The sequence below is a fragment of the Sciurus vulgaris genome (assembly GCF_902686455.1).
Source record: "Sciurus vulgaris genome assembly, chromosome: 13".
In the NCBI taxonomy this organism is placed as follows: domain Eukaryota; kingdom Metazoa; phylum Chordata; class Mammalia; order Rodentia; family Sciuridae; genus Sciurus; species Sciurus vulgaris.
Genome location: NC_136474.1, coordinates 75157427 through 75229515, shown reverse-complemented (window position 1 = coordinate 75229515; position 72089 = coordinate 75157427). Strand labels below are relative to the sequence as shown.

General features: G+C 36.9%; 1 protein-coding gene across 4 annotated transcripts; it reads right to left on the bottom strand.

The window, feature by feature from the left end:
• Positions 1-11937: 11937 nt before the first annotated feature.
• SMAD4 (SMAD family member 4) lies at positions 11938-70828 on the bottom strand (the record flags this gene model as incomplete). Of its 4 annotated transcripts, XM_079109474.1 has the most annotated exons (13): positions 70424-70827; positions 66019-66135; positions 58574-58952; positions 56597-56771; positions 56131-56160; positions 51457-51669; positions 47901-48020; positions 47691-47807; positions 46280-46330; positions 38210-38393; positions 36601-36769; positions 19815-19953; positions 11938-18406 (listed from the first exon to the last, which is right to left on the bottom strand). In XM_079109474.1, exons 3-13 carry the CDS (start codon positions 58820-58822, stop codon positions 18195-18197), a joined length of 1659 nt encoding a protein of 552 aa, XP_078965600.1. In that variant the 5' UTR covers positions 58823-58952; positions 66019-66135; positions 70424-70827. The 4 variants fall into 4 exon arrangements, with proteins under 4 accessions (XP_078965600.1, XP_078965599.1, XP_078965601.1 ...); XM_079109473.1 differs by lacking the exon at positions 66019-66135; XM_079109475.1 differs by lacking the exons at positions 66019-66135; positions 70424-70827 and adding an exon at positions 70101-70237.
• Positions 70829-72089: the final 1261 nt, after the last annotated feature.

Here is a 72089-nt window from a genome sequence, read left to right as displayed (position 1 = left end):
CCCATGTAATGAATCAGTCAGTTTCATTTTATCAATTCCCATTCCCACCCCCAATGCATACACTTTGTTTTTTCTGGGATATTTTAAAGCAAATTTTGATTATTTTCAGAAACAAAAATGATCTTAGTTTATTAATAAATATGTGTGACTCAGCAGAATAATCTTATTTAATAACTCTTATCAAATTCAAGTTTACTCTCCCACTCAGGGCTGCTGCAGTTGGAGACCTGCCTTTTGAAAAAGGGTCTGGGGCTGGGGGGACTTCATTCTTCCTCTCCTTAAATGTCTTCTCCTCCTACTCACAACTGCCTGTGGTTCCTTCAGGGTTGATGGGGGTGGCCCAGAGCTAGAGGACATGCTTCTGCAGAGCCAGCTGAAAATCCAAGAGCAATATCTTCATCTCCCCGCTGCAAGTCTTGCCTTCTCCAAGCTGTCTCCAAAGCCGCTGGACACATGGTGGATACAGATGTTACCCAATGGCCTGGTGTGGACAGCAGTGCGCTGCATGCTGGGTACACTGAGCACAGTATGCCCATTCTTGCCTATGAAGACATTTTTTTCTTTGGAAAGAAAAATTAAGAAGTGGGGAGAATCTGCACTGCTTTCTCTCACTGGGGGGATGCAGAATTCTTTTCCTGCTTAGGTCTCACTTGAGAATGTGGCAAATGATGGCACCTCCTGCTTTGGAGTTTCACTGTCCAGTACGGTAACCACATGGCTATTGAGCACTTGAGATGAGCCATGTAAGTGTAAAACATACAATGGACTTGCAAAACATGGTATAAAATATAATGTACAATATCTTCTTAATATCTTTATAATAGTTACATACCAAACAGATGTTTATATATTGCACTAAATAAAATATATCATTAAAATCTATAAAATCTATTTCACCTATTTCTCTTTCATTTTTTTACTGTGATGACTAAAAAATTTTAAATTACATCTGAGTTTGCACCACCTAGGATGGTGGACCGCTAGAGATTCAGTGAAAACCACGAGTGAAATTGTTACATTTTAATGTTGCAAAACTCCCTAGTGAAAGAAAGAAAGAAAGAAAGAAAGAAAGAAAGAAAGAAAGAAAGAAAGAAAGAAAGAAAGAAAGAAAGAAAGAAAGAAAGAAAGAAAGAAAGAAAGAAAGAAAGAGAAAGGCCCTAGAGCCAATGAGGGTTTCATTTGGAGTATCGAGTTGGACCCCTTCATATTAGATTATGAAACAGTGCCGGAGAAGGGCAGTCGCCCATTTACAGTCACCCCTGAGCCACTGCAGAGCACTTAAGCTATTTCAAGTTGTTCCTGAGAAATGCTGGAAAAGATAGGTGCCAACCCTCCAGAAAATTCTTCCTACATCTATGCCTCAGAATGAAATATTTCAGCATCCTCAGGCTGTGCGACAGTTGGGGAGCAGCGAGGGCAGTGTGTGGCCGTTTTCCTGCCTCTTGCAGACATGACTGGTCAGGAGCCAGCAGACTGCACACACCCCAAAGAGGTCTGTTCTGGGGTCAACCAACTGGCAGCGGAGGCTTGATCTTGGCCCTCAGAACTGTTTGGATTGGCGCACAATGTCTGACAATTTTTTTTAAACATTTGCCAAAATTCCAACATTGGGAAACATCAATAAAAATTACAGGTTTCCGCCTTCCCTTGAAATAATAGGCACGAGGCCTGTCGCCCTGCCTGGCAGCAGGCTGCTGGCTCCGCAGCTGTGGGGCATGTCACCACATTCCCCTCTCCCCCGAGGCCCACCCCAGCAGGGCACAGCTGTACACACCTGGTCTCTGGCTGTCCCGTGAGCCGCATTGCAGTGTTTCGTACCTGTGTCTCCACGAGAAGCCTAGGGAACCAGCGCTCTGGCAGAGCACTTCACATTTCAAGAAACAGAAAGCTGTGGGGTTTGCTTTCGAGTCTTGTTTGATCGGTTGTTTTTACCCCGCTGCTTCTCCCATCGGCTCACCGCAGGCACCAGTTCGCCCTCCTGATCTAACTTTTCCCTGGCAGCCCTGATACCCTCTCTCCATGAGGACGCAGCGGTGCTGAGAAGAGGCCATACCGCTGAATCAAGGGGCGGGTTTGAGTGGGTACCCGAAGCCAGAGGGTCCGGGGCCGGACGCTGCGGCTTTCTAACATCTCCGGGAGAGCCATCGGGATTCGTGGAGACGTGGAGACGGGGCTTTCGCTGCTTCTGCCCCAGGGACAGATGATGCCCCTCTAGGGGGCAAACCTGGAACAGTCAGCCACCTCGAGGCTTCTTCAGTGCCGCCTCCAGCGCAGAAACGACACAGTTTAAGTTAGACAGCGGGCAGGAAGCGTCCCGCAGAGCCTGCAGGCCCTCTGGCTAAACGTGCTGCCTGGCATTTCTGCTGCTTTTCCAACTGTCAGGCCACCCTCTGTCCCTGATGCCGTCCTGGCCTCGGGGCCCTGGAAGCCAGTCGGGTCTCCGGGGTGAACGAAAGGCCATACCCAGAGGCTAGCAGCTTTCAGAGCAGACCAGCCTTTAGGGTCGCCCACCCCCTGAATGGAACTAGGCACGGCCGCCCCTCGCTCCTGCGTTGAGGGCCAGAAAGCTTTCCATTGTCCGGGAGACTAGGATCCGTTCTTGAATCCGAAAGAGCAGGCGGGACTGGACGGGGCCGAGTAACTGCTTTCCACTAGCCATAGGGGAGGCAGTGCGCCCGCCATGGGACCCTGGAGGGGGCGGGTCCGGGGGACCTGAGACCTCAGCCCTGGGGAGGGGGGGGGGGCAGATAGCAGAGCCCTCCTGAGCCCACGAGAGGCTGGCTCGGCCACTCTCCAAGACCAAGACTCCTGTGGCCCTTAAAGGACAGTCGTGGGAGGCTTTCTCCCAACAGTCCCGCAACTTCACGGTCGCGACCGGTGGTTTGCAGGACGTAGGTGTGGTCTCCGCCTCTGGCCGCACAGGGCACTGCGGTGGGCGACCCCAGCTGCCGCCGCCGCGGTGCTTTCTCGGGTAACCAGATCCAGGAACCGCCTCCATCAGCGGCAGAAGGGAAAGGAGGAAAAGGAGCCTCGGGGGACTGGCTCTCCCGCGCCCTTTGCGGAGCAATAGCGACACCCACTGGTGGCCGCAAGAACGTGGAACAGGGATTTTCAGACCCCAGTAGGTGCCTGTCCCCTCCCAAACCGCACCTCTTTGCCAGGTCACCCTCAGCGCTGCCCCCCCAGATCCCCCATCCTCCTGAGAAGCAAGCCCTGTTCAAGTGAGCCCACCGGCTCCTGCCCAGGGTCCCATTGGCTCCGTGGGGAAAAGAGCCCTCCAGGAACTGAGGTGACCTCGGCCTGGTGAAGGGTTTACCTGTGCCCAAACCCTGGGTGTCTGCAGTGCTGAGGAGGGATCAGGAGAGCTGGACCAGACCTGAGGCCACCAATCCCTAGACAGAACACAAAAACGACTCCCTCTGCCAAGTGCACAATCAGGCCCATCTTTTTCAAAAGCCAGGGACATCCCAACAAAATTCTGGTTTCCCATGAAGGGTCTCCTAATGATGGCAGCTGTGCCTCCTTAGGCTTTCCCGAGGCCCTTCGTTCAGGACTACATTTTTCTCACACCAAATATAAGATGGTTAAGTGTTCCTCTTTTTTCCAGAAAAAGGAACCAAAATTTCAAGAAGTTAAATAAATCACCAAAGGTCCAACACACAATAAGTAACATTCAGAGCCACACTCTGATCTCTGGCTGACCCAGTGCCAACCCAGACCCTCTCACCAGGACACGTACACCTCCAGGTGTCTGCCAGTTACTGCTTGTTGTGAATGTGCAGAAAGATTACTGCTGCGGTAGTCGGTGCCCCCCACCCCCCCACACACACACACCAGTAGGACAGTTAGCACCTGTACTCCCTCCTGTCTGAGCAGTCCTTTAGTTTCTCCCCAGTGAATCAAGGAAAGGCTCCTCCAGGACCCAAGGAGGTGGCAAGCAAACTTCTCCTGCTCTAACCCTGCCCTGGGCATTTCAAAGACTTACTCTGACCCAGTCCCTTATCGCCCTCAGTATTGACCTTCCTAGCCTGAGGCTCTGCATTTTCAGTGGGTCTCCTCAAGACATGATGGCTTGTCCTGACCAGATACTAATTCCTTAGAGGACAGCAGCCTGCCAGATCAGCCACATTCAGGTCTTTATGTGGAGCCAGCATCCCACTCAGCAGAGTCACCTGAAGCCCACAGTGCAGGGCCTGGCTCAGAGAGGGCACATGCTATACTTTTGCAAAATGAATGAGTATTGTATTAGTTGTCCAGGGGGGGGCATAAGAAAGTACCACAGACTGGGTAGCTTAAGAAATGGAAATGTATTCTCTCACAGTTCTAGAAGACAAACATCCAAACTCAAGGTATTGGCACCTGCAGGGGAGAAGCCTTCCTTGCCTCTCCAACTGGTGGTGTGGTCAGTCCTTGGTGTTCCTTGGCTTGTAGCAACACTCATCTCTGCCTCCTTCTTCACAGGGTCTTCTCCCACCCCACTCCACCCCACCTCTTTTTTTAGCCTGGGGTTGAACGCAAGAGTACTTTGCCACTGAGCCAATTCTCAGCCCTTTCTATTTTTATTTTAAGACAGGGTCTTGCTAAAACTTCTTAGGGCCTCACTAAGTAGCTGAGGTTGGCCTCGAATTTGCGATCCTCCTGCCTTGGCCTACCAAGTAGCTGGGATTGCTGTGTGCACCACCATGCACAGCTCAGGGTCTTCTGTCTGTGTCTTTCTCTTCTTCTTCTAAGGTTACCAGCTATATAGGATTAGGACTCATCCCAATGACCACAGCTTGATTACAGTCTATTCCATAGGTACCTGGGGTCTAATTAGAACATCAACACTTCTTTTGGGGAGACACAATTCAATCCATAACAACCACGAAGAGCATTTTACTTGTGGGCCAAATTTCAATTAAAACAAAAGCTTCAAGGCTTAATCTGTCACAGGAAAGGTCAACTGTGTTTCTGGGGCGGTGGTTCTTCACACGCTGGGGAGATGTATTTGCTTCTCCTGTGACTCCTTTCCCTTTTTATTGGTCCATCAGGGATGCTTTATGGTCACTGTAATGGCTGTTTACCCCAGGTTTAAGTGCCCGTGTTTCTCTTTTTCATATTAGGTGTTAAAATGGAATATTAACTCAGAATATAGCTTCTCCCTCTTGGGCAGTGGTGAGAATATTTCTACTGCCAAAAATAAGTCAAGCTGACCTTGCATTTGTGCTGAAGTCCACCCTCCTCTGCCTGTTCTTAAACCTCAGCCATGACCAGTTCCAACACTTGTCTTTCCTCCTGTTCCTCCGTTCTTGAACTCCTGGGGCTCCAGGCACTGACAGCTTGCCCCTTCCTGAAATGCTTCTTGGGCTTCCATCCCCAAGCCTTTTCTATGCCCTTTCTGGAAGGTCCTTTTCATATCCAGTATCTCCTGCTGAAACTCTCCCCAATCCTCAAGGCCAAGTTCAAAGGCCAACTCCTCCAGGGAACCTTCCCTGATCCTCCTGCTTCAACCCTCAGAATACTGATGGCCTTGGTTGTCCTTCAGTTGAGCACTGCCCATGCTGCTTTGGTCTGAAGTCAAACCTGTGTCTTTCTCTTCTCCCCTTCCCACTACTAAGCAGGAATGGAAGGAAGCCTGGTACCCACTCATAGAAGAAATAGCTGGGGTGTTTCCTTGGAAAAGTGGCACCTTCCAGGAGTCACACGCCCCGAGCTCCCTTCAACTGCTAGAATGCTATCAGACCATGAGTTCCTTATGGAAATTATACGTGGCTTTTTAGTGGTTCTTAACACACACACACAGAGCCTCCGGGCCAATATAAAAGGCCTCTCTTTTGCCTTCTTTTCAGGGGCTATGAGAAGCAAAATCTAATAATATCCCAGGATTTCCTGCACCCCAGGTGCACATACTGCTGAAATAACCCCAGGTCTATCAATATGATATGAGTTTTATGGCCATGACTGAGCCACCTTGTATGGCACAGTGCCCTGAAAAGAGGGAGATGATCTGGATGGGGCGGCCCATCCCACACACCCTCCAAAACAGCTGGTCACAGGAGGGGAAGACGGAGAGCTTCAGGGTGAAAGAGAGATTTGAGGTAGGAGGGTATACAGGTGGAGGAGGAGAGAGCCACAGGGCGAGGACTTGAGAGTGACCCGTGGGAGCTAAGAGCAATCCCCACCTGACAGCCAGCAAGACTCAGTTCCATAACCATAAGGAAGTGAATTCTGCTGACAATTCCAGTTCCTCAGATGAGGTGCAACTGACAGACGCCTGGGTTTCAGCCTTCTAAGACCCTGAGAACCCAGATGCCATGGGATGGACTCCTGACATGGAAATGATGAGCTAGAAAGTGCAAGTTCCTTTAGTCTACTCTGTACGTCAAGTGTCTCAGGGAAATGCAAACTGAAATAACAGTAAGACATCACTCTTAATGCAGTGTGAGTGGCACCAACTCCTAAGTTTATAATACCCAGTGTGGGCAATGGTAAGGGAATGTATAAGCATGCTAATACACAGTGGGAGGACTGCAAAACGGGGCCTTCTGGGGGACAATGACAAGTCTTAAGTGGGCACATCGCCTCAAGCACATTCTGCATCTAAACATCTGTCCTAGATAACCTGACAAGGCTTGTGAAAGGTATTTATTATAGCATTTTTATAGCATATCCAAACAAAACAGATACCCATCAATGGAACGGTGGCTGTATTAATGGAGGCACACCCACACTGGGAAGGCTACAGGCTTTTCTAAGCGGCAGGTCTATGCAGACTAACATGAAACATCTCCTGCACATGTCATTAGGTAAGAAAAAGAAGTCACAGAACAGTATTATAGAAAATCCTTATTTTATCAATGGAACAGTTTTCCTAATTTCTCTTTCAGCTGATTAATCATTGGTGTGGAGGAATGCAATTGAATAATGGGTGTTAATTTTGTATCCTGCAACTTTGCTCAATTCATTTATTCTAGAAGTTTTCTGGTAGAGTAATTTTTGGGTCTTCTAAATATAGGATCATGTCATGGACAGTTTGCTGTTCTCTTCCTATTCATATCATTTTCCTTTCTTTCTTTCACCCAATTGCTCTGGCTGGAGTTTCATGGATTATGTTGAATAGAAGTGGTGGAGGGCATCCCTGTCTTGTTTCAATATTTAGAGGGAATGCTTTCAGTTTTTCTTCATTTAGAACAATATTGGCCTTGGTTTTGTTACATATAGCTTTTATAATGTTGAGGTATGTTTCTACCATCCCCAGATTTTCTAGTGTTTTAAACATAAATGGATGCTATATTTTGTCAAATGCTTTTTCTGCATCTGTTGAGAAAATCATGTGATTCTTGTAAGTCTAATTTGTGGTGAATTACATTTATTGATTTTCATATGTTGAACCAACCTTGAATCCCTGGGATGAACCCAACTTGATTACGGTGCCCTGTCTTTTTAATGTGTTTTTGCATGTGATTTGTCAATTATTTTATTAAGACTTTTTGCATCTATGTTCATCAAGGACATTGGTATGAAGTTTTATTTCCTTCATGTGTTTTTGTCTGGTTTTGTTATCAGGGTGATACTAGCTTCATAGAATGAGGTTGGAAGGGTTTCCTCCTTTTCTATTCCATGAAATAATTTAAGGAGTACTGATGTTAGCTCTTCTTTAAAGATCTGGTAGAACTCAGCTGAGAGTCCATCTGGTGCTGAACTTTTCTTTGTTGGTAAGGTTTTGATGGTGTCTTCAATTTCACTAATAAATTTGTTTAAATTCTCTGTTTTTTCCTGGTTCAATTTGGGTAGGTCATATGTCTCTCAAAATTTGATGTCTTCGAGATTTTTCTAATTTATTGGAGTACAGATTTTCAAAAGTTTCATTTTTTTAAATATATTTTTTAGAAGCTGATAGACCTTTATTCATTTATTTATCAATGGTGCTGAGAATCAAACCCACATGCTAAGCAAGTGTTTGTTCTACCACTGAGCCACAACCCCAGCAGCCAAAATAGTTTGATTATCCTCTGTATTTCAGTAGTGTCTGTGTTGATATTTTTTCAAGAATTTTAATAGTTTTGATTAGTTATAAAAATATCTCGATTTCAAGCTACAGTGCTTTATTTTTCAAAATTGTTTAAGCCATTCTGATTTGTCTTTAAACATAAATTTTAGTATAATCTTGGCTATTTTTAAAATTCTTGCCAATATTTTAGTAGTAGGAATTGAATTTAGCCTGTCAATTTTACTAAAATATGGGGAGAGCTGACAACTTTACTGTCAGCTGTTTCAATCTATGAACGTGGTATGTTTCTCCATTTATTTAGATCTTTGTCAGCATTGTGTACTTTTCAGTATGTAAGTCCTGTTAGATTTACACCATTTTGTTTCTTTTCTTTTTTACCCTTTTCTTGACTTATTACACTGCCTAGAACTTTCAGCTTTTTTTTTTCAGCATAATGTTAGTTGTAGGCATTTTATAGGTGCTCTTTATCTTTATAGTTGAAGCAATTCCCCCTGAGTTTTTATTATGAATACGTGTTGAATTTGTCACATGCTTTTTCTGCATTAATTTGTATTATGATGAGATTTTTCTTATTACTCACTGTGGTGGTTAGAATGATTTATTTTCAAATATTGAACCAATCTGGAAATCCTGGAATAAGCCCCTTTTGGTCATTCTTTCTCATGGTGGTGAATGCAATTTGAAAATATTGTCAAGGATTTTTCCTTGAATATTCATGAAAAATATTAGTCTGTTGTCTTCTTTTGTATTGTTTTTGCTTTGTTATCAGGTAACACTAGTTTTCTAAAATGCATTGTGAAGCATTTCCTTCTCCTTTTTGGAAAAACCAGAACTGGTTAATTTTTCTGTGGTAAGAATTCTCCAGTGAAATTATCTGAGCCTCTCGATTTTCTGGAAGATTTAAAAATTGTGATTCTAATTTCCTTGATAGCTGTAAATAGCCTTATTTAAAAACATCTACTTCATATTGGGTAAGTTGTTGTCTTTTTTCCTCAAGAAATTGTTCCATTTCATCTACACTATCAAATTCATGCTTATATTCCCTTAATACCTTTGTGATGTCTGCAGTTTGCAGATATCCCATTTCATTCCCCATATTAATTTGTATCTTTTTTCACCTTGCTGTCAATTTTACTCTTTCCAAAGAACAAACTCTTTATTGCATTGATCTTCTCTGTTTTTGTTTCAATTTTATTCATTTCTGCTCCTATCTTTACTTAGTACTTTTTGCTTGCTTTTGGTTTGTGTTCTTTTTCTAGGTGCTAGAAGTGAGGAGCTTAAAAAGTGCTGATTTAAGGCTTTTTCTTTTCCAAGGCTTGCATTTAGAACTATAAATTCCTCTCTCAGCTCTGCTTTAGCCATATCCCATAAACACTGATACTGTTTCATTTCCATTTTCATTCAACTCAGTGTTGTTTTTTAAATTTCCCATGACTTCCTCTTTGTCCCCCAGATTATTTGGGAAGTGTATTGTTAGTGTGGAGCATTTGGAGATTTTCCTGCTATCTTTGATTTTCAGTTTGATAACAATGGCATCAGAGGATACTTTATATGATTTATTATGACCCATATGATATGATATGTCATGGTATATGTTGTGTTCACTTTAAAAGTCATATGTATTTTTAAAACTTTTTTTTTTTTTTTTTTTTTTTTTTTTTTTGTGGTTGGTGCTGGGGATCGAACCCAGGGCCCTGTGCTTGCAAGGCAAGCACTCTACCCACTGAGCTATCTCCCCAGCCCAAAACATTTTTAATGACACAGTGATTTACACATTTATGGGGTACAGTGTGACACTTCTGCACACACATACAATGTGCATCAGATCAGGGTAATTGGCATATCTATCACCTCAAGCATTTATTCTTTTTGTTGAGAAAATTCAAACTCCACTCTATTAGCTATTCTCAAACATTCAATTTTTATCAATAAATTATCCTACTATGTCATAGAATATTGGAAGTTATTCATCCTAACTGCACCTCTGTTATCTACTAACTACCATCTCTACATCCCCAGAAAAGCACATATATTTTGCTGTCGTTGAAAGACTTCTACAAATATCTTGTCCAAGTTGGCCTCAAATGCCTGGGCTCAAGCAAATCATCCTGCCTCATCCTCCCAAGTAGCTGGGACCACAGTGTGTACTACCACACCTGGCTCAAGTGACACCTTTATCATTATATAATCTGCAGTCTCTGGCATTTTTCTTTGCCCTGAAATCTAGTTTACTGATGTTAACATAACCCATACCTGCTTTCCTCTCTTTTTTTTTAGGTGCTGGGGTCAAACCCAAGAGCCTCATGAATGCTAGGCCAGGACTCTGCCACTGAACTATACCCCCCATACCTCACATTCCTTTATTATTTACCTGATACATACTTTTCTGGACTTTTTCAATACTGTTGTTTAGAGTCAGTTTCTTGTGGACAGAATAGGTTGGACCACATTTCTCAATCTATCTGGCCAATGTCAATTCTTTTAATTGGTATTTGGATATTTTAAAGTAATTATTGATATATTAGCAGCACATATGTCTACCATTTTTTATTCTCTTCATTCTGATTTGTTTCTACTCTCTTTTTTCTGCCTTATTCTGAGTAAACAGAACATTTTTCAGGATTCCATTTTAATTTATGCAGTGTTTTTCAGTGGATCCCTAATATAGTTTTTTCAGTGGTTGTACTAGGTATTACTCTGGATATATGTATCAGTCTATTAATTCACCATTTTGAGTAAAATTTAGAAAAATTATACTCCTTTACATAAAGTCCCTTTACTCTTCCCTATTTATAATTGTTTCAAATATTTTCTCTGTATATACTTAGAACCATCTTAGACAGTGTTATAATTTTTGCTTCAACTGTCAATATCATTTAGAAAATTCAAGAAGACAATCTATATACCCGTATTTTTACTTACCTTTTTTTTTTTTTTCTTTCATCCTGATGTTCTATTTTCTTTTATCACTTCCTTTCTGCCTAGAAAGGAAGAACTTCCCTTAACCATTTTTTTAGGGTAGATCTTCTAGCAATTACTCTTGGTCTCCCTGAGCCCATCTGTCCATCTCTCTGACAATAAATAATGCCCTGCAGAACTGCATAAAAATACAGAACTAGAAGCCACCCCAAAAGTAGGGTCAAAACTAATGGAATTACTTTTAGAGCTGAAGGAAGAGGTGTTACTGCAATTTATCAGTGAGGGAATGGGAAAGATTTGAAGGAGGGCTGAGAACATTCCAACTTCTAAGACTGCCATTTGTGGTCACTGTGATGATGGGGGAGATGGAATAAACATTTCAAAGGTCAAGAGCAGAGGGCAAAGAGAAATGAAGACTATACGAACTTCCCTTTCTCCCAAAGTACTCCACAAAGGATGTTTTCTTCTCAAAAACACTGACTAAATGCCAGTCTACTACTCTCTCCAAGTTCTACCCTAAAACACTGTAAAATTTAGGTTAGCAAACAGGTGAGGAGTTTCGCAGCCTGATAAACATCGCTGAAACTCATGTCAGCAAGATCAGAAATATTAATGTTGTCATGATATTTATAAGCCACTGCCATAGAATCTTACCTGACACACCTCTCTCAGTGATTCCCATCTAACAGAGAGGCAGCTGGGAGGGAAACAGTTTTTCTTAATCCTCAGATAGGCAATGGCAGGGTCTCCAATTTCTGTTTCTTTAAGTAACCAGGTTCTCATAATCTCCCAGCACCTATATCTTCTCCAATCACTAACTCTACCCCCTCCTTTAGAGAGAAATGAGAAAAGAATGGGGACTGTTATTCCAATGTCATATTTGGAATTTCATATTTCCCATTCTGGTGGCCACAAAGCAATAAAGGAAAATGCTGACCTCAAGTTTGAGAATTCTTAAAGTGATTTGGAACTCTTTCCAGATCCAAGACATGTACAAGTTTAAAAAAAAAGAATGAGCACATAAATGATTTGATTGGCTTTCTCTTTTAATCAAAAACATACTTTGTTACAGAGTTCTCAAGAAAAGGTTCAACTGTTTTTTTTAGCCACAGACTTCAACCAGGCAAAAGTATACAGAAAGCCACAAAGGAACTAACTGGAGCTTCAGCTGACCAGTTTTCCCAAAAGCAGAAGCTAAGAGTGGCTCTTCTCTGGGTTTTGGCACAGCTATATTCCTTGGGCTTCAGGGGAAGGAGACAGAGTTGGGAAATACCATCACCAAATCTGTCCCTAACCCCCTAGTCACTTCTTCCAAAATGGGCTCTGAAGCCCACCAGATTTTCATTATCCATAAGCATTCACACTTTTTCCTTAAATCACATATTCAATGCAATACACAGAACCCCAAATTGGAGGAAGTTTGCCAACTTCATGGTTAGCCATTTAACTAATCCAAGCCCATGAGTCCTTCTATCAATGGCAAGCAGCCTTAGCATTAGCAGCTGGTTTCATCCCAACCTCTCCAGCTATCAGAGCTGGTCTCTACCAGGACTCCCCAACCCCCGCCTTCAACCACCCACAAGAAATTCTCCCTAGGTCCTTAAAAATGCCAAGTTCATTAACTATCCTCATCCAGGAATAAGCTGGAAGAGAACTCAGAAAGGAATGACCCAGTCAAAAGTTGTCTAATCAAAATGGACCTAGAAAGAACCAAAATAAAAGTGAATTATCATCCACTGGTAATGTTTTGAGTCATATAAACCATTTTAACAAATGCAGTTCAGAGGAATTACCACTTTGAGCACAGAAGAGTTAAGGAACCAAAGACCCAAAGTAATGGTCTCTCATCATTAGGCATTAACAATAGGTTTTCAATCCATTTCAGTTGAAAAAAACTACTAGTACACAGCACTTATAAAGATGGCACCACACACAAACTCACTTGAAAGCTAGAAGGTCATGACCCAGAAAAAGCCTTTATAAATTTTGAACAGAGATGATGGAAAAACGAAGGCTTTCCCCCTCTCAGGTTTTTGTTCTTGTAAAGTATTTATTGCAGCCCCTACGGTGGTGCTAGGCCTTTGGTTAAAATTAAATCTTAAGGACATATTATATAACTTCTAGTCCACAGGAGAACAGTAGTAAAATAGCAAGCCTAATCTTATTTGAATAACAGGGGGTGGAAAAAAACACCTCAAACAGCAGAGTAGGTAAGGAAGAAATACAAAACTGCTGCAAGGTAGGCAAGGTCACTTAGAATTCAGAGCTGGAAGAACTAATCTAGTCCAACTCCCTCATTTTACAGATGAGGCAACTGAGGCCCAGAAAAGGTAAATGACTTGCCCAAGGTCATACATGAAATTAGTGGCAGAGCACAAACTAGAGAGTGCAAGTGTCTGGCCTAACCCAGAGCCATTAGTTTCAGATTGAACATGAACATGAACTCTGGCCCTACTGAAAATGCATCTTAAATAAACTGTAAAAAGTACCCATTATCCAGAGAGAAATGATTGTCTTCACCTAAGTTTTCTCCTCAGTCTTCCTGTATTTGCGGGGAGAAGGCGGGGTGTCTTTCATTCATTCAAGTCTGATGTTAAAATCCCTGAAAACATCAGCCATTACTTTAATTAACCCTTGGGGCAGGATATCAGTCACTCAATTTTCATAAAGGCACCTGTAGGTCAAAAGTATAGAGGAAGGTAGAGCTAAGAGGTCACCAAAACAAAACAAAATCGACCCTCTGATTTTTCTGACGGTTGTGTGTGTGTCTAGTTTGCTGGTGTCCTCCGGGCAACAGTATTGCCTCTGGCTGTTAATGCTAATTTAGGAACCCCTGATACCCCAGATTGTGTATGAGCAGCACTTAAGCGGAAGCAATAAAACTTTTCAAAATATTAAGGGGGAAAACATGAATATGACTCACTTCTCTCCACCTGAAATTCAGCAAGAATCAGGGAACACTGGAAGTAGTCAAACTGATGTCAAACACCAGTGCACTGAAGTCCTTCTCAACACCTGACAGGAAAACATCTTGAGTCCTGTCCCGGAGTTTGTACTTTTGTTTTAAAGAAAGATCTAAAATTTTTGGTTATCTGGTTTCCTTGCTCAAGCAGTTAGAAATAACAGAAAGGAAAGAAGAAAATACAAAGGAGAGGCACACCAAACACCACACAGGAAGTGGCAGCTATCACAAAGGAAGAAGACTAGAAGAAAAAGGAGGGTTAAAAATGACTGAAAATTCAAAACCATAGCAGTTTGGGACCATTTAGTAAAGGGAAAAAACAGTTCTTAGAAGCTCCTGAAGTCTGCACAGATAGCTAAGTACAAAAAGAAATGTTATATCCACTATATTCTCTGATATACATATTAAATAACTCCATCAAAAAAAAATAGCTTAAGAAATTTTACTGCTTAATAAGGCAAGTTTGTGGAAAATTTCATTCCACAGTGATACCAGATAAACAACCTAGCAACACTGGGACAAGTGCTAGGAATGAGGCTGGGCCAAGGGTGCTACTATGAATAAGGCCACTGACTTTTTACATCCTTCTTGATATATTTATTAAGAGAAGAAACTATCTAGTTATCAGAAGGAAAAGAATGGAAATACTTACCTAAGTTCCTCCCAGCCTATTCTCTATAATCTTGCAAAGCAGGATTTAAAAGATTATTTACAGATTGCTACCTGCAACAAGATGAGTTTTGCCTTGAAAAATAAAAATAAAAATAAATTTAAAGGCATTTCTTCATGCAGTGTTACCTGCTAGTTTCTGCCAGGCCCCACCTACAAAAATTGTTAGCTGATTTCACAGGTAATTGCTTTCATGTAGTCATTTACCCTAAATTCACCATTTTACCAATCTACTATCATTAAATCAAATGCTAATAAAATGAGTGATAAAAGAAGTAAACTATAGAAACTGTTTAAAAAGAAGTCTTTCCTTTTCAGAGAATAAAACTGCTCCTTCTAAAAGGCTCTCACAAAGGGTCTGAAGTAAACTGACTTTGCATAAAACAGCTAGTTAGTGACTCTTAACCAGTTACCATTAGATCAGGAGCAAAAATATTTCACTTCCACAGATATTTAGGGAGCATTAGGGGGGAAAATGTGAAATTTCCTTTCCCAGATGGCCATAATCAAAGATACCTGCAATTCACCTTCCTACAATTAACAATAAAGTTTTAAAGTAAAAATTTATCATATGGAAGACAGAATATTTTACTTTGTCTTCAAAATTGCTATTACAAACCACACCATCCCAAACAAAAATGTATATTTAACTTTGAAATACAATATGGTCAATAATGTAGTGTACACTTTAAAATTCCAGGTATTGTTTTTTACAACATAGCTAATAATGTGTTATTTATTTGGATGTTCAGGTATAATTAAACTTAAGCCAGATCATCCAATCCGTAACCCTGTACCATTTACAGGAAGAATAGGATAGGCAACCTAGTTAGTGGTTACAGCAATCCAAATGAGCCATGGTTCTAGAAAAGCAAGGTTTTATGGCAGTTTATCACCATTATCTTTGTATACCAGGGGCAGTAAATTACAAAAAAAAAAACAAGATAGACTCAACCCCACAAAAAAATCTACTCCCTGGCAAATAAAGGCAATCCCATTAAGAATTCCCTTTGATAATGCACATAAAGGCACAAGACAAAGTGGAATGGGTTTCACTGGATATACCTGGTTCATCTCTCTTTCAGCTGTCACTGAAATTCAACATTCTGAAAATCTTTGAGATATGTATGAGCTAGAGAAACCCACCCAGAACCATACCCACAATATAATCAGACTCTAAGAACTATAGAAACTATTTTATCCTAAAGTAGACATAAAGTTTTAAGCCTAGTGAGAGCCTTTAGTCTTACTAAAAGATGACCACCTCTAACAAATGGAAATACAGTTTAACAACAACACTGTCAGGAATAATTGATAACATACTAAATATTTTCTCAAAGCATGTAACAATCCAGGTACAAATACAAGACATTACTAACTAGTATTTCTATATTTTATGGCTCTTAGTAGAAAGAAACCAAGAAAGGTAGCTTGGCTCTGAAGAGATATTTTTCAGAAAATATTTTCCACATACTTTGTGAAGATAATTAAACATGAAAACCTTCCTTAAAGTAGAAAAGGAGGCCACAGGTTATACCACTGCATGGTAAAGATTCTAATTAAATAATCTGGATTTTTAAAAAATTTGTTATTCTAAAACTCTTTCCTCTCACTCCTATTCCTCGCTCATAGGAAAACGGACCTAAAAACAAAATTTCTACAAAAGATATCCTTTTATAATTCTGCCCAAAAGAAACCCTGAAAAATCACCAAATTATACAGTTGAAAACTGGGTCTTTACCAAAAGTACTTGTAAATACTCAAGAGTAGAAACTAGTAAAGAAGCTGTTTAAAAACCAAGACATGTAATTTTGATCAAGAGCTATGTTTACTCACAGCAATAAGCACTCAGTGGTTTCTAGAACTGTCTTATTAAGAAGACCTTCTGAGCAAGGCCAAAGACTTGTTCACTTCGGTTGATACAGAAGGGTCATTATGCCAAAGTGTTTCTAGAGCTTAAATGTATAACACACCTTAAAGAATCTTAGAAAGCTTACAGAAGTCCTCCAAGCAGAAACTAAATATATCTGAAAGATAATCTGATTTAATTTCATACTACTTATCTTGTAGATAATCTCTTGTCTGTAGACAATCAGGGTTTTTTTGTTTTGTTGTGTTTTTTGCCATAGTAAAAGTTTAAAAAAAAAAAAAAAAAATCAATTCTACACACGATACATAACATCCATGGGAAAGTCCTGGTAGGGTGTGAGGGAAAAACCAAAGCTGCCCAATACAACTGGCTGTTGCCTGTCATTAGTAGAAGGTGTCTTGCCACTGAGATTGGACTCAAAGTGCAAAAGAACAAAATTTTAAAAATCAAATCTAGAGTTCAACTTTGTATGTTGAGATTCAGTTTTATTTATGCTACTAGCTAGGTAAAAAGCATACATATTATGTCTGTGGTACAGTCAATACATCTGCAACTTTTCTACTTAAATTCTCTATACAAAGTTACTGCCAATTGATATGATCAATGATGGCAAAGGGCTTAGAATAACCAAAAGGTATAAAAGTTTGCAGTCTTGCCCCAAGATACAAAAACTGAATTTTAAACAATGTCATAACATACATGATTTAAATGGTATACGAAAAAAAGGTCACACATCAAATCAAGTACAAAAATATCCAAACTACCTATTATGAACTGCAATGTTTCCATTATTCTGCACAGTATTTAACACAGAATTTAGCAGTTTCCAACACACTCATTATTTAGTTTAAGCACTGCACCTTTGTAGAACAGTGAGATATTAGGTAGAGGACACTGCTTTTAGTGTTTTTTAAAATACAAAACCTTTCCCTATGAATTAATGAAGGAAAAGAAATTCCTCTTCTAGGCTTCTTAGAAACCACCCTTGTGCCTAGATATACAGAAGAATACAACTACTGTTTAAACAGGGCAAAAGTATACTTCTTGATAAATAGTCACCCAATAGGGATAAAAAAAATGCAGTATCTGTTACATTTCTTTGTCTGGTAAATTTAAGGAATTCTCAATATACACACAAATTAGTGTTTTTTGCCTTGGCAAAAATAAAACTGAAGTTGCAAGACAATCTGAATTGAAATCATCTTCACTAGTTTAACTTGCAAAAAATATTTTGGATAAAAGGTTATAATACATTACTATCTTATTTTTTTAAATACAGAGTAAAGTTGCTCTTGGTAAAATTAACTCACCTGCATGGCACAATATTTTGGAGTAAAGTATGTTCAACAATAACAATTTGCACAAAAAAAAACATAGGTGAATTAACTTTGAGAACTTTTCTGCCTTTAAAATCAATAATATTGAATTTACTCTGTAGAATAACACACATTACCAATGTTCTGCATATAAAAGGCTCCAAGACATTTTAAAGGGCTAAATTTTCCAGCACTGGAATGACTCCTTCATACATTACTGATAAAGACAGTAAGAATGAGTTCTTCCTGATCTTCCAGCTCTGCACCATGCCTGAAAAGTTCTAAATAGGAAAAAAAATTGTTTAATCCAGTTTCTGTCTGCTAGGAGCAAGGCAGCAAACACATTTTTCAACCCTTTATGAAAAGATAAAGCAGAACAAAAATGAAACAGATCTTCAGGTTATAAACAGGATTGTATCTTACAGTCCACCATCCTGATAATGGTAAGGGCCCCCACAGTGAGAGACCTCAGTCTAAAGGCTGTGGGTCTGCAATAGGCATGGTGTGAAGTACTTCATCTAGGAGCTGGAGGGCCCGGTGTAAGTGGATCTCAATCCAGCAAGGCGTTTCTTTGATACTTTGTCTTGGATAATCCGGTCCCCAGCCTTTCACAAAGCTCATCCTGAGTATGCATAAGCGACGAAGATCATCAACACCAATGCCGGCAGCAGCTGAGAGACCTAACAGAAAAGGTTTGGAAGACGTTAGGAGAACATGGTGATCTCTTCCCATCCTCCCTACATTCTATGTTATTTTCCTCAGCATAAAATTTCTCTGTCAAAGTGCCAAGAAGTAACAGTAGATCTAAATCTTATCAATAGGAACTGAAAAGGTTTGGTTAAGACAGTTTACATTTCACGTGTGTCATCTACCTATTTCCAATTATAAAGTAAATTACCACAATCCACTAACACCCCAGCTATTTTTCTCTTTAGAAATGGAGGTGAAGGGATAAGAAACTTGTTTTTAAGAGGTAGTATACATACACAGGTTGGTTCTAGGAACCTTGTTGTTTGTCTAAGCAGCTATTTTACAGTAAGACATGACTAATAATGAGACAGTTAATACGCCTGGCTCCACTATGGTATCTTAGATGACCCAGATGATGTTTATCTTGCAATTTCACAGTATAAGGTATGCAATGGGGGCAGTAGATGAAAATAAGAAAGTTAATACTAGTTCTGAATTCTTTAGAAAAAAACGTTTATAACATCAAAACTAGCAAATTAATGGTTTAAGTGCTCAATTTTTTTTAAGATGAAACTCTCAATGAATGTCTTATCTATGTCTAAATTGTAAACTCCTGAACACAAATGGAGACTCTGCATCTAATTTTCCAGTCAGAATATACACTCATATAGTCATCTGCATTTATCAATATTACCATGAAACTAATGGGAAGAATTTGCATGTACTGTAGAGAAACCTGCAGGGCCACTGCAGTTTTCTTAGCCAGTGTGATTTGCTTACCACACTGAAGAGGTTAAGAACAGGGGTTGAATGAATCACTAGTTATGCCTTCAGACGTGGAAGATGGGTGCCACGTGTTTCCATCATAAAAGTCTATAGTCAGGAGTTTAACTCTGCAGTAAAAAATTCCCCATCAGTGTGAAACCTGGCACACAGTTCAATTTTACCCTAAAATTAAAAAAAAGTCTACAAGTTATCAAAATACCACCCTCACTCAGTTTTCTCTCCATGCTTAGCATACTTAAAAAAAAAAAAAAAAATCAGAGAAGTGTCCAATTCTGAAACTAAAATATGCTTTTCTTAGCAGAATAATGCCAAGCACTTCAGTGATTATAAACCCACCCTGGTTGGTGAGGCAGAAATCATAAAAAAAAAAAAAAAAAAAAAAAAAATCAATAAAAAAGGGAGACAGAACAATATAATAATAGCCCTCTTTATCCCAAACTCCCTTTTTGATATAAAAAGAACACAAATGGTTCTATCCTAGACAAGGGAAACTATTATCATCCCAGCAAAAAAATTTTAATTTCTATTACTGCTTAAAGGAACTGATCAACTGAGTGAATCAAGATAAAATGCCACTATTACATTAAAAAAAAAAATCAAGAGCATACTTACTGATAGCTGGAGCTATGCCACCTACTGATCCTGGACCAGGGATGTTTCCTGCCACGGCTGCTGCCTGGGCAGCTGCTGCAGCTTGTGCAGTGGCCGCCTGCTGCTGCATCTGTCGATGACACTGACGCAAATCAAAGACCTTTAAAAAAAAAAAATTAAGTTTAATGTTATAAATTCACTGTAAGAGATTTAATACATCAAAAACCAAGGAGCAGTTATTGAAAATTCATAGCTTCCTTTGATCTCCCACTAGACGAGATTTAATTAAAAATTTTAATTTCTATATAGATTGTAAATGGTATAACAGTAGTTAGGAAGACTGGCTTACAGCTCACCAAGAGGTATATTCTACTATTAGAAATCTGGCTGCCACATACTTCTGTATCCTTTACCTAGTTACGTGTGGGTCAGCCATACTCTCCTTGTGAAAAGTCACCCATCTGTGAAATCACCCCACCCTTTCATAACCAAATGGCTGTTTTCTTCAGGTTGGAGTTGATGGCTATGGTCACCTGGTCACCATCTTGTGTTCCCATTCTTTATCATTCCTGGAGTTCATTAAACTAGTTTATATGTTTGAAAATATATATGATTTAAAAAAAAAAAAGAGTCCAGCTTTGAATCCCATCCTGATATCTGCTAATTATATATGTTGTTTCTTAAACTCTCTTGAGCCTCCTCAATTTTCTTATCTGTAAAATGAAAGTGCTAAGTGTACATACTTTCATAAGATTACTGTAAACTTTGCAGAGTAAACTGTCAATAAATGTTATTTATTTATTTATTTATTTATTTATTTTCTTGCCTCACCAGTAGCCATCTTTCAGGATGTGTTAAGGAGGTGCTGGTTGATAAGTAATTCCAGTGTTCTCTTTCAAGGAAGCCAAGGAATGGCACAGCAAGAAAGGAACTAATGTCACTTTTGCCTCTATCATGAAAATATTGACAATATTAGGACTATTCTATTCTTTGAAGAGATAAATTTTTCAAATATACATGTATTACCTGACCAAACTACTAAGTCCTAAAAAACTTCAAAATAGAGAGTATGATAAAGTCAGGTTCTGGAAACCAGAAATCTCACAATGCCCCTAATAAAAACCACTACATTCTCAAGATTTCCCAATAGTTCATTAGATTCTGAACTTTTCTACTGGGTTATGACCTTTAGAAGGCACATTACCCAGCATGGCACAAAGCAAGTACAGACATCTTAAGAGATGAATAGGTATAAAAACCCTTTAAGAAAGATGAAAACTAATAAAATTTACTTTTTAGAGCAATTTTAAGCTCAGAGTAAAACTGAGCATTTAACATTCTTACTATCTGAAGAAGTCTAACAAATAGCATTGTCAATACGTAAGAAAACATCAGGGTTGGGAATTTCTTTTTTTCCTGCCACCAGGGATTAAACCTAAGGGTGCTTAACCAGTGAGCCACAACCCCAGTCCTTTTTTTTGTATTTCATTTGGAGACAAGGTCTCACTAAGTTGCTGAGGCTGGCTTTCAACTTACAATCCTCCTTGCCTCAGCCTCCCGGGATTAAAGGCGTGTGTTACCACCCCAGCAGGGTTGGGGATTTCACTTGTGGCAGAGCACTTGCATAGCAAGTACAAGACCCTGAGTTGGTCCTCAACCCTGGGGTGGAGGGAGAGGGGAGGAGGGAGGGGAGGAGGGAGGGAGAGAGAGGGAGGGAGAAAGAGGGAGGGAGAGAGACAGAGAGAGAGAATATCTATGTTTTTTTAGAGATGCCTATTCTAGTACCTAGGAGTAGAATAACCTGATAACTAAGGCTTATTTCAAATACTCCAGAGAGTAAGCAAAAAAAAAAAAAAAAAAAGATCAAGTAAATATAAAATCTTAACTTCTACAGAGTCCCTGCCATCACACACATAAACTCCCCCAACTAACGATGTCCCAAGCACAGTGGCACACTTGCTGACACAACAGATGACTCTAGAGTGACACATCATTCACCCCAAGTTCACAGTTTACAATGTAAGGGCTCACTCTTGGCATTATACATTCTATGGGTTTACACCAATTTATAATGATGTGTATTTGTCATCATAGTATATCACACAAAAGAGTTTTACTGTACTAAAAACCTTCTATGTTCTGTCTATTCATTCCTGCCTTCCTGCTAATCCGTGGTAACTGACCTTCTTACTGTCTCTATAGTTTTGTCTTTTCCAGAACACCATTTGGTTGGAATCATACAGTGTTGGGAGAAATCCTAAATCTTGGCTAGCAGCTGTAAATGTCTCAAGAGTGTAAAAGGAAAACCTTCACACCTTCACGCCTGTCAGGAACTACAGAGAGGAGCATTCCCCAACTGCCCCCAAATTTACCTAGTGTTACCAAGGGAACCTGTATAGGGGCCTGGTGGTCTGATCCCCTGTGGCACATTGTGATTGGGCAAAAAGTTTATAAAATGTATGGTTTTTCCTGCAATAAACAAGTTTGCAGGCTGCTTGCCACAACTACCTACCCAACTCCCGGAGTCTGGATCCTGACTCCGCAGCTCTTACCTGTGCCTGAGCTAGCCTGGCACACCCTACAATACAGTATGCAGCCTTTTAGATTGTCTTCTTTCACTTAGTAATTCCTCCATGTCTTTTCAATGTTGGATAGCTCACTTCTTTTTAACATTGATTAATAGCTCATTGTCTGATGTACTATAGTTTATCCATTCACTTACGTAGAACATCTTGGTTGCTTTCAAGTTTTCTCAGCTGTGAAAAAAGTTACAAATTTTTTTTATGGACTTAAGCTTTCAATTTATTTAAGTAAATGCCAAGAAATGTGATTGCCAGATTATATGGTAAGAATGTTTAGTTTTATAAGAAACGGCCAAACCATCTACCAAAACAACTCTACCATTTTGCATTCTTACCAGCAACAAATCAGAGTCCCACAATCTCACTGGCATTTGGTATTGTATTTTGGCCATTCTAATAAGTGTACAGTGGTATCTCATTTTAATCTTCAATTTCCTAATGACATATGATGTTAAACACCTTTTCAGATGCTTGCTTGCCATTAGTATATCTTTTTCAGTGAGGTGTCTGTTCAGGTATTTTGCTTATTTGTAAATCAAGTTCTTTATTTCCTTATTGTTGAGTTTTAAGAGTGTATATTTTGCATCACAGGAAAGATAGTAGAATGAACTGGACATAACTTTGCTCATAAATGAATGCACAACTAGTGTAAGTCACTATGTACAAACAAAAATGAGATCCAAGATGGAATGGGCTATACTCCATTTAACATGGTGATGAGGCCTTCAGGACGCCTGGCCCAATTGCACCCCATGCTGTGGCTCCCCATTTGCTAACACATTTGGAAGCTGGAGCAGCTCTCTTGGATTATCCCAGAAGTGGAAGCTGCCATCTTTAGGTGGGGCACTCCCATCCTGAGATGCCTGCTGGAGATGGAAGCTCACTGTCAGGGACCTCTCATGCATCAGCTACTGAAGGCTGGGAGGTTTGAATAGTATATGACTGTTATAGTGTAGATTTTTTTTCTCCTTTCTGAATTCTTAAGTTTTTATTTCTTTATTTTTTCTCATTTTATGTTCTTTAGTTTACCTGTTTCCTCAGAGTCTCTCCCTTTTCTCATGCTAACAACCAACTTCTTTTGGTTCTGCTTTCACTCTTCCTACAATCTAGTACTTCTATATACTCTTTTCTTATTCCATTAATACTTACACCCTACACCACTCCCCATCCTCTTTGTCCACCATTAGAAACTCTAAACCTCATTGCAAATCTATTGGTTATACTGTAGATAATAATCAAACTCATCCTCTGTTTATTATGACAATACTGTTAACATCTTCATAGGGGTTATTTGGTTTAGGGCTGCGTATTGTCTGTACCAGGTGCTGCTAATATTGATCTCCCCCTTAAAGGAGAGGTTTTGGAAATTCGCAGGGTCACTATGAGCTCATAGGGGGAGAAACTGCAATACCCCCAATCCACACTGCTAGAGGGGAAGATACGTGAACAGCATTAAAAAACAAGGGAAGAAAGTGTTCCAAACAAACCAAGATTCTAAATTAACAGAATCCAATGACAGCATGGTAGATGAATTGGCAGAAAAGGAGTTCAGAATGTACATAATTAAAATGATCCACGAAGCAAAGGATGAGATAAGAGAGCGAAGGCAGGCAATAAATGGTCACCCCAATAAACAGTTAAAAAGAGCAACTGCAGGAAACAAAAGATCATTTCAATAAAGAGACAGAGGTTCTAAAAAACACCACACAGAAATCCTTGAATTGAAGCAAACAATAAACCAAATAAAAAACTCAGTAAAAAGCATCATCAACAGACTAGATCATTTGGAATACAGACCCTCTGACAATGAAGATAAAATATTTAATTTTGAAAATAAAGTTGAACAAACAGAAAAGATGTAAGAAATCATGAATGAAACCTCCAACAACTACAGATATTGTGAAAAGATCAAATTTAAGAATTATCAGGATTGAGGAAGGCACAGAGATACAAATCAAAGGAATGAACAACCTATTCATTGAAATAATATCAGAAAATTCCCCAAGCCTGTAGAATGAAATGGAAAATCAAATACAGGAGGCTTACAAGATCCCAAATGTACAAAATCACAACAGATCCACACCAAGGCACATTATAATGAAAATGCCTAACATTCAAAACAAAGCATTTTAAAGGCTGCAAGAGAAAAGCATTAGATTACATATAGGGGGAAAACCAATACGGATATCACCATCATACTTCTCAGAACAGTCCATAAAAGCTACAAGGGACTGAAACAACATATTTCAATCTCTGAAAGAACATGGTTGCCAACCAAGAATCTTATACCCAGGCAAAACTAACCTTCAGATTTGAGGACGAAATAAAATCTTTCCATGATAAACAAGAGTTAAAAGAATTTACAAACAGCCTGCACTACAGAACATTCTCAGCAAAATATTCCACGAGGAAGAAATGAAAAATAACAATGTAAGTCAGCAAAGGGAGGAACTACCCTAAAAGTAAAGCCAATCAAAGGAGAAATCAAGTCAAGTTAAAAACCAAAAATAAGCCAAAATGAACAGGAATACAAATCATATCTCAACAATAACCCTGAATGTTAATGGCCTGACCTCATTAATCAAAAGACATAGACTGACAGATTGGATTAAAAGAAAGACACAACAATATGCTGCCTTCAAGGGACTCATCTTATAGAAAAAGACACCCACAGACTAAAGGTGAAAGGATGGGAAAAAACATATCACGCACATGGACTCAGTAAAAAAGCAGGGGTTTCCATCCTTATATCAGATAAAGTGGACTTCAAGCCAAAGTTGGACAGAAGGGATAAAGGAGGACATTTCATACTGCTTAAGGGAACCATAAATCAGGTAGACATAACAATCATAAATATTTATACTGCAAACAATGGCACATCCATGTACATCAAACAAATCTTCTCCTTCTCAATTCCAGGAACCAAACAGATCACAACACAATAATTCTGGGTGACTTTAACATACTGCTCCCACCATTGAATAGAACTTCCAAACAAAAACTAAACAAAGAAACCACAGAACTCAACAACACAATCAATAACTTAGACTTAACAGACATACTTAGAATATTCCATCCACCAACAAGTGAATACACTTCCTTCTCAGCAACACATGGATCCTTCTCTAAAATAGAACATACGTTATGCCACAAAGCAGCCTTAGTAAATACAAAAAAAATAGAAACACTATCTTGTATTCTATCAGACCATAATGGAATGAAATTGGAAATCAATGATAAAATAAACAGAAACTACTCCAACACCTGGAGACTAAATAATACACTACTGAATGAAGCAAGGATAGCAGAAGACATCAGGGAGGAGATAAAAAAAATTCTTAGAGGTAAATGACAATAACGATACAACATATCAAAATGTCTGGGACACTACCAAGCAGTACTAAAAGGGAAAATTCATTGCATGGAGCACATTCAAGAAAAGAATAAAAAGTCAACAACTAAATGACCTAACATTACAACTCAAAGACCTAGAAAAAGAGGAATAGAACAACACCAAAATAGTAGAAGACAGAAATAATTAAAATCAGAGCTGAAATCAATGAAACTGAAACAAAAGAAACAATTCAAAAAAATTGACAAAACAAAAAGTTGGTTCTTTGAAAAAGTGTAAACAAAATAGATAAACCCTTAGTCACACTAACAAAGAAGAGAGGAAAACTCACATTACTAAAATTTGTGATGAAAAACAAAACATAATGACAGACACCACTGAAATACATAACATAATTAGAAGCTACTTTGAAAATCTATACTCCAACAAAATAGAAAATCTCAAAGACGTCAACAAATTTTTAGAGACATATGCTCCTACCAAACTGAATCAGGACACATACAATTTAAACATCAATTTCAAGCAATGTGAAATAGAAGAAGCCATCAAAAGCCTACCAAGAAAAGCCTGAGAGCAGAGGGATTCTACTCTGAGTTCTACAAGACATTCAAAGAACGTATACCAATACTCCTCAAAATATTCCATGAAAGAGAGAAGGAAGAAACCCTTCAAAACTCATTTTATGAAGTTAGTATCACCCTGATACCAAAACGAGACAAAGACTCATCAAGGAAAGAAAACTTTAGACCAATATCCCTGATGAACATAGATACAAAAATCATTAACAAAATTCTGGCAAACTGCATACAAACACATATTAAAAAGATCAAGTGGGACTCATCCCAGGGATGCTAGATTGGTTCAACATCCAGAAATCAATAAACGTAATTCATCACATCAACAGACTTAAAGTTAAGAATTATGATTATTTCAAAATATGCAGAAAAAGTGTCTGATAAAATACAACACACCTTCATGCTCAAAACACTAGAACAAATAGGGATAGGAGGACCATACCTCAACACTGTAAAGGCTATCACTATTTGTTAATGACATGATTCTATATTTAGAGGATCCAAAAAACTCCACCAGAAAACTTTTAGAATACATGAATTCACCAAAGTAGCAGGATATAAAAGCAACACACATACATCTAATGCATTTCTATTTGTAAGTGATGAGTCCTCTAAGAGATATTAGGAAAACTACTCTATTCGCAATAGCCTCAAAAAAATAAATAAATAAATAAAATCAGTCTAACAAAAGAGGTGAAAGAACTCTACAATGAAAACTACTGAACACTAAAGAAAGAAATTAACGACAACCTTAGAAGATGGAAAGATCTCCCAAGTTCTTGGATAGACAGAATTAATATTGTCAAAATTGCCATATCCAAAGGCGCTACACGATTTAGGGCAATTCCAATTAAAATCCCAGTGACATTCCTCACAGCCATCATGAAATTCATCTGGAAGAATGACAGAACCAGAATAGCCAAAGCAATCTTTAACAGGAAGAGTGATGCGGGAGGAATCACAATACCAGATTTTCAATTATACTACAAAAACAGCATGGTATTGGCACCAAAATAGACAGGTAGACCAATGGTACATAACAGAGAACACAGAGACATGCCCACATAAGTACAGTAACCTCATACTAGACAAAGGTGCCACAAACATACAATGGAGAAAAGATAGCCTCTTCAACAAATGGTGCTGGGAAAACTGGAAATCCATAGGTGTTAAAATGAAATTAAACCCCTCTCTCTCACCCTGTACAAAACTCAACTCAAAATGGATCAAGGATCTAGGAATTAGACCTAAGACCCTTCACCAAATAGAAGAAAAAGTAGGACCTAATCTTCATTACACTGGCTTAGGAACAGACTTCCTTAACAAGACTCCAAGAGCACAAGAAATAAAAGCAAGAATCAATAAATGGGATAGATTCAAACGAGAAAGTTTTTTCTCAGCAAAGGAAACAATAATGTGAAAAGAGAGCCAACAGAGTGGGAGAAAATCTTTTCCACACACACTTCAGATAGAGCCTAATCTCCAAAATGTATAAAGAACTTAAAAAACTTTACACCAAAAATACAAAGAACCCAATTAATAAATGGGCTAAGGAACTGGGCAGACATTTCACAGAAGAAGATATACAAATATATGAAAACGTGCTCATCATCTCTAGTAATCAGAGAAATGCAAATCAAAACCACCCTAAGATTTATCTCACTCAAATTGGAATGGCTATTATCAAGAACACAAGTAATAATAAGTGTTGGTGTGGATGTGGGGGAAAAAGTACTCATACATTGCTGATGGAGTTGCAAATTGGTACAGCCACTCTGTAAAGCAGTATGGAGATTCCTCAGAAAACCTGGAATGGACCCACCCTTTGACCCAGCTATCCCATTCCTCGGTTTATACCCAAAGGACTTAAAATCAGCATACTACAGTAAAACAGACACATCAATGTTTATAACTGCTCAATTCACAATAGCTAGATTGTGGAACCAAGCTAGATATCCTTCAATTGACAAATGGATAAAGAAACTGTGGTATATATACACAATGGAATACTACTCAGTCATAAAGAATAAAATTAGGGCATTTGCAAGTAAATGGATGGAGTTGGAGAATACCATGCCAAGTGAAATAAGCCACTCCCCAAACACCAAAGGCCAAATGTTTTCTCTGATAAGTGGATGATGATACATAACAGACAGGTGGCGGTGGGTTGCGGGGAGAAGAATGGAGGAACTTTGGATTGTATAGAGGGAAATGGGGCAGGAGGGGTTGGAGGGACTGGAAGAAGGAAAGATACTGGACTGAGACAGACATTATTACCCTATGTACATGTATGATTACATGAACGGTATGAATCTACATTGTGTACAACCATAGAAATGAAAAGGTGTACCCCATTTGTGTACAATGAATCAAAATGCAATCTGTAAAAATTAATTAAAAAAAAGAAAAAGAAATTATGGTGATAAGGTTTACTCCATTTAATATGGTGATGACATTTAATATGGTGATGAGGATCAAACCCAGTGTCTCACACATGCTAGGCAAGAACTCTTCCACAGAGCCACAACCCCAGCCCCCCGTCATGTATATCTAAAACCAACAAATTTTTAAAAAATAGTCCTTTATCAGCAGATCAGCAGTGCCTTTGGGGACTAGTTCCTTCTTAACTGTGCCGTGTCTTCTCATTGTTTTGACATTGCCTTACACAAAGCAGAAGTTAATGAAGTACAGTCCATCAAATACTTTTCATGAATCACGTCACTGAAGTTATATCTAAAAAGTTACCACCAGGGCTGGGGATATAGCTCAGTTGGTAGAGTGCTTGCCTTGCAAGCACAAAGCCCTAGGTTCAAATCCCAGCACCACAAAAAAAAAAAAAAAAAGTCATTTAGGTTTTCTCCTGTTACCCTCTAGGAGTTTTATAGTTTTGCATTTTAAATTTAGGTCTCTATAAGCACTTTCTTTTCTTTTTTTTTTTTTTAAACATCACTAATCAAGTATGGTACACATGTAATATTATCTGGAAGTGGGGAATAAACTGATCTATACATCTCTATAGTTCAAATGTGGTCTCAAGATTCCCCCACCATGAAATCATTAAAAATAACAGAAATTCACCACATATGAGAATACTACTATTATGTTATAAGTAATCACATTTAGAATTGTTTTAGCCAGAATCTATGCTAACACCTGCAGTATATACTACAAGAAACCAAAGATGAAACCTGAGGACTTTTATCTGAAAATGTAGTAAAAATTATTCACTAGGCACCTCAGCAAACCTTCCTTCCATACTAGACTATTTATGTAATTACAATATTCAAACCAGAGACTTAAAATTATTCAGTTAAACAGCACTACACCACTGAGACCTGAGCTTCCTCCTGATATTACACCATAATTGATATACTTACACATGGGAGAAATCTGTTAACACTCGATAATAAAATTAAGGCTATCATTGAAATGGTATCTTCTTCCTTTCAGAATTTGACTAAGCTGTTGATAAAGGTAACTCAAAGAAACCAAAGGCTTTAAATGTTCTTTTTGGCTCATATCAAAAAAATACTTCTGATCACCACTCTAAACTAAACAACTTAACTCTGTTTTTACTTAATCATGCTTCTAGTAGTGACTCTCATAAGTTTATTACAAACTTACAAATATCACTGCCAACATCTTCAGGATACTGTCTTTCAATCAAGAGTCAAATTTTGGCATTTTTCTTTCTCAAGGCTTAATTGCAATCCAATATTAGCTTGAGTTAACACCAGGAACTAGCAATCTGGGAGAAGAGATGGTGGTACTGGTATCTGGGGCACCCGAACATAAGAATGGATTAAGAACTTCGTAAGTTAACTGACCTAGAGGTAAAAATCACAGTATGTAGTAATTAGGAATAAAGTTCAGCCTAGACCACCTGTGGTTTAGAAGCATCTTCTGCCTCCTTCGCCTAACCTAACATGACTCAGTATCATCCAAGAAATGCAAATCAAAATTACCACAAGACTTCACTTCAGAGCCACTAGGTTGGCTAATATGAAAAAAGAAAAGAAGTGTTATCAGTCAAATTAATTGTTATATTGTGTGCATATACAAATATGTAACAATAAGTTCCATCAATATGTATAACTATAATGCACCAATAAAAAACTATAATGCAGGAAATAAAAAAAGATACAGAAAAACTGGAACTTTCACACACTGCTGGTAGGAATATAAGATGGTACAGTCATTTTGGAAAACAATCTAGCAGAACCTCAAAAAGTTACACATACCTTATGATCTGGCAGTACTGCTCTTAGATATAATCCCGAGAGAAATAAGAACACATGATCATAAAAATATTTGCACATAAACGTCCATAGAGTTTCATTCATTATGAGGCCAGAAAGCAGAAATGCATATCCATCAAACGGCGGATAAAGAAAATGGAATTATTCAACTATAAAAAGGAATGATATACACTACACAGATGAAGCTTGCGACATTATGCCTAGTGAAAGAAGGAAGTCAAAAAAGACATTTTATTAATTCACTTATATGTAATGTCCTTGATAGAAAAATATACAGAAAGACTAGTGGTTGTCTAGGATGATGGGGAATGAGGCCTGGGGGTGACAGCTAAGAGTATGAGATTCTTTCTGGGATGATGAAATGTTGTAACTTGCAGTGTGGTGATGGTTGCATACCTGTATGACTATACTAAAAATGGTAATTTGTAAACTTCAAATGGATTGTTTGGCACGTGAATTATGGCTCATATCTCAATACAGCTAATGAAAACCAGATCTCCTAGTGCTTAAAGGAACACAAAACAGATCTTCTTTCTGAAAGTAAAAGAACAAGGCCACCTAAAAAAATATCAAATATTTATTTCATTTAAAGCTTTAAAATGTCATTTCATTATATCAGACTTTTATGAATGTAAGATGACTATATTATGAGAGAAAAAATATCAACATCTAAGAAGAAAAAAATTTAATCCTAGCTTTCTGGCTTGTAAAATGTAATTATGGCTGTCCAAATATGTTTTCCTCAGAGAAAAAGTGTGTGTGTGTGTGTGTGTGTGTGTGTGTGTGTGTGTGGCCTCAATGTGTGGGTACTCCTTCTAGGAGTTCACTTGTCCCACGCCGTGGGTGGTTTTTCAACAGCAAACTGTACCAAAGTAGAGATGGTATATTTATTTGACAATCAAATAATTAATTATGCAAGAATGCATTGCTTAAGCTAAATACTACGCCATATCTGGTAAATTCATAAATACTATTTGGCACACCGTATATATTCAATACTGTAGTTTCCTGTCCATCTACCTCAAATTACACAAGTAATCCAGAGACTTCCAATCAAGATGGATGAGTAGATACATAAAAGTCTCTTCTCTTTCTGTTCCAAAAACTTTAGAATAGAAAACCTATTAAAAATAAATATCCTTTCTGGGTCAATCATATAATGTAGATAGAAGTATAATGGACTGGGAATAGCCAAACAATCTCAAAAAAGAATTCACATTTCCCAATCTCAAAACTTATTACCAATCTACAGTAATCAAGATACAGCCAGCACTCCTGGAAAAAGGCTAGACATACAGATAAATGAAACAAAAATGAGAGTCCAGAAATACACTTTTACATTTATGGGTTGATAATTATGAATTGATTTTTCATTAACACTTTCTTAAACATGATACCAAAAGCAACCAAAGATAAAACTGAACTACATCAAAATTAAAAACTTTGGTGCTATAAATCAGATTATTAAGAAAGTGAAAGAATTTCTCCACTTGTACTCTTGACATCAACAAAGAAATGTGCATGATACTGGTAGCTGCTGCTCCTTCAGACCAAAACACCTAAACCTATTTAAGTCTGGAATATCAAAACCACACTGGACCACAGACTTGAATTCCTAAGGAACTAGAAAAGGGACAATCTGTAAGACAGCATGGTCCCTCAGTCAACTTTCCAGATCTGTTCCCACTAATTAGACTTTCACTGGAAGTTTTTCGGTAAAAGAGGGAGAGCACTGTACAATCTCAGTAGTAATAGGTTCAAGCTCCCCAGTGCAGCTATTAATGTCCTCTCAACCTCCAAGGGATATTTAATGCCAATAAAGAGAAAACAAAAGGAATATGGTAGACATGAACTTTCTTGTGCCTTTGAAATTATGCAGTCACGATATGAGAATAAAATATGTCATGCCCATGTAGAATCCCTTAATAGTCAGTGATCAATTTGTTCTCTCTTCCCTGCAGGCTCAGTAATGCTGGAGACTCCCTGAATGAGGACAACATGGGAAGAATTCTTACCCAACACATGACAGACAGTATGATTGAGAAATAGAACTATGCTGTTTGAAGTCACCAAGATTTTAGAGGTGATACTACCTTACAACCTAGCATATCCTGATTTTAGTAGGATGAAACTTCAAGGACTATGGGAGGAGGTGAGCCCATTGTGCATGTGAGAGGAACACAAATCGCTAAAGACCAGAAGGCAAGTGGTAAATGAATCCCAAAACTCTCCCTGAATATGGGTTGGACCTGGTGACTTGTTTCTGACAAAAATAATGCTGCAAAAGCAATGGAATGTTGCTTATGAGATTTGATTATTTAAAAAAAAAAAAAAAATGTGGCATCTTTCTTGTTCACCCTATCACTCACTCCAAGCGTTGGTCCAGGGAAAGTCAGCTGCTATGTGCTGACCAGCACTACGAGAGGCCTACAAAGCAAAGTATTAATTTCTATGGCTTATATCAAAGAGAACCTAAGGCTTGTCAATAGCCACATGAATGAGATTAGAAATGTATTTTCTGAGCCCCATCGAAAGACATATTAGTAAATTTGGAAATAATCCTCCACTGAGACCTTGAAATGATTCTAATTCTGGGTGATACCTTAATTACAGTCTAATGAGAGATCCTGGCCCAGAGATACGCAGCTAAGTTACTTTCACCTGTGACCCAAAGAAACTATGAGATAATACAAGTTTACTGTAAAGAAAGGAAAAGAGATGGAAGAAGAGACGGAAAGAAAATGAAAAGACAACTCAAAGAATGGAAGAAAATACTTGCAAATCATATATTAATAATATATGATTTTATATAAAAAGAACAGAATATAAAAAGAACTCTTACCACTCAATAATTAAAAAAAAAAAAAAAAAACCCAGTTGAAAAATGGTCAAAGAATTTGAACACAAATTTCTCCAAAGATATACAAATGGCCAATAGCACACAGAGATGTTCAACATTATTACCCACTGGGGAAATGTAAATCAAAATCACACTGAGATACCACTTCATATCCTTTGGAAGGCTAAATCAAAAAGGACATGAGCATTAGTGAGAATGCGAGGAAACTGACACCCTCATACATTGTTGGTGGAAATGTAAAAATGACAGTTACTTTAGAAAACAGTTTGGCAGTTCCCCAAAAAAGTAAACAGAGAGTCACCTGACAAAGCAATTCTACTCCTAGGCATACAGTCAAGAAAATGAAAATAGACATTTACTCAAAAACTTAGAAACAAATGTTCATAGCAGCATTATTTGGAACAGACATAAAGCAGAAACAACCCACAAGTCAACTGATGATAAAATCCACAGTGAAGAGCAGAGACTAAAGACAAAGGCATGAGGGATAACAAGACCATAAGCAAAGGATAAACAACAGGAATTCACCTTCGTAAGAGTATTATGGAAACGGACAACAGCCAAGCACTCTGAGGGCTACAACTCTACAACTAGATATCTGCCCATTAACCAAATGCTGGTGAAAGATTTTGACAGTCAATTCAGAAATGCACATGGGAAGAAATAATTGCCCACGGCAAAGAGTAAGTATCAGAGTAACTTACACAATGACAATTAGGTCCTGAACATATCTGGGAATTGGAATGCAATTTCCTCAAAGTCCCCCTATCTCATAATTATCTGAAATGTGGATGCCAGGTGCCAGGCAAAATTGCCCCGTGGGTAAAAGCAATGACACAGGAAAAAGTAAAAAATTACTTCTTACAAAATAAACTTGCCAACGAATACAAAATGGGTTACAAGGTATATAAGGAAACACAATGCGTTAAAAATACTAATGTGGGACATATAATCAAATATAAAAATTCCTTGCAGAAAAATTAGGAAATATAAGTAATTCCCTGAGAGAGTTCCTGGTAGGACATTTTGCATACACATTTTAACAAAGATGTGATCATACTCTTATATGTTAAGAACCAACTTTTAAGTCAGTCATGGTGGTGCATGCCTGTAATCCCAACAGCTCAGGGGGGCTGAGGTAGGAGAATCCCAATTCAGTGCCGGCCCTGGCAACAGAGAGGTGGCTAAGCAACTCAGTGAGACCCTGTCTGTAAATAAAATACAAAAATGGGACTGGCTCAGTGGTTAGTTGAATATACCTGAGTTCAATCCCCAGTACTCAAAATATCCTATCAATAAATATAACAGTATTTTCTTGTTCTATTGTTCTAACATACCAAAACTATAACTGATGCTCTAGTAGTGTTAAAAAATTTTAACAGGCAATTACAGTAAATTTTGTTAGGTAAAAACAACATTGGGATTATGTTTTCAGAAGTCTTCAAATGAATTAGAAATTCATACTGGACTTATTTTATGAGTCAACTAGTATAATCTTGGAATTGGTTTAAAATTACTCAGGGAAGGGGGGAGTACATGGAGAAACAAATTAAAGATTGGTAAAATGTTAGTAACTGTTGAAGGCCGATGAGAGGTATTGAGGTTTGTTATTTTCTCTGTATTTGCTATGTTTGAAAGTTACACATTAAAAATAAAAAGACAATATCCTTTAACTAAATCACAACCCAAAATGACATATTGGGTTCACCACTATAAGGTAATCAAGCATTTCATATTTGTAGTTCTATCTGGTTAAAGTATTTGTATCTCATGCAACTTCTTAGAAATAAGTGATAAAATACAGTTAATTCCTTTAATGTACAAGAGCTGATAATAAAGATGTTCAGGATGACTAAAAAGCCTGAAATTAAAAATGTATTTGGCCTAATTACAACTATTTTTCTCATCTAATAACAGTACATGTTATAAAGTAAAACTGAACTGAGTTGAATATGTAAACTGCAATAATCAGTAAAAAAAACACCTCAGGCTTCTTTGGGTCTTGATTTGAAAAGCATTTGATTTTAGAATTTCCTTCCATAAAATCTCAAATATTGGCCAAGATGAAATTCCAGGCTGACAGACAGTGTAGCTCAGTGGAAGAGAACTTGCCTAGAATGCAAAAGGTCCTGTGCTCAACCCCCAGTACCATTAAAAACTTTAAAAATGCCAGTCACTGTGGTGCATGCCTATAATCCCAGTGACACAGGAGCCTGAGGCAGGAGGATCACAAATTTAAAGCCAGCCTCAGCAACTTAGTGAGACCATATCTCAAAATAAAAAATAAAAAGGGCTAGCTGGGTGGTGGTGCACACCTGTAATCCCAGCAACTCAGGAGGCTAAGACAGGAGGATTGCCAGTTCAAAGCCAGCCCAAGAAACTTAGTGAGGCCCTAATCAACTCAGCAAGACCCTATTTCTAAATAAAATACAAAAAAGGGCTGGGGATGTGGTTCGGTGGCTAAGTGCTCCTGGGTTCAATCCCTGGTAAAATAATAATAATAATTAATAATAATAAATAATAATAATAATAAATAATAATAATAATAAAGGGCTAGAGATCTGACTTAGTGGTAAAGCACCCCTGGGTTAAATCCCCACTTCAAAAAAAAAAAAAAAAACCTAAAATTGTAGTCTGGACTTTTGCTAATTTCCATGTCAAAGTAACATACGCTTGGAGATTTCATTCAATATCTTCAAGTCTATGTTCCTCCAAAACATTTGACAAATCTGTTAATAAAGAGGTAGGACACAAAGGCAACCCATGAAACTAGATATAACTGATGTATCAATAAACATCCCCATGAAAGATGTCTTCACATACATACCCACAAAACCCACAATATTTTTTTTGTGGGGGGGCGCAGTTTCCAAGTGATTGAACCCAGGGGTGCTTAACACTGAGCCACATCCCTGGCCCTTTTTTATATTTTATTTAGAGGCAGTATCTCACTGAGTTGCTTAGGGCCTCATTAATTTGCTGAAGCTGGCATTGAACTGTGATCCTCCTGTCTCAGCCTCCCAAGCTGCTGGGATTACAGGTGTGTGCCACTGTACCAGGTACAAGTTTTCATTATGTATTAATGCAAGACATTTTTCTATTCCTCTCACCTCCACTTCAATTCTTTAAGCAACAAGGGATTTCGAAGCCTAAAATATTCAAATAAAATTGCAACTAACCTTTATATATGCACTTGGGTAGATCTTATGAACAGCATCTCCAGGTGCACGCCCAGCTTCTCTGTCTAAGTAGTAACTCTGTACAAAGACTGCATGGTCACTAAGGCACCTGACCCAAACATCACCTTCACCTTTACATTCCAACTGCACACCTTTGCCTATGTGCAACCTAGAAAGACAAAAGAAATTATATTACATTTTAAGTATTCACAAATAAAATTTAGTTCAGATTATACTGCATATTCAATACCGAAAACAAGAATTAGGGACATAACACCATTAACAAAAGATAATCATGGTTAACATTCTTTACATTTCTTTTTTCTTTTCCTACTCATATATAATAATAATGAGCATATATTCAGTGCTTGTTATGTGTCAGGAACACTTAACATGAATTATAATTTAATCCTCACAACTCAATAATGTATGTACTATAATTTTATTTATGAGTTACACTGTCCAATTCAATAGCTACTAGGAACACAGAGGTATTTAAATTAAAAATTCAGTTAATCACATGAGTGAACTCAGAGGCACCACTGAGCCACATCCTCAGTACTTTTTATTTTTAGACAGTGTCTCACTCAGTTGATGAGGCTAGCCTTGAACTTGCAATCCTCCTGCCTCAACCTTCCGAGCCACTGAGATTACAGCTGTGTGCCACCTTTGTATGAGCCATATTTTAAGTGCTCAAAAGTTACATGTGGCTATTGGCTACTGAATTGGACAGTGCATATATAAATCATTTCCTTCATCATAGAAAATTATATAACCCAGTATTACTGTAGAGAGTAACTTGCCAAAGTTACATAGCAAATGATAAAACCAAGATTATGTGCACACACATATCTTTAAACAGGTTAGATTACACAACAGCCATAACAATAGAAATTTATCATAAGTTACTTAACCATTTCCATCATTTTCCTTTTTTTTTTTTTTTTTTTTTTTTTTTTTGGTGGTGCTGGGGATTAAACCCAGCCTTGTGTATGCAAGGTAAACACTTTACCAACTGAGTTATACCCCCAGCCCACTAACCATTTCCCTTTTGTTACCAATTTTTCAACACCATAACCTTCAGAAACATCTATTCTCATAATATATTATTTCTTTTCAACAAATTTGTAGAAAATAATACATTATCAAAGAAAATGAAATTCGTTTTCAAACTGGAGTCCAAAGGTCTACTATTTAAAACACAGAGATTTATCTTTTAGTCTTACATATTAAACAAACATCAAAAATTAAAATGGAATGCTTAAAAATTCAGAATTTTCAAGATGATTTTTATTCCTTCATTTATATTTAAAAGCTCATAATGGAAATATATTATCTCAAAAGAAAGGGGCCAGGGAGTAGCTCAGTGGTAGAGCCTACCATGTGAGAGGCCCAGGGTTCTACCTGCAGTACCACAAAAACAAAATAAAAACAAAAGATAATATATGGGGCTGGAATTGTAGCTCAGTGCCTGCCTCGCACGTGAAGGCACTGGGTTTGATCCTCAGTACCACATAAAAATAAATAATAAAATAGTTATTAAAAAAAAAAAAAGGATAATGTACTATGTTTAATTTTTAAAATAATTATGGAACTGTACAATCAATACCTCGCTCTTTCAATGGCTTCTGTCCTGTGGACATTGGAGAGTTGACCCAAGCAAAAGCGATCTCCTCCAGAAGGATCCACATATCCATCAACAGTTACAATAGGGCAGCTTGAAGGAACCTTAAATGTCTCTCCTACCTGAACATCCATTTCAAAGTAAGCAATGGAACACCAATACTCAGGAGCTACAGGAAATAAAAGACAAAGAGCATCCATTCATGTGAATATTAGGCTTTTACTTACACTCCACAGAAAGGTTTTCTAAAAAGAAAAGGTGAAACGGGAGAGAAAAATGAAAAGCACCCAAAGAACTGGATTAAAATAATATACTGCATTAAAAAGTAGAAATTTCCATGTCTTCTATTTTCCAACTCAGTACCCAGTATTGTTCTTCAAACTCTGAAGTCATTTTTAAAATCTGGAATTTGATTAGGATCAGATCAACTGAAAATTTAAAGAATGTAAGTCAACAGAATCTAAAATAAATTATTTTGCCACGTTTCACTTAACTATACATATTTTCTATGTTGTCTGAACTTCTGCTTTTTAAAAAACAAACTCACTGACCCTAATACATATTCCAGAAAAGTGTTTTTGAATAACATCAATCTACAGTATATTTTTACAGATCCTTGAGAGAAAATACATGAGCAAATGGCCATGACAGCCCTGGGTCAATGTTAATTACAATGTTGTTGTATACAGGCATTCTCAATTCTCATGTGTGAAAGATCTTTATCCCATTTGTACATAAATATCCCAGGGCCAGGAATATTTTTAGCAAAGTCAATTCATGTCACCCACTACCATTTTAACTTTGAAGGTGTATTTAGTCTATTCATTTGAACAACAATAAATGTTTTCAAATCATTTTACATGACTCATAGGAAAAGGAGTACTTAATCTGGATTGCAAATACAATCAAGTACTTCTAAGTTTGTCTGAATACAACAATTATATTAAACCCATATACATGAAAAATTATTTTGCCTCTTTTATTTAAACAGATATCTACAGAGCATGGTGGGTTCCTCTAAGCATTCACAGTAGTAAAAAGATGTTTAGTCCCTATTTTTAGGGAAAAATGAGCAAACAAATGAACAAGGTAACTCAGGTAATGATACATACCATGAAGAGTAGTTTAAAAGAAAGATAGCTTGAAACAGAAAATGACTGAGAAAAACACTTCAGCCTGGATGGTGGAGGACATCCTATTTGAAAAGGCTTTATGTGAAGACTGTGGAAAGAGCATTTCAGAGAGGAAAGCGAAAGCAAAGGTCCCAGAGTAAGGAGAGAAAAAAAAAAAAAAAAAAAAAAAAAATCCAGTGACATTTATTACAGAATGAAAAAAAGGGTAGTATAGTTTTATCTGCAAATTTATCTGCATTTCAATGTGTTACTTATGAATTCTGAACTAGAACTTGAAGGATCAAAAAATTCTGAACATATACCCAGAATGGGGGAAAAAAGTCATTCCAAGCACCCTCCCCAGTCAGAAAAATCCTAAACTGAAAATTAAAAAAAAAAAAAAAAAGTGTGTTTAAGAAACTTATGAAGGTTATTAGGTATGCCTAAACTGCTTTTCAAAATGCTGTCAAGCAAGAGTATCTTTCAATGAAGAATAAAACAAAACACATGAAGACTGGGTAATTAAAAAATTCAAATGTTTTCCCACATCAATCTAATGAAGTCTTCACAAATATAAACATTTCTTTAAATGTATTTGTTATATTTAGAACATAAGCACCAGTAGTAGACTTAAGTATATTCTTTAAAAGTCTTAAAATATTTATGAAGTTATTTTCTATAACAAAATTGTTTATTGAAGATAAATATTATGCTATAAACAAGAAGCATCAGCAAACAACTGGTAGGTATACTGGCTGAAGGTAAAACTGAGAGGACTAAGATAACAATTACCCAATGTTCCAGCAGCAATTAATAGTAACAGTATTTAAAAAGTGGTTTTTAAGTAATTAGTCCAAAAAGTAAATGTTGTTGCAAAACGTTTACAATGCTAGTTGGTGTTGGGGAAAGGTCCAGGTACAGTGAATTTCCTAGTTTCAACTGAAGATTATTACCCAGAAGTAAAAGTTCCAACATTACTCTATGTAAATTTATGATTACACAAATGGTATGCCTTTACGCCATGTACAAACAGAGAAACAACATGTATCCCATTTGTTTACAATAAAAAAAATAAAATAAATAAAAACTTCTCTATTTGAAAAAAAAAAAAAAAAAAAAGAAGTAAAAGTTCCATGGTAAACAACTTTTTTTCTGTGAGTCAACTCAATGAGGAAAAAAGGTGAGATTTATAGCCTCCATGTTAAGAAAATATTCTCACTATTATCAACTGCAACATTTGCAATTGCACTTTAACCTCATTTTTTCCCAGGTACCAAAGAACTTTTTTGTTGTTTATTTGCCTACTATTTCAGACACCATATAACAACAATCATTAGGCAAAGCTGCATCTCCAAACAGGTTTAATATAAATGACCTCATGATACTGGGAAGAGTTTTAAGAGACTTGAGAATAAAAAAAAAAAAAAAAACTGCCATTGATGTTGTATCACAGACCAGGGATGAAAAATGAAGGTCTAGGAAATCGGGACAGAAGGCTAGAAGTAATCTAAGTAGGTTCCAGAGAATTTTATGGTATTAGGCTACAAAATACTACATGAAAAACTTCTTTGCTCTTAATTGCTAAACAGTCAGAAGGGAACATTTTTATTTTTAAAACAGCAGAAGGTAATGGAAAATTGCCACTAAACCTTTCTGGTTATCTGTAATGGTTTGGATATGAGGTGACCTTCAAAAACTCACGTGTGAAACAAATCCAAGAATGTTCACAGGTGAAATGATTACATTTTGAGTGTATTAAACTACTGTATTCATACTTAAATGGATTAACTGGGTGGTAACTGTAGGCAGGTAGGGTGTACCCAGAGGAAGTAGGTCACTAGGGTGTACCTTTGGGGTTTATATTTTGTCCCTGGCACCCAGTTTTTTCTCTGAGTCCTAACTGTCATGAACTGAGCCTTCTCCCATGATGTTTTAGAATCTTGGTCCCAAAGCTATGGAATCAGTCAACTAGGGAGTGAACCTCGGAAACTGTAAGCCAAAATGAACTTTTCCTCTGCATTGCTCTTGTTGGGAATATTGGTCACAGCGATGCAAACTTGATTAAAACAGCCTCTTTCTCCTCTTTCACCCCCAGGAGCAAATGCTATACAAATGTCAGCTCTGCAGGTTCTCAAAACCAGCATGAACAGAAGGCTGGAATTACTCAATTCACAGAGGTTTTTCTTAAAGTTCCAATTCTTTTGAAAGGGACTGGGAATTTTCTGTGCTTACTTTGATTTTTTAATTTTTTTCCTTAAATTTTAGTGTAATTAAACCAGTCTCAGAAAGTCTATGGAGGACAAATCAATGCCCGAAAAAAAAAAAAAAAAAAAAAGGTTTTAAAAGTCCGAGTAGGACTGAGGATATATAACTCAGTGGCAGGGAGCTTCCCTAACACGTACAAGGTCCTGGGCTCAATTCCTAGCACTCCAATAAAAAGAGATTTAACATAAATTTTTTTTATAATTAAGAACTTTATATATATTACTAAATATTTCTCTAACAGGGAAATGTATTACAAAGTACAGTTTTAACAAGTAAATAGTCAATTATAATGGAAAGTATGTCTCTAAGATATTCTCTAAAATATGAAATAAAGTCAATCAAGAAAAAGTTAAAAATCTGAATACTAAGAAACTCATTATGAATTATTCCTTTTATTATTCAGATCTGAATGAGATGCCCTGTGAGAATCTTATCAATACATAAAGGTGCTCTCTGGAATGGTGGATTGCTCTATAAGTACCAGAACATATCTGAAGTTGTCAAGTTAAGGGTTTCAAATCCATTTGTGAATCTGAATACAACCAACCTGAAAGACACTGAAGAAACCTTTTACTTTAACTTGTAATCAATATTTAATATGATGAATATATCTCAACTTTATGATAAAGCAAAACTAGAGTTAAGTCTGAAAATGATTAACCTCTTCCAAATATGTTTTTTATTTCTTTTCTGTTTGTTCCCTAAACAGGGATAGCAGACATGTAAACTAGTGTGTAGTATGATTAGAAAGCACTAGGTAGCAGGGGACAAAGGGTTAGGAAGGCTTCTCAACAGTGGTGTGCTTGAGCTACATTTAGGAGGGTATAGGTGTATGGAATCTAGTATTCAAGATGACCCCCAAAGATTGTCACTTCCTAACAGTCACATGCTTGTGTGGTCCCCTCCCACATAACATAGGATCTTACAAAAATGACAGTGTAATTTCTGAGATAAGTCTTAAAAGACAATGAGATTCTGCCTAATTTTCTCTTGACCACTCATTAGCTGTAAGGTGAAGACAAGTCAGGCAGCTTTATAGAGAAGTCTACATTGAAAGAAACTGGGGCTTCCTGCCAATGATAACACTAACTTGCCAAGTATACTGGTAAATCACCCTAAAAATGAATCTTCCAGCCAGTAAAAAGCCTTCAGATAGTGACAACACCAGGCAACAACTTTACTGTAACTTCATGAGACCTCAAACCAGAAGTACTCAGCTAAACAAAGTGATGTAACAAATTGCTATTACTGTTTGGTATTATTTGGTATAATTTGTTGCAAGCAACATATAGCACAATACTTCATGCAAAAAACAATATACACCAAAAAAAATGTAGAGGGATGATATAACTAGCAAAATTAGGTAAGTAGTGCAAGATGTTTGAAGTATGAAGAGAAGGAGCTATAGAAGTACACAGGGACCAGACCAAAAACTCTCCTCTAATTTGCAAGGGAAATGTGAACTTTAATCCTATAGCCAAACAATGAGTAGGTAATAAAACAAGTTCTTGCTCAGAGAAATAACATAACTATATTCAAATTTTAAAAATACTGAATAGAAGTAGAGATTACTTGGTAAGGAGGAGGATACCAGGACTGAAAGCTCTCCTAACAGAGACCAGTGTCAATATTCTTTCTAACAGTGTAACAGGAGACATGAAGTCTCACAGTGATGAGGTAAAACTCCTTGGGGACCCATTAGTATCCATAGCCAAAGACAATCTCAGTTCTAACCTGCTGACTTCATTAAAATGTATATGCATTCAATGCCCAGTACTGCAATAAATTAAATAAATAGACAGACAGACAGACGGTATATGCAGAGCTAATCCCCTCCTGCAACCAGCAGGCCAGAGACCTGTTCAGGATTGTCACCATTGAGTCACTTCCTTAGTCTACTGAAAGACAAAGGCAACAAACACCAATGCAGATTGCTATGGATGTGTATCCTCACCTAGTAAATGTTATTTATTCCCTAAATCAGAGATTGTTTGGCCTAAACATTAGTTCTACCACAAGAATAAAGTCAATCTATCAAAAGGTCAAAAGAAATTGTTAATCTGCAATGGAGTCCACATCACTAGCTAAATACTACTTCCTCTACTCCCACTGCAGCATTCCATCCATGGTAGGTCCTCCTCTAGATCCCTGACTATCATCGTTCCTGGAGACAATCTCCCACTAAGCTACCGAGATCCCAAAGGTGGTAAGAACCATTACTGACTCTCAATGATGCTACCTTGGTACCAGCAAAAATTTTCATTCTTGAGGCTCAACATTTTCTCCTTACCATAATATTCTTATTTATACACAAAAATTAAGATCATGACAAAATAATCCAATTAATTTCAAAAACAAGTAAAGCCAATCTGCTAAACTAGATTGTTTAGGGATTTTTTTTTCTTTCTTTTTATTTGTTTTGTTTTGTTTTGGTACTGAAGATTGAACAAAGGGGCAATGAGCTATACAGCTCCACTCCTTTTTATTTTTTGAGACAGGTTCCAAGTTGCTGAGGTAGCCTTGAACTTCCAAACCTCCTGCCTGAGCCTCCTGAATTTCTGGGATTACAGGCATGAACCACTGTGCCTAGCAGGCACACATTTATTACTTTAAAGCAAAATGATATCCATAAAAAGCAGAATAGTGGTTGCCTCTAGGGAGAAGGGAGGAAAAGTTTTTAAACAGACAAAATGTAGGTAGGAGGGTTTCTGGGGTACTGCAATGTTCTAGTTCTCAATCTAGGCAGTGGTCACATAGGTGTTGGCTTTAATGTCATTCATTAGATGATTTGCTAATGTTATACACTTCTGTATATGTTACATTTCTCCAAAAACTGCTCAAGAAAAGGCCACTTGATCTGCAGAAAAATGTTTAAAATCACAACAAATGTACCATATAACACATACAGAGAAGAGCTATTAAAGAAGTAATTGAACTAGTATATATGTAAAGTTTAAAAACTTTTTTGGCCAAGCATAATGGCTCACACCTCTAGTATTAGCTACTCAAGAGGCTGAAGCAGAAAGAGTGCCAAGTTCAAGGCCAGCCTTGGCAACCTGGTGAGACGCTGCCTCAAAATAAAAAATAAAAAGGTCTGGGGATATAACTTAGAAGAGCACCCCTGGGATCAATCCCAAAGACTACACACAAAAATAAACACCTTTCTGTCCCACCAGCAGCACTTTTCTCCTAACAAAAATAAGTATTATTTGCCTCATTGACCAGTAAAAAGTTGATTTAACCAATTACATCTACTGCTAGTGAGCATAAACTAATTCTCATATTCTTGACATTGTCACTATAAAGCAATTTGAGCTTCTGATCCAGAAATTGCTAATTTCTTAAAAGAGGATAGTTATAAACAAAAAGATCTTCCCTTTAATTACTTTTAAACAGCTGAAAAAAATAGAATCAACAAATAATCAGTAATACACTATTTACACAAAGAAAAATAAGTAGAACTATGTGAACTATTTATATTATTCTTTAATCATTTTGGTCACTCTGGTTATTTTTAAAATATTTACTGGAAATATATACAGTTGTCTTTCAGTATCCATGGGGGATTGTTTCCAGGGCCCTCTGTATTTGTCAAAATCTGCAGAAACTCAAGTCCCTTATATAATATGTAATCTTCCCATACACACTTTAAATCATCATGTGTAGGTTATATGCAAATACTATGCCATTTTATATAAGGGACTTGAGCATCTGCAGATTTTGGTATCTGAGAGGCATCCCAGAACGGACCTCCTGCAGCTACAAAGACACAACAGTATTTGCATCTTTTTAAGCTAAGAAAAATCATTATGAAGAGATGGGGACACACACACACACACACACACACACACACACACGCACGCGCAAAATCCTGTATTTGTGTTATAAGAGAATTTCAATATTTATTTTATTTTCAAACATTTTTATTACTTCTATGATTGAAAAAAAAATGTACAAACTTAAAGAAAGCTGGGTATGTGGCTCAGGGTGAGTACCCCTAAGTTCAATCCCTGGTACCCACCCCCCCAAAAAAAAGCTACTTAGCTACTTAGGTGTTTGAACATAGTTTAATCAGATAGTTTCTAAATTCCAGTTAAAGAGAGATTCCTGAAATCTTTCTTCTAAGACAAGATACAATGAATTATTTCTCTTTTCAGCATCTATTTATGATTCTTTCCTGCCTTCTAAAGCTAGTTTTACAGTGGTTCTATTTTGAAACCTAGTTTTATTCTATTGCATATTTATGTATCCAATGCTGAAACCAGCATTTCTGTACTTTATATTTTAGTTGAAAAGAGTTCTTATTTTTTCTTTCCAAGACAGTTAAAATGAATTAAACATAGCTGGGCATGGTAGCCCACATCTATAATCCCAGCTACTCAGAAGGCTGAGGCACAAGAGAATCCTGAGTTCAAGGCCAGCCTAGGAAAAAGAGCAAGATCCCCCCATTTTGAGAAAAAAAAAAAAAATATATATATATATATATGTATAGTTTATGTAAAAAAAAAATATATAGACAGTTTATTAGCTACTCATACATATTTAACTCACATCATAATGAGTATTACATTTGTCTGAGAAGCTAACTTATCCTGTAATCATGGTAACACCTGTATGTGTATTCCAATTACCATAATGACAATCTAAATATAGGGAATCAATTTTGAAATACACTTACCAGGATGATTGGAAATGGGAGGCTGGAATGCAAGCTCATTGTGAACTGGCCCTAAAGAAAAGATAATAAAAATCCCATTTTTATTTATTAAAAGTTTTCCATGCTAAAACTTTTAATAAACCTTACTATACCCTAGGACTTGTTTAAATCAAGCTTATACAATGCCTAAGAACTTAAAAGCTTAGTTTAGACTGCTTTGTAATTATAATAAGCAATACTCCTGAATTACTTTTGTGGATATTTAATAGCTAACCACTTTAGTACTATTTGCCAAATGCTGTTAAGCAATTTACAAATAGTTTTACAAGCAATTTGCAAATAGTTTTATATGCAGTATTTAATGCAAATTATAAATGAATTATTCATGTAACATGTAATATAGTATATAGTATAATTTATAAGGCAATATATAGTAAAAATTTAAATCATTAAAACTTCTAAAAACAAGTGCTTATGTTTATTAAAGCTATTTATAGAATGGAATAATAGCTAACAACTGGAAAAAAAATGAATTATTACATTTTCTTACAACACTCCTTGAGGTAGACACCACTGCTACCATTAAGGCTTAATGAGGTTAAATAAGTTACCAATGATCATACAGCCAAACCCAGCACTCTTAACCACTATGCTGATCGAGACAGTCATTAAAACTATATTCTTTTAAGACATGGAAAAACAGTAATATAATTGGAAGAAAGCAATATATAATATACATACAGCGTGGCCACCCCCCTCAATTTATATATAATTTATATGACTGGAAGAAAAATAACAAAATATCAGAAGCAGAGATCTCTAGGGTTAATTTTGTTACTCATACTTTTTGGTATTTTAGAGGTTTTCTTTGGTCCTACTAATCTTAAAGTAAGAGGAAAAGGGATTTTATATATATGGAAGATTCATACTCCTGGTCTTACTAAGTCACATGAATAATGTTCCTATTCTGACTGAAGCCAGACGCTAACTGCAGGGTACCCCTCCCCATCATGCCTGCATAGAATATTGACAGATTACACATCTAACTATGGCAGTGAATACTATGGTGAGGGATCACTGAGAATGTAGCACTCAAGATGTTTCGATCCACTATGGATGGATATACAAGATATACATGAGGTTTAAGAACAGACACAAAGCAAAAATGAATGGAAATCAATGTGTGGTGTTAATGAAACATCAGCAACAGAAAAATGTGTACTTAGTACATACATCATTCTAAAACAAAGGTATGGTAACTATAAAAAAAAGTCCTACTTAAGAAAAATGCTGAAAAAAGTAAAGAAAGCACTAATTATTTAATGAAATTAAATTGTAGGATGAATAAAAGATGCAAAAACAGCTTTAAAAAAAAAAATTAAAACAAAGTCCTACAAAAGAAAAAGTCCTTACAACAAAAACAAGAGCTTACAGTAATGTCCGGGATGGGGCGGCATAGGCGGGTGGTGCTGAAGATGGCCGTTTTGGTGGTGAGGCAAATTAGGTGTGTATGGAGCAGTCCTACTTCCAGTCCAGGTGGTAGTGCTGTCTAAAAATTAAGGCCCACATGGATTAATTTGCTTTTATAAAGGCTGCCTATTTTTCTCAACTATTTAAAAGATTTTATAAAGCATGTACATACTATGATGGTAAGTAGCTGGCTGACCAGTAAATCCATTCTGCTGCTGTCCTGGCTGAGGCCCTGAAGCTATCTGCAACAGTCCTTCACTATGACTACCTGCCAGAATACCGGCAGGCTGACCTAGAGAAACAAGAAGAAATTAACATGGTACAGGTATAGATGCAATCCTATGATTTTATACAATAAATGAAGGACCAATTAAAACTGATAATCCACAACTATAAAGATGAGTTCCAAAAGAGGAAATCACCCATTACCTATCAAATAAAGAAAACTAACATCATCTTTAAAGGCAATTCTTAACTTGAAGAAGTTCAAAATTATTTCATCTTAATGTCTGCCTAATTTTAGTGGTCCATTTTTTCACAAATATTCTTTAAACGCTAGACAAATCCAACTACATGTCTACACTACCATAAGTTAAGAAGCACATCAGTTAACCCCTGGCCACTTCACCCAACTCTCCGTCTGGACTTTTTAAAATTAGGACACTTAAAACCCAGGTTCAAGAAAATGTTGAAATCTAAAAGTTAATTATTATCAGCACTAGTATTGGTAATGGCAGAATGCTAGAGTTTGATTAAAAAAAAAAAAAAAAAAAAAAAGCAGAGGAGGCAAATATTTTAAATGGGATGCAATGGGGAAGGTGAGGAAGTTAAAAACACCTAGTTCAACTGTGCAATCAAATCAATACAGCATTTAATTAAGAAATAAATTAAAACCCTATCTAATCATCTACTCTGAAATTTTTCATGTGTTTTTAAAAACCAAGAATCATGCATTTTAACGAATATCATCATCTTCCCATATTTATGAGTAGATGCCCTCTCTCAATGCATCGTACCAGGAAAACTAAGTTTCCCCTGTTTTTATTTCACTCAAAATATTCTATGATATTGTTTACTGTCTGGCATTTTTAAGGCCTTTCCCCCCCCACCTTAGGTGGACAAGACTAATCACTTTCTTAAAGCAAGCATTAAATAAGGCAATTGTTTACCCCATTTGGAAAGCATTGAAATTTCCTAATTATTATTTGTCACTGGATCACTTCACTCTTTTCTCATCTAGATGGAAACGTAATCAGATGGAAGAAAGTAAATGTCAACATTACTCAAAGTATCAAGAAAAAAATATTTTCCTCCTCTCTACATACCACATTTCTATAAAGCTAAGAACTATAAAATCAAATGCTAAAAGGAATATTTCAATAACCCTCAAACTGTTTATTTTTAAAGATGATATTTTTAGCAACTTCCCATCCTGTCATCCCAAAAATTTCTCCACGTTTTCTTTAAAAGTCAATTATGTTTTTGCTCTTGGTTTCAATACCTGTATAGGCCATGTGCTTTTAGCTGACATACAAAAATTGTCACTACACAATTTAAATTAAATCATTTTCATTAAATTATTTTCATTTAAAAGTATCTAGAAAGACACCCTGAAGATTCAGGTGCCAAATTAAACAAATTATAAAGTGACCCACTACTGTCATCTGTATTGATTATTTCCATTACACAGTTCCAAGTGCATCAGATAAACAATGAATATAATGAAATTGGCTTATGCAAAACAGCCTTCCAATTCCTCTATTTTAGTCCAATTTCTTTTGTTCAATTCTATCAATATACTTTTTTTGTGATGTTAGGAAACATTTGACCAAAAGTTCTAAAATCTACAGTACTTACTATGTAATTACAAAAATTTACCCCCAAAATACAAAATTAGATGCATTTCCTTTATAACATGTTTTTCTAGTCTTCAAATAGGACTCAAAAACAAGGAACAAAACAGTTGAAATGAAGTCACTTTAGTAAGCATTATAAGGGTACCAAAATTTAATCTCCAGATTATATAAAGAGAGGTAGATGGCTGTGCTCTAGCAGTAATCTATACTCAAGCAGCTATTATGTATGTTTTTATTCTCCATTTGTTTGTCAACCATAATCATAAATTGGTAACTAAAATTATCTGCAAGAGGCCAAGTTTTAAAGTGAATCCATATGGTCCACTTCAAAACACTATCCACAGTGAGCATCTCATGTAGCAAACCAAAGGATATTGCTTTGAAGTCACGAAATGGATTACAGAGAAATGTTGACAGACTTTACTTGAAAACTCCCAATTATAGAAACCAATCTCCCATTTATTCCAAAGATCAAATTTCAATGTTGACTCTGACCTGGTATTAAGGTAAACAGAATAATGGTCCCTTTGATAGCAACTAACAAAGTTAACAGTCTAGATCTATCAACTATCTATTGCTCATGTAGGCTTAAATACAATCCCCTTAGCATCCAGGTACAATTAACACTATACAGATACCAAGACAATGCCCTGTAATTCATTAAAAAAAAAAAGAATTTTTTTTTAAAGCTATTTCATTTGCTAAGCAGCGAACTGTTTAACCTTTGGTGATGAGAAAATAAATAGCAATACTAACAGAACAAGGTCGTACTGTCTCAGGCATCCAAAAAAGCTGAACCTGAGCTGGGGAAGTGGCACAATGGTAGAGCACCTGCTGGTATTCTCAGGGGCCTGAGTTGAATCTCCAGCACTACAGAAGATAAAAGAAAAAGGAAAATCTGAACCTAATAGCCCTCTGCCTCCTATAAAATGTCAGAGAAGGTAACACCTCTACCAAGAGAAAGCCCCTTTCAAAAAACACATATTAAAAAAAAAAAAAAAAAAAAAGAAGTGGTTCTAAAATATTAGGGAAAAAGAGATGTAGAATTTAGCTTTACAATGACATTGACTAACATAATGTCTATCTGGGGGCATATATGTTATAAATAAGTTTACTAAGATCCCTTTTTTCAGGCTAGGGCTGTACCTCAGTGGTAGAGAACTTGCCTAGCATGGTGTGAGGCAATGGGTTTGAACCTTAGCACCACATAAAAAATAAATAAATAAAGGCATACTGTCCATCTTCAACTACAAAACAAGAATTTTTCTAATAAAAAAAAATTTACATCCTTTTTTTCTAAGTTTGTATAATGGAAAACTGAGATGACTCTTATAAAGCAATATTCTCCCAGACAGAGCAAAATAAACACAATGGACTAAAGAAAGGTAGCAATTCCATGAATAAGACCTTCATAAGTACTTGGTTCAAAACTACTTGTTAACTACTTAAATTATTTCTCTAAAATCTGGAAAATTTAAGACACTTCTTACATTTGTAAATAAAATATATATTCAATCATTAATTTAAGTCAGTTATCATAATCAAATCCCTTCATCAACTTCCAAATGATTATACATGTATATCAATATAAGAAACTTTAAACAAATTACAAACACTGTTTTTTCCAAGATGAACTCAAACATCTGTCCAATATTTATTTCTCTAGGGCAGGAGGGTATGTATGGCTCAGTGGTGTATAATGCATGCCTAGTCTGTACCAGGTCCTAGGTTTGATCCCTAAGTTCACCTATGAAAGATACCATAGTGCCTTTAATTTTTACTTACTTGGAGTTTTCCTGTAAGTGACTACATGTAAATATTCATTGTTTAGGACAAGTCAACCTGCGGACTAAATCTGATTATATAACTTACTTGTGGAAGCCACAGGAATGTTGGGAAAGTTGGTGGTGCTGGTAGCATTTGACTCAGAAGGGGCTAAAAGAGCTGGGGTGCTGTATGTCTCTGTCGAAGCACGATTACTTGGTGGATGCTGAATGGTTTGAATTGAATGTCCTTCTGTGGATAACGATGGCTGTCCCTCAAAGTCATGAACATATTCATCCTTCACCAACATACTTGGTGGAGCTATGCAGAAAATTAAACATTTTTTTAATTTTGTAAGTTTCTATTCCCAGGGAAAGAAATCACATATGCAAATAATATGACAACACTTAAAAATCAACTGTTGTATAAATATGCTATCTTTCAATCTTTGAAAAAGTATCTATTACACATAAATATCAACGTTACATGACTATTATTTTTTCATATTTAAAAGCATACTACTTTATCAGCAAAAGCCATTTATTCAAAGGTAGTAGGATCAGATATATTTTATCAATCTGTCTCTGATATTTGAAGCTAGAATATATTCCAACAGCCTCCACAGCAATGGTCCTAAAGAGGCATTCCTCAGATTCCAAAGTAGTAATCATCTAAATAGATAACATGAAGAAGGTGAAAAACAAATGCCTGGCAAAATGTTTATCAGCTGAGAACACCAATTACTTAATTTTTTAATTTCATACAAATAAAGATATGAGTGGGATCTTATAGTTATTCCATATCAGGATCTAGAATTACCGTTAAGTAACATATTCCTTAAAATTGCAATGTACTAAATGTCCCCCATAAGTTTAGAAACAAACAAAAATCCTTGAAAAGTCAAACAGAAAGTTCCTTCTAGAAACCTAATCCAAAAAAGGAAATCTGATAAACATGTGGTATGAAAAAACTCATTATTATCAACTAACTGTAACTGTGGTTACACTTTAGTAAGTAAAGCTAGACTCTAACTGAAAAAGCATGATCACTTTCCATAACGAACTAGGGAATGCTAGTAGCATTAAAAAAAAATATTAAGAAACTAGGGAATGTTCCATTGAAGACAAAGAAACAAACTGAATTATATTCATAATGTCAATTTTCTACCTAGAAACTCCCCTCTGGTTTTGGGCTACTGTTTTGGGGTTTGCTTTTTATCTCTAGCAAAACAACCCCTTACTCTCTGTGAATTAACACTATTCCAGAATTTTACAGTCCAATGAACTCTGGTATTAGGTCTCTTTTTAGAGCAGTCAATTATAATCCACAAAGACATTCCCTTTTCCATTAAGAACCAGCATCACTTCCCTTATCTTTTCCCATCTTTTGCTCTTTGGAAAAAAACCTATTACATATACATTTCACTTAGTTATGTGGATTTTTTTTTTACTTAATAATTGAAACTATTTCAAAGCAGTAAGAATAATCCATTGTTCAAGTTTCTATATACAACCTCTTAAAAAAGCATTTTCATGCATCAAAAGGAAGATGTTGATTTTTTTAAGAGCCATTAATTCCACTCCAAAGTTTCTCTTTAGAAAATTCCATGGAAATAAAAAGATAATCAAAACAATGCTTAACACATCATCATGTATCAGCAAAAAATTGGACCTAACCATTCATCATTAATTATAAAAATAAGACAAAGAAACCAATGTGGCATAAAGTGACTATGTCCACATTTAGTCAGCTTTTTATTATACCCTTCAACAAAGTTCTGCAATTTTCTTCATATAGATCCTAACATCTCTATTTAATTCCTGAACATTTTATAATTTTTCTTGTTATAGTGATTGAGATCTTTTTGCTGATCCTGCATATGAGGACAAAACTACTGATTGGAGGCTATAACCGGTCAACTTGCTATTCATTACTTGTTTTTCAGTTGACCCTGAAAAGGCTTAATGGGCAATCATAACGTTCCCTTAAATAGTTAGGCCTTCCAAATTCTTCTTGCCTCAATATGGTAGCTCAGCTTTCCTAAGTGTAAGTTTAAAACCTCTACAGGTCTATGGATCTTTTTAATCAAATAACCTAAAATATGTATTTCTTAGGTAAAACTGAAGGTAACAAGGATAGAGTCTGCATCATGTTTTTATCAAGAGAAAAAAAGGAAGTTACAAAACACTATTGTATGCTGTGGTCATACACGTTTTAAAAAATCATGCACTATAAGTAAAAAAGCAAGGTCTAGAACAGTGTGTACAGTACGCTTTTTGTGTAAGAAAGGAGGGAAATAATACATGTATATTTTGCATAAAGAAACCCTAGAAGTTAACACCAGAAACTAATAAAAGTGATTACCTGAGGTAGGGGGGAATGGGGGCAGGGGTGGGAGCACTTCTTTTCACTGTATACCTTTTTATAGTATTTTGATATATGGACCATGTATTGCCTATTCAAAAAAATAAAATTAAAAAAACATATAGTATATATTTTTTAAAGTCCAGAAAAACAGACACCAAACTGTTAAGTATTTCTCTTTATGGGCTAGCAGTCGATAAGTTCACTCATTGAAAAAATATTTATTGAGCACCTATGTTCCAGGTACTATTCTAGCACTTAGGATATAGCTATAAACAAAACAAATATCCCTGACTTCATGGAGCTTACAATCTTTTGTAATATTTTTTATCTAATATTTTGTAATATCTAATAGCAAGCACATCGTACTCCAACTCCTCCTTTCTAATACTGTGTCACATCCTTGATCTCTCTGGGCACCAGTCTCTTTTTTTAGTAGAGTGTTAGATAATCCCACCTACCATGTTGGAGCATTGAGAGAATGATAACACAATATTCATAAATCACCTAGCTCAGTACCTGACACACAAGTACTCAGTATTTGCTATTATTATTCTATCATGTATAAGCATTTTTAGAATGCTTGTACATATACAGTGACTACAAAATGTTCTATGAGGGGTAAAGAATGTACTATCTTTAAATGACAGACAGCCTGAAGCCAGGAGACTTGCCCTAGGTCTCTTATCTTTACCACTGTCAGCAGGCCAGCCACAACACTTGTACGATGTTACAGTCAACTCTATGACTTATTCTTTTTTCCACCAGATTATAAACACTCTGAGTGGAGAAAACAAGACTTATTTAACTTTGTGTCCCTGGAATCTAACACAGTACCAGGCAATACATGCTCATTAAATATTTGTAAAATGAATACATAGGTCAATATGGTCATGAAAGAGATGAGACAGGCTAGAAACAATTACCACACGACCACAACTAATAAGTGAAAGAACTGTTCCACTTTCTCAACGTTTAATTACCTGGTCTTGTATTATTTCTTTATCCAAAACTAGAATGAGCTGACAGAAATGTGTTTTTCTGAGAAATACTGTTTTCTTTGGAAATAAGCCACTCAAGACAGCCTTCACAGACCACTAGAGGGCTCCACAAGGCAGAATAAACCTTAGAGTCACTTAAAAAAATAAAAAAGGCCATCAACCTACACAATCCCATCAATAACAAGTAACTCAGAACAGCATTAATATTAGGATAGAGAAATCTGAGAAAGCTTAAGAATTTTAACCCCCTCACAACCACACCCAATGAGATATTCTATACTTATCACTGCAGTCTCCTAATCTCTCATGTGCACTGAGCTAATTGCTTTAATTCTCCAAAAACATTGATGGAGAAGGGGAAGACCTGATGGACATTCACTATCAAAGAAAAGAACTGACATGATAACATCTATGTGGCATTCCCAGATCAAGCCATAGCTCCCATTACCAACCCACACTTCTCAGAAATCTGTATGGCATTAGCAATGGTGCACCACAAGACACTAGAGTCTTCCTCTATTATTAGTGACATGGAAGAAAAGTGAAGAATAACAAGGAGGCTTACAAAATCTTCCCAAATTTTAAGGTCACATGATATTTCTCACCTATCACTAAGATTTTGTAACAAATAAGGTTCCAAGCGACTAAAAAGCCTCCAGAACAGCAGCACACCTTCTAAGATGAAGGTGACTTAATTGGAGCTTCCCTGCAAATTAATCAATTCTTAAAAGGTTTTAGTTCATTAACAAGTTCTAAGTAACAGAGCTAAAGATACATCCATTCAAATCAACACTTTAAAAAAAAAAAAAAAGCACTCGAACTGGATTCTTTTCATCACCTTGAGGCATTTTTTTCTTTCTTAAATCAGGATTAGATCATCTGTGATTAGCATATACTTTATAATAGCCTTGCTTTAGTTACTCAAAATATAACAAGATTGAAGAAAAAAACCACTAGTATGTATAATTTTACATCATTCTTAACATTTGATCACTCATAAAAGTTACGATAAAATGAAGAAAAACTAAGATACTGGTATTTTTAAAGGATATGTAACACATAACTCCCAATTATCACATATTACAGGTATATATTTATACCCATTTAAACTGGTTCTATAAATTTTCTTCCAAAATAGTCGCTTTTTACCAATTCAAAAAATATTAAATTGTGTATTAATATTTTTGGTGCCACTTCAAATCCAAAGAGCCAATAGCCAATTTAAATCCAGTTGTTTTTCTTTAAACACACACTCATATATACCAAAAAAATCTCTATTTCCAAAGTAGTTATTTTTTTTTTTCTTGTTAATGTTACTGGCACCTATACAAACTACTTCTACATGAATCAAAAAAAAAAAAAAAAAAAGAGCAGACAGGCAAAAAGAAAAGAAAGTTACAAGAAACAGATTACCTACCATTACTCTGCAGTGTTAATCCTGAGAGATCTTTATTTTTTAAAGGGGAAAAAATAAAATAAACATTAATCATTACCATGCAGAAATGTTCCATTATATTTAAATTACAGAATGTAAATTTAAGCCAGAGATTACAAAACTTTATAAACCATTTCAGTTTAATTCAGGAAGTTGCATAAATGACATCTAATAATATATAAACTAATCAAATCTATAATGATATCTATTTTTCAAAGCCAACGTATGAAGTGGGCAAAATATGAATTATACTTAGTTTTAGCACTCAAAACACAAGTTTTGTTCCCAAGTTCAAAATTAAATATTTATACTTCATTAAAAATCTCTGATTCTTAAACCTTAAAAGTTCTCGGTAACACCCAAATACTTAATTTAACTTAGAAGAACTAAGACACTATTGGGGTCTTTTCCCTTTATGCACCTAAGGATAAAAGTAAAGTCTACTTACCAATTCCAGGTGATACAACTCGTTCATAGTGATATGGATTCACACAAACACTATCACATTTTAAGTCAAATGCATACTGACAATATTTAACATGCTTTAATTCATTTTTGTGAAGATCTGGCCACCTCCACAGACGGGCATAGATCACATGAGGAAATCCTTTCCGACCAGCCACCTGAGGAAAATAAACAATCATTTATTAAGCATCGGTTATATGTTAAGTATCAGTTGTGTGCCTCACATTATATAAGGGACTTTACAGATGTTCTCATTTAATCTTCAAAATCCCACAAAGTCAGCATTACTGTAAAATACACATATGGTGGTGTCCATTTCCTGGCACACAACTCCTAAAATCTTGGAATCTTCAAAGTGATGGGTTTAGTATGCTAATGAGTTGGCTGATGACTGGAAGATCCTAGGTAGCTGCAGGATGGAGGCTGTTCACTAGAAAGACCAAGGCAGGATAAGAGGTCTGGGACTTCAGCCCCACTCCTCAACCTTGGGGAAGGGGAAAAGAACTATAAGTAGAGTTGATGACCAAGAGACCAATGATTACAATCAGTCATATCGAAGTAATGGAGCCTCCATTTAAAAAAAAAAAAAAGAATGGGGTTGAGAGACCTGAACACGTGGAGGTTCCTGAAGGGTGTTAGGCCTGGAGAAAGCTTAGCTTACCTCACCTTATGCATCTCTTCATCTGCATCCTTTGTAATATCCTTCACACAAATCAGTAAATGTGTTTCCTAAGTTCTTTGAACCACTCAAAGCAAATTAATCAAACCCTAAGAAGGGGCTATGGGAACCTGAATTATAACTGGTTGGGTCAGAAGCACAAATTAAACAAACTGAGGTTTGTGACTGCCTCTCAAGTTGTGGGGGACGGGGGGGGGGGGGGGGGGGGGGGGGCAAGTCTTGGTAACTGAATACTCACTATGGGTCTAACACTATCTCCAGACAACAGTGTAAAAATTAAACCGAATTAGAGAACACCCAGCTGGTGTCCCCTGCAGAATTAATTGCTTGTTTGCTTACTGGTATAAAGAAACCTTCATACCTTTTTGGGTCACAGAAGTGAATAAGTATTGTGAGCAGGAGTAGGAAAACCTGAGTCTGAGCAGTTTTTCCCCCTATATTCAGAATATCATAACCCTCATTTCATAAATGAGAAAAGTCATGGTCATACATCAGAGTCAGAATTTAACTCTATGTATAATTTTAAGGTTTGTATTCAGATTTTTAAAATGCAGAAAGTATGCTGGGTGTGATGGCACATGCTTGCAACCCAAGCAATTTGAGAATCTGAGACAGGAGAATAGCAAGTTTCAGTCAGCCTCGGCAGTTTAACAAGACCCTGTCTTAAAATAAAAAAATAAAAAGGGCAAGAGCTATAGCTCAGTGGTAGAGTGCCTCTGGGTTCAATCCCCAGTACCACAATAATAAAATAAAATATAAAAGTACAAATGTGTTAGAGAAACTATGACTAAAACCTACAACTAAAATTTTTAAATCCAACAGCATAAGATTTTTATAAATTTCTTGAAGTATAGATTCTTCAGTTCTACATGAAAAATGTGACCAGTGCAATAATAACCATTGAAACATGATATCATATCTCTAAATGATAAAAAGATCAAGTATAATTCAGATTTTTTATTATGTATACAATACCCAAAAAGGTTATAAGGATGAATACCAGAGGCAGTTCTCTCACAGTATGGGATTTCTTCTGCGTTTTAATTTTACTTTCCAAATTTTCTTCACTGAACTATTTTTGAGTAAGAATAGTTAAAAACTTTTAAAATATACCCTTCATATATTCTTCCATACATTCCCATAATCCATGCATACTGGTACAGAATGTAAAGTATCTAAAGAAATGGACCTACATTAAATTACCCTATAGTAACTATAAGAGGAAACAAGAATGTTTTTAATCTACCACCACAGAAGACATAGAAAAACTCTAAGACCAACCTGAAGTCTTCCATCCAATGTTCTCTGTATTGTAACGCACTTGCTAGGATGAGCTCCATTTGTAGTTATAGCTGTTATTAAGGAATCCAATTCATCTTTCTTCTCCTTCAGCTTCTTTACCAAACTTTCAATTGCTCTTTTTGCAAATGTTTCACTTTCTCCACCTTGTCTATGGCACATCAAACTATGTACAATGCTCAGGCAGGCATCATTACTTGTTGGTGTATTCGTAATAGACATATTGTCCATTTGTTCAAGTTTTTTCTTTTAAATCAAATCTCTCTCCAATATCCGGAGCAATTTTGATCTTTTGGAGGCAATGGGAAACAATGGCTAACGTCGCAAGGAAAATTGTTAGACATCTGGTGTTCAGGATAACCTAAAAAAATAAATGGAGAGAGATGAGAATACCTCTCAAAAGGTAGATTCAGTTAATTGGGAAAAGACAGATCTGTTATAGTTAAGTCAAAGACAAGGCACAGAATTAAAAATTGATGCTAAGAGTTTTAAATAGCTTAATTAAAATGTTGCTGACATTAATCAAAATGCTTTTGACATTCCAAAACATTATAGTTACGCCTTCTCATTAGTATAAAGTCATGCTTAATCAAGTCTAGATACATGTTCTTCCATGGAGCTATGCCTCCAACCCCCTAAAATAAAACCTCGACTTAGTTATTTCTGTCTCCTTTCTATTCTCCCTGTCACTGTTAGTTTTGAGTCATCTTAGAATTTTTATTATCACTTGGTATTTAATATTTGCTTCCCTCTAATGTAACTTCTTTTAACAAATGCCTGTCTTCTCAACTCATAAGCCTCATACAGAGAAGCAACTTTTCATATGACTTTGAATACTTACCACTTACCCATATTCAACAAATAAATTTTGAAGGCACTATTGCCAGATAATCAAAGATTACTTGCATGGGGAGTTTTAGAGTCAAGAGATCTGGATTAAGATACCAGTTTTCACACTGAGCAGTCAGACAAATGAAGCTACTTAAACTCTCTGAATCTGGAGTACACAGAGCTCAAAGGACAAAAGTCTGTGTAAAGTTACTACACAAAGTGTTCAGCAGAAAGTACCTATGGCTTATCACATACTAAGTATATTTACTTTGCTTTAAAAGATTACCCTAAAACACATTATGCACTTTGTTTTCTTATTAAAATTTGTCAAAGAAAATGTAGGAAGGTAATGAGAGAAGTAAACCACTGATCCAGGACAATGCAAAGGCATGGTGGAGGCAGGCAAATTACATAAATGAATAAAATGTGCCAGCTGTAAAGAAAAAGTACTGAGCAATACAAGTGTATGCCTATCTGAAGTGGATAATGCCACTTTAGCATTTAAGACTGTTAGCCTACTGCTGCTAGATCTTCAAATGAAAGAGAAACCAAAAAAATTCCCATTAAGTATATGAAATCTCACTTTCAAGTAATAGTAATTTATCATGGGGAAAAGGAGGGAGAGGAAGCAAAAGAAACCACCATGTATGCCAAACAAAATATAATTTCAACTCGAATCTCACCCAAGAAAATGACCAGTTTGAAACGTGAAAGACCAACTCACTAGAATTTTAATTTCTAGATTGCAGAGTCTAGTGGACAGGAACTGTAACTTGTCTTTATCACTATATGCCCAATTCCTAGGACAGGTAAATGTTCCATGTTGTCGTCCAATGAATGCATCTCTGTATGTGCTTTCAGATGCTTGCTCATGCTTTTGGGGGTGGAGGGATTACTAGGGAGTGAACCCAGGGCCTACAGAATACCACTGATCTACCCTTTTTATTTTATTTTGAGACAAGCTCTTTTTGAGTGGCCCAGGCTGGCTTCAAACTTGTGATCCTTCTGCCTCAGCCTTCCAAGTAGCTAGGAAGTACGTACCACCACCCTCAGCCAGCTATTTCTTTTGCCTAAAATATCTAGCCCCATTTTATCCCAGTAAAGTCCCACTCATCCTTCATAGTGCAGCTTGTTTAAATTTCTCCAAGAATTTTTCCTTACACATGGTCTCCTCTCCTCTCAATCCCAGAAAATTACTTACTATTTTGGTATTTTCACTATGTATGTATTCCTTGCTATGTTATTTAACCCCTCAACTTTAAAACATACCCTGTTACAGTTTAACACGTATTATAATTATTTGATTGTCTTTTTTTATTATGTCTTACAAATCTAGCAGCTCAAAAAAAATTCTTCTCATCTTAGAAATTTCTAACCACAGACATAGTACCTGACATAAAAGGCAAGTGTTTGTAAATTGACTATATCATTTTTATTCTGTGGAATCTTCTGAAAATAATTTTTGAAGGTTGAAAATATTTTTGTTGAACTCATTTTATATTATACTCCAAAACATTTGTACCAATTTATAACATAACTAAAGTGTTTCAAAGTATAATTACTTTACCACAACCTCACCATCAAATGTCACCACTTCTAAAATTTATTCTATTTGGGGGCTTAATGGTATTGTAAAAGTTTGCTTTAATTACAAGTTTCTTTTCAACACAAATGAAAATACCCTTGTTTTCTTAAACACAGCTGTCTCACATATGATTTCATTACACTCCCTACTTGAAACATATTTTAAAACTTCTTTATTCAAAAAAAATACCAGCAAGGATGTGAAGATGTATCTCTGCATTACAATTCTGGATTATGGCAGAAATAGGCACAATACTGTTATAAATAAAATTACATGTTTCAATGAAAACTCTAGAAGCATGACTGGATGTGTTATCTCTCTTAATTGTCATTATGACATCTATAAAATGGGAACAAAATCTGCCCTGCTCACTTTACAGACTTATTTTGGTAATCAAATGCAACATAAAAGCAATCTCAGAACCATAAACTGACCAACTCGACAAATACTGTATCTATTATGTACAAAGCACCACAGACATGAAGATAAGTAAACAAAACCAGAGAGTGGTAGCTAACTGTATCAGACCAATATCCCATTTCTGTAACAAATTATTTATACCACCTCTTAGCTCTCTTAAAAGAAAATTCTAACTTACTTACACATATTTCTAAAAATCTAACAATGTCATAACTGCAAGTTCAAAGATGAAAAGATCAATACACAAAATGTATATTTCAATTATGCAGGCATATCAACTAACTTACAATGTATAATAAAGAAATTAGAGGCTGTCAATGTAACTTAGTGGTAGAGAACATGAGTAGCAGTAGCGTGCCCAAAGCCCTGGATTCAATCCCCAGCATCAGAAAAGAAAAACGAAAAGCAGGAAGCTAAATGCTTGCATTTATATACAGAATCATAAATATGACAGCTATAAATTCAGACCTTCTAAGATAAATGTGCTTCACTGACAATTCAAATAGTACAATGATATGTTGGTGACACAGACTGTTCCAAATGGTGAACTTCTGATAAAAAGTTCCAAACAAAACAACTTTAATTAAGAAACTGAATTAAGAAATATTTAATTCCTAAAAACCTGAGTATATATTAAGATGGAACTGAATTCTAAACTAATTTCCTCCTACATGAATTTCTGGGGCATTTTATTTTTATTTTTATTTATTTGTTTATTTATTTTTGCAGAGCTGAGGATCAAACCCAGAGCCTTGTGCTTACAAGGCAAGCACTCTACCGACTGAGCTATCTCCCCAGCCCTCTGGGGCATTTTAAAGGTTTGTGGGATGCAAGATGATTCTTCACTGTCTCCCCTGGACCCCACCCATGAAATTCCTCTCACAAATTTACACAACTCCATTAAGAATTACTAATCCTGGCTGGGCATGGATCCTAGTAACTCAGGCTGAGAAAGGAAGACTGCAGGTTCAAGGACAGCCTCAGCAACTAAGCAAGATCCTGTCTCCAAATTAAAAAAAAAAAAAAAAAAATTTTTTTTTAATTAAAAAGGGAATGAGGATGTAGTTCAGCAGTTAAGTGCCCCTGGGTTCAATCTCCATTACCAAAAAAGAAGAAAGGAATTACTGATCTTGGTCCAACACAGTGGCACAATACCTGTAATCCTAGCAATTTGAGGCTGAGGCAGAAGGATGAAAATTCAAGGTCAGCTTTGGCAACTATCTCGAAATTAAAGGTCTGGGGATGTAGTTCAGTAATAAAGCATCACTGGGTTCAAACCCCAGTACCAAAAACAAAAGAATTACTGATCCTGGTTAGCAGGGAGGTATGCATATAATCCCAGGTACTCAAGAAGGCTGAGAATGGGAGATCATTCCTGGAGACCAGGAGTTAAGACCAGTATAAACAATACAGTGAGAACCCATTTTTTTAAAAAGGGAGGCTACTGATAATGGGGATGGGGATATCAATGGTAGAACGTGTCCTTTGTTCAATCTTCACACACAAAAAAATGAAAGAAAAAGAAAAGCTTATCTAGAAAATCTAAATATTTTTGCACCAAGTAATAAGTGCTAAAAGAGGCATATAATTCAAATGATTTGCAACTATAAATGAGAAAGCATGAAAAGGTCATAGGTAAGCTAAGTCTTGTCATAATGTATTAGTCAGGATAGACCAGGCTATGTTGCAATTAAAACCAACCCCCAAATCACAATAGTCTAAAACAAAGATTTATTTTCTGCTTATGCTATTTGTTCATCACAGATCACCTGGTAGCACTGTTCACTGTCCTCTCTTAGGGATTACACTGACAAAGGCTCCATCTCTACATATGTCCTTAAATCACAGGGGAAGGGATAAAGCAGCTCATGCACTATCTTTTAAAGACTAGCTATTACTTATGCTCAAATTTGACTGGTTAGTCAAATGGCCATGCCAGTAATTTTCAACTAGGGGCAACTCAATCCCTCAAGGGACATCTGGCAGTACCTGTAGATATTCTGAGAGTCACAACTAGAAGGGAGGAGTGAGAGATAGTACTAGTGGGCACCTGGTGGGTAACGCGACCAAGGTCACTACTAAACATCCTGCAATACACAGGGCAGGCACACCCCACCACCCAGCCCAAAGTTGGCAGCCCAAAGTTAATAGTGCCAAGATGAGAAACTTGGGGCCATGACTAATTTAAAGTGGAGGGGTTGGTGAGGGATACAAAGAAGTGTAATTCTAACATGTGCCAGAAGAAAGCCATCAGAATATTGGTTGGCGAGTACTAATCACTACCACATGTGAATAAGAATTTGCCACGCTAAAGGAAAATCATAGAGAAAAAGCAGAGAGGAAAAGAGTCAAATATTTTGTCAAGAGTAGGTTCGTGTTTGGAAAAAAGAGGGATAACGAAGAAAGGAAACCAGTGACAACATGGAAAATAGCTTTGGAAAAAGAATCAGAAAAACAGGAGACAATGATGAGAAAAGTAATAAAGGCCTAGATCAAGGGCATGGACAGCAGAAACAAAGTGGAAAATCAACGATAAATTTCTAGGTAGAACAGATTGGATTCTTTAACCAACTGAATATTGAGGTAAAAGTGGGGGACATTAAAAAGATGACCCATTTCCTAGATAGGCTAACTAAATGATGATGAAAGAATATGTTTTTAAAGAGGACATGTAGCAAAGTCAGTTTAGATATGCTGAATTTGAAGAGCTCAGTGGCGAAGTTAGGCCTATTTGAAAGTCACTAACATATAAAACAGAAAATAAAAACAAAATCATAAGGGTTAATAGGGTCAAGCCAGCAAAGAGGAAGAGGTTTGTTCTTTTATCTATCTTGGTATTAATTGTAAACTGTCACTTGTTGGCCACAGGTATAAAAACCAATTTATGGACTAGGAAGTCAGATAATCAAACTCATTAAGACACTCTTCTAAAATTAAACAGGCAGAATACAGGTCTGAGAGGCTCTCGTGTAAAATTCATAAATTTTAGTTAATGAATGATGACATGTTCTCAAATGTTAGTCTCCTTTTGAACTGACTATATAATTTATGTCAAATATTATATTTTAGAAGTCAGAAGGATTTTATTCAGTGATGAAGAAACTACTTAGTATAGGAATATTTGAGAAAAGTGCTTAAGAGTTTTTGAGGAAAAAAAAAAAAATAAGGGCCTGCCTGGTAAAATATCACTAGGAAAAAATTCTAAGCATAGGCTTTACAAGCAGAGAAAAAAAAGTTGTTCAAGATAGTTCAACTGTCTACAGCACAAGTTACAGCCTAGATTCTAGACAACTGAGAATCACCAAATGGAGGGCAGATAAGAACCTCCAAGAGCACAAAGGATTAATAATATAATCAAAACAAAAAAATTTCTGTGGAAACTACAAGATAAACTACAAGGAATAAATTGAGAAGTATGCTTTTTAAGTATTTTTTTAAATAATCTTATTTAAAAATTAACACTTTAATAAATTAGAAGTTGCTAAAAGAAGAATCAACAAATTACTATAGCTGACATCTGTTTTTGTCTGCCAGCATATTTCCTCATTTGTAATAATAATCTGATTTTCCAAGAATCTCCCCATCTTGACAGGTGGGATAATTCCCAGCCAGACTATCCAGAGCTGATCCTTGATCACACAGTTGTCCTAGAGATGGAAAAGAACCCCAAGTGAAATGGCACAGCTCAAGAATCACTAACATTCCTAATCAGTATTCTAGTCAACAACATAGAACTATTATTATTATTATTATATTTTTAGAACTATTACTTTAAAACAGCATCTGTCAAACTCAAGTCTAGGATCCCTTTATTTACATTTGTAATTTGTGAGGATCCAAATTAGTTACTGTTTACGTAAACTATGTTGCTATTTATCATATTACAAATTAAAACAAAATTTTAGGTATTAATTTTGTAGTTTACTTAAAATAATAAACCCATTACATGTTAATACAAATAAATTTTATGAAAAATCATTTCTAAAACAAAAAATAGTAATAACAGTGACACTGTCTTACATCTTTGCAACTCTCTTTAATGTCTAACATAATTGAAGACAGCTGGATTCTCTTATCTGCTTCAGCATTCAATCTGCTGTGATGTTAGTTTGGTTAAAGTATATAAACAAAATGTGCCTCACACAGCTATGTAATCAGAAACAACAGGAATACTTTTATTAGTTTTACAAGGCACTAATCTAGTCTACAAACTTCATTTCTACAAATAACCAAAAAAGAAAGTGAAACATATTACAATATCATGTATATATTCAACTAAAATGATTACAAAGAAATTGTGTCATTTTCTTTACAACTGGTCAGCCACTTCCTTTTCAATATCTATACGCAAAAAATTCTTCCATCAACTAATTTTAGCAGAGGATATCTATGTCACAAATGCATTTAGTGTGGTTGTGTTCAATGATTCTTTGCTTAGTTTGGTTCATTTAGTACTACTGTCATCCTTTCAGCCAAACAATTGTTACACCACCCAGCCATCTCTATTGTTATCAAATGCTCTAAAATTCACCAGCAAATATCACTGCTAAATATTCTTAATTCGGTTTTACATTTAAAAATACATTTTTACCTGAAAAAGACCTGAACTGACCAGGCATGGTGGTGCACACCTGTAATCCCAGCAACTTGGGAGGCTGAGGCAGGAGAATCACAAATTCAAAGCCAGCCTCAGCAACTTAGCAAGACCCTGTCTCAAATAACATAAAAAAGGCTGGGGATGTGGCTCAGTGGTTAAGTACCCCTGGGCTCAATCCCCAGTATCAAAAAGGAAAAAAAAAAAAGACCTGAATTGCACATATTCATTCATAGTTGAGCAACTTTCTCAGTGTTTAAGCCCTGAGAGCAAAAACTGAATCAATGCAACCTGCCTCTCAGGAACCAGTGAAGACACCAGTTAACTTGTGTCTAGACGACTTTATGATTTCCACACAGATTAACTTCCTAGGAAAACCGAATTCCAACAGGAGTAAGATGCTAATTTAGGGAACTGAAGTTCTTTTTTTTTTTTTTTTTTTTTCTTCCAATAAAAGGAGCACAAATAAGCACTTTATGGTATTTTAAAAGATCACCAAATTCCTATTTAAAATAATGATAATATACGGAACTTCACATCATGGAAAAAGCAGCCTTGCTACCAGACAGTTCAAATGAACCAAAAATGATGCAAGAAAAAGGGGATAGGGGAAGGAGAGGAGGAAAGGAAGGCAGTGAGAGACCTGAAGCAAAACAAACCTGGCAACACCTTCAAAAGGCAAGCTACAGTCTGGGGTTATAGCTCAGTGGTAGGGAACTTGCCTAGCATGTGTCAGGCACTGGGTTCTTCTCAGCACTGCATATAAATAAATAAATATCCACCGGAAAAAAAAAAAAAAAACAAGCTAGATGCATGGTGCAAATATCACTTTACTAAAGAATGTAAAGTTAACGCAAGTGAAACAGTTCAAAAGAAAACGTTAGAGAACCCTAATGGCTCAACTACTGCAGTGCTCTTAGCTGGCTGTACCCAAGTCCAACTGAATCAAAATTTCTAGGAGAAGAATCTAGGCATCGGTGGTGGTCTATAAAGCTCTCCAAGAAATCTCAACGTGCAGCCAAGATTGAAAGCCACTGCCCTAAACCTTGGGGTTTAAAAAACAATTAAAAAAAAGGGCTGGGGACATAGCTCAGTGGTAGAGCACTTGCCTAGCATGCATAAGGACCTGGGTTATATGCCTAGTGTTGGATTATCACCAACTTTAAGTTGATTAAGATACAACAATAGACCATCTTTACCATCAGTCTACGGTAGTTACCTGTCATCTAACCTATAATTTGCTGCACCAAGTTACCAAGACTTAAATTATAAGAGCCTTATGAATTATAAGAATCTGACCACATACCATCTTAGTTTTACATATGTTAGTACTACCCAAGCTTTCACTTTCCTGTTTAAAATAAAATTTTCTAGATGCCAATTACACCATGTAATAATGTCAAGGTGACACAACCTAAAATATCGTGTTCCTGAGAAACTGGAATTCAGTCATCACCAAATTACACATTTTTAAAATAAGAAAAAAATATGCAAAAATTCTAAATCTAATTATTGTTTGGGATATCATGATGCACACAATATCATACTCAAAATAGCTCAAATAAATTATCTATATATATTTATCAACTTTGAATTTCTAATTTTAATTTTAAACAACTGAGTCTTAATTGACTGTTGGGCAAAAAGTCCTAAAAATTGGTAATTTAACAAAACTGTACAAAATGATGTGTTATCCTGGCCTAACTCCTTTAACTTTCATTTAGCATAGAATACAAATCAAAGAAACCATTTTAGTTCAACTAGTTTATACATGATTAAGGGTCACTTCAGAGTCACCATTCCTCATCACTTTACGCAAAACAAAACTCTACCAAACACCACAATCTTCTAAGGAAAAAAGAAATCCAAATATGTATAATGAGCACTGAAATGGGTACTATAACATGCTTAAAGAATCATTCACTCAGTCAGATGTGGTGGCACAAGCCTGTAATCCCAGCAACTCAGGAGGATGAAGGAGGAGGATCACAAGTTCAAGGCCAGCCTCAACAATTTAGCAAAACCCTTTCTCAAAATAAAAAAGGACTGGTAATGTAGCTTAGTGGTAAAGCAATTCTGGGTTCAATCTCCAGTACCCAAAAAAAAAAAAAAAAAAAAAAAAAAAAAATTTCAATCTAAAATCACAATTAAAAATGAAAAAAAACATGAACAAAATAGAAGTGAATAGGTAAAGTCTAAACAAAAGAAAAATAACAACATATGTTCTTATCAAAATAGGTGAAATATTTTGAAGACTATGCATTTTAAATATAATGAACCCTGAAAATTTTGTAGAGTTAATAGCCCTACTAGAGGTCCCAGAAATTCACAGTTCAATTAGTATAGTGTCTAACAATGTCACTATAACATTGGCTCAATCAGAAATAAAGGGGGGGGGCTTCCAAATGGGGGAACTGGAGTGTGGCTGGCCTGCATTAATTAGTATGATGCCTGATGCTTACTTTTTTTATGGTGGGGGTACAGGGGGAGTCTGAAGGGTAATGCAGAAAAAGAAATTATACAGAAAAATACCTCATCTAAATGTAGCTTCAGTGAAGCACTGACTTTCAAAAATAAGACTTGCTGCATCCTAGTGTAAGCAGAAATGCTTCAAGCAGCAAAGCCAACAAAAAAGGTCAATAGTCCATATAAAACTTATTCCAAAATATTTCAAAGTGACATTCTCAGCACAAATTTTCATTAATTCTAAAACAGATTTGCAGTTGTTTCTAACCTCAAGTTTTACATTGAAGGTACTTAGGAAAACAGAGAAGTAGATTGCAAAAATGCCTCTTTAAAGCAAACTCACCCAAAAACCTTGAAAGCAAAGAAAAAGCCATTTCTATTAATAGATTCACAAAATGTTATGTCAATTTTTTCTAGAAAGGCTTTTAGTTTTAATTCCAATAACTTTAACCTACATAATTCGTCACACATAATGCTACAACAAATCATAAATTCATGGTCTCGCCTTTACATTTGTTCTGTAACAAACACATTCAAGGAAACAAAATCATAAAAGCATTATGAAAGAAACAATAAGGAGAAACCACGTTTTTAAAATACTAATTACACTTTGGAATATCATGTACTAACCATAGCACAACTTTACAATGAAAGTCCCTACCCAAAAAAAAAAAAAAAAACTGCACTTTATAACTTTGTACAGTACACGTCAACTGAAATATATAATCTACAGTCTTGGTACTGCATGGCAAAGGTAGTTCATGAAATCTATAACAAAGATTATTCAAAAACAGTGTTCTATATCCAATTACTTTATGAAAGTATGCATTCCTGAATTTTCAATTAAAACTACATTGTTTCTGCCAACAAAAAAGTAGTGAACCTATTTCTTAAAACAAGGAACAATCAAGCTGCTACTGAGACCAAAAGGATGCTAAATCTCGCAAAAGCCAAAGGTTGTTAAAAATCAGCCAAGACTACAATAGACTGCAAAATTCATTATCTTGTTATAGTTATACCTTTAAAAAAAAAAAAAAAAAAAAAAAAGCAAACTTGGCAATTCCGCCTCAAACTATGGTCAAAAACTAAAGGCACTAAGAAACTGATTTTCGAAATGAATTAAAACTAAACCTGTCTTTAAAAAAAAAAAAAAAAAAGTTACCTAGGGTGGGCAGGGAGGTAATCAATCTTCAAGGAGGTTTTTTAAAGCCTCTCTACACTCGCAAAGGAACCGTTCTAGTTAACCATACACAGCCGAATCTTTGAAAATGTAGCTTGAGAAATCCTAACAGCCAACGCCCTCCATCCTACACCAATTTCACGCTCCGTACATGTGGTCCTAACAAAAAGATAACCTGCGTCATTTATTAGGAGACACGTTTTACTAGGGCCCGGAGGAGGTTCACTTAAGGTGCTAAGAATGTTTTCCTGCATGCCGCCGTCACCCACAATACCCAAAAAGTAAACAAATCAAAGCTAGAAATGTAAACTGGAAGGACACAACCAGAAAGAAAGTAAGGAACAAAGAGAAAACAAAAATCTGCTTGAGGAAGGAAAAAATAAATCATTTACTACTTTCATGTAGAAACGAGGCAACAAACACTCCAACCGACCTAACGTGCTGCGCCAGGACGACAGCGAAACTACTCAAGAACAACAAAGAGGAGCTGCCGCTGCCGCAGGAGTCCCCATTCGAGTGCAAATGGACAGTCCCACAAACTGCGAGCGGAGTTTGGGGCCGCCGGCCGACCCCGGAACCCGAAGGGCTCGAGGCGCCGCGACCCACCTCCGCGGCCGCGCTCACGCTGCCGGCGGACCCACCGGGCCCGCGCGCTCCCCGCCGCCGCCGCCGCCCGGAGCCCGCCCCGGGGCGGGGAAGCCGCGGGCGGGGCGCGCGGGCCCGGCGGGGGAAGGGGAGGGGACATGGCGCGGTTACCTGGGCTCGGGCGCTGGCGAGGAGAGTTCACTCTCCCGCCGCTGCTCGTCCGCTGACGCGCCGCGCCCGTGGTTTCCCCCGGCGGCCCGGAGCGCTCCTCGACCCCAGCCCCGAGGCGTCCGGGGCAGGCCGCCCCTCCTCGGCGCCGCGCCGCAGCCCGCGCGGGCCGGGCCGCCTCAAGCTCCCGGGCCGCCCCGCGGCGGGGGGCCTCTCTCGTGGGGCGCCCGACTCCCCTCACCCGCTCCCGCCCCCTGGGAGGCCGCGGAGCCGAGGGGAAGGTGGGAAGAGCCTCCTGAGAAGAGCGGGCGGGCGTGAACGCGGGCTCAGTCACCCGAGCTACTCCGTTACCGCAGCAGCGACGACGACCAGGGCCGTGTTGTTGCTGCCAACTTGTCGAGAAGACACTGAGCATGCGCGCGCGGAGACCACATCCGGGTAATTTCAGGGTTTGGCCCTTTTTCCCCGCAGCTCTCCTTTCTCCAGGCTGCCCCCGCCTCCCGCCCCGAGACTGGAGAGTTACTCTGCGCAGGCGCCCGCGGGGCAGCTGCGAGTCCCGGCCTGGGCCCGCCCTGGCCGAGCGCGCTGCGCTGCTTTAGGTGGACTGAGAGGCGGCTCCAGGGGTTGGTCACCAGAGCGTGGCATCTCTTTGTAAAATACCCAAGCCGCGCGAGAGACCTCGGCGTCCAGTAAGTTGCTTATGATGAGCGATCAGCAAGGCCTCTTGGGGTTTGGTTTTGTTTCGAAGACTACGTAGACATAAGTTAGACATTAACAGCCAAGCACTAACCCCGGGTGGTCGTAGCAGTTTACTTTGGGAAGAAATTGGCGACCGGCTGTACCTTCTATCCCTTTCCACCAGCCGCGAATCACGAACTCCAACGTTGTATAAACTCGACAGATGCCCAGGACAGTGTCAAAGAATCACATTCAGAAACCTTGCACCGTGTCACGAAATGCGAATGGTTCTCGTTGGAAGTGACCAGGGAGACCTCCACATTTCCTATTAATTAGGTTACTGTTGGATGGGGAAAGGCATAAACTCTGCTTTTAATCTTACACTTCTCTTTATTTGTAGTTTTATAAGATACATGCATTTCTCTTGACTTTAAAAAGTTCGGGATTGGGGGTATAGCTCAGTGATAGAGCACTTGCTTAGCATGCCCAAAGACCTGAGTTGATTCTCAGCACTGCAAAAAAAATAATAAATTTTTAAAAATTAAAAGTTCCAGAAAACACACGAATTGTATGGGGGCTTTTATTTGTTTTGTCTTCACCAAGCAAGGTATAAATCTATCTGGGTCCCTCCAAGATTAATTTAGACCGTTCTAAGTCTTTTCTTAGATTGTGTTGCCCAAAAATAACTATACACACACTCATACACACAACACTACGTTTCACACACACCGCCGCATTCCGTCCTCTCCATCACAGCCTGGGCTCGTTTCCCTGTTCTACCAGAAAGACGTATACTCTTAAAACTAGTGTTCTCTTACCCCTAGGGTATGACTACTTAAAGGGAATTCATTTCCAGATCGTCAGCTATCACTTGTACTATTTCCTAAAATCGCTCAACTTGAGAAGGCTGAGGGCACTGCATCTTTTAAAACTGTCCTCACACCTTACAAAAGAAAGTAAAAATTCTCACCTACCACTAAGGCGACCCAAG